This window comes from Coffea arabica, chromosome 2e (assembly GCF_036785885.1).
Source record: "Coffea arabica cultivar ET-39 chromosome 2e, Coffea Arabica ET-39 HiFi, whole genome shotgun sequence".
Classification (NCBI taxonomy): Eukaryota; Viridiplantae; Streptophyta; class Magnoliopsida; order Gentianales; family Rubiaceae; genus Coffea; species Coffea arabica.
Window position 1 is genome coordinate 20,055,155 of NC_092313.1, and position 52,121 is coordinate 20,107,275.

General features: G+C 36.2%; 5 protein-coding genes across 13 annotated transcripts; 3 read left to right on the forward strand and 2 right to left on the reverse strand.

Annotated features, from left to right (window-relative positions):
- The first annotated feature begins 1,478 nt into the window (after nt 1-1,478).
- LOC113726704 (tubby-like F-box protein 8) lies at nt 1,479-6,342 on the forward strand. Of its 2 annotated transcripts, none has more exons than XM_072079703.1 (6): nt 1,479-1,788; nt 2,224-2,281; nt 3,033-3,494; nt 3,671-3,758; nt 4,259-4,391; nt 5,499-6,342. In XM_072079703.1, the coding sequence occupies exons 3-6, from the start codon at nt 3,147-3,149 to the stop codon at nt 6,208-6,210; spliced, it is 1,281 nt and encodes a 426-aa protein (XP_071935804.1). In that variant the 5' UTR covers nt 1,479-1,788; nt 2,224-2,281; nt 3,033-3,146; the 3' UTR covers nt 6,211-6,342. The 2 variants fall into 2 exon arrangements, with proteins under 2 accessions (XP_071935804.1, XP_027106366.2); XM_027250565.2 differs by having other exon boundaries at nt 1,587-1,788; nt 2,233-2,281.
- Nucleotides 6,343-13,989: 7,647 nt separating this feature from the next.
- Nucleotides 13,990-16,320, forward strand: LOC113726705 (protein ROH1D). The gene is made up of 2 exons (XM_027250566.2): nt 13,990-14,172; nt 14,276-16,320. The coding sequence occupies exon 2, from the start codon at nt 14,837-14,839 to the stop codon at nt 16,010-16,012; it is 1,176 nt and encodes a 391-aa protein (XP_027106367.2). The 5' UTR covers nt 13,990-14,172; nt 14,276-14,836; the 3' UTR covers nt 16,013-16,320.
- A 5,188-nt stretch (nt 16,321-21,508) lies between these two features.
- Nucleotides 21,509-25,882, forward strand: LOC140036146 (protein FAR1-RELATED SEQUENCE 5-like). Its single transcript, XM_072077443.1, has 6 exons — nt 21,509-23,626; nt 23,750-23,830; nt 23,998-24,069; nt 25,394-25,501; nt 25,615-25,683; nt 25,811-25,882. The coding sequence occupies exons 1-6, from the start codon at nt 21,509-21,511 to the stop codon at nt 25,880-25,882; spliced, it is 2,520 nt and encodes an 839-aa protein (XP_071933544.1).
- A 7,872-nt stretch (nt 25,883-33,754) lies between these two features.
- Nucleotides 33,755-41,299, reverse strand: LOC113740884 (uncharacterized). Of its 2 annotated transcripts, none has more exons than XM_072079706.1 (15): nt 40,584-41,299; nt 40,459-40,507; nt 39,256-39,402; nt 38,563-39,168; nt 38,170-38,313; nt 37,951-38,055; nt 36,626-37,283; nt 36,181-36,334; nt 35,272-35,356; nt 35,059-35,151; nt 34,793-34,915; nt 34,545-34,676; nt 34,367-34,473; nt 34,177-34,249; nt 33,755-34,070 (listed from the first exon to the last, which is right to left on the reverse strand). In XM_072079706.1, the coding sequence occupies exons 1-15, from the start codon at nt 40,703-40,705 to the stop codon at nt 33,966-33,968; spliced, it is 2,703 nt and encodes a 900-aa protein (XP_071935807.1). In that variant the 5' UTR covers nt 40,706-41,299; the 3' UTR covers nt 33,755-33,965. The 2 variants fall into 2 exon arrangements, with proteins under 2 accessions (XP_071935807.1, XP_071935806.1); XM_072079705.1 differs by having other exon boundaries at nt 36,181-36,337.
- Nucleotides 41,300-43,624: 2,325 nt separating this feature from the next.
- On the reverse strand, nt 43,625-48,677 carry LOC140036821 (bZIP transcription factor 12-like). 7 transcript variants are annotated; one of them, XR_011840377.1, is made up of 5 exons: nt 47,220-48,675; nt 47,050-47,121; nt 46,291-46,320; nt 44,046-45,514; nt 43,663-43,969 (listed from the first exon to the last, which is right to left on the reverse strand). XR_011840377.1 is itself a non-coding variant. In XM_072079709.1 (5 exons), exons 1-5 carry the CDS (start codon nt 48,087-48,089, stop codon nt 43,927-43,929), a joined length of 1,092 nt encoding a protein of 363 aa, XP_071935810.1. In that variant the 5' UTR covers nt 48,090-48,672; the 3' UTR covers nt 43,663-43,926. The 7 variants fall into 7 exon arrangements, 6 of the variants coding, with proteins under 6 accessions (XP_071935809.1, XP_071935810.1, XP_071935811.1 ...); XM_072079709.1 differs by having other exon boundaries at nt 44,046-44,122; nt 47,220-48,672; XM_072079710.1 differs by lacking the exon at nt 47,050-47,121 and having other exon boundaries at nt 44,046-44,122.
- Nucleotides 48,678-52,121: the final 3,444 nt, after the last annotated feature.

Here is a 52,121-nt window from a genome sequence, read left to right on the forward strand (position 1 = left end):
GCGACGAAAAAAGATGTCTGCTGTGCAAATCTTCCCTTAGAGCGACTCTTTGATTGACAAGAGGCAGAAGTGACAGAATTGCAATCTACATAGACCCAAAAAATGAGCCAAAGAAAACAACTTCCTCTGATAAATTTCTGAGCGAGTTGAAGTCTATGCAATTAATGTCTATACTATATATAAAGAAAAAGCATTAAAATTTTTTGTCACTTTTTAGAATTTTAACTTTACCCTCGCAATTATTTAATTATATCTTTATTATCTTATTACATATCATCCATATTGTCAATTAATGTAACCATAACTAATTTTCATCCATAATCACCCACTGACAATGTAACCACCAAGTAACTAAAATTCTATTAAAAAAACTTTTAAAAAATCGAAGTTTTTCTGTTTATGAAAATTTTATACTAAATTCTTCCGTATAAAAAGTGATTGTTCTTGCATTGCACACATATCGGACGTATCTTTATCACTAGTAATACTAATAGGATTTTTATAATTAGCATCTAATAGAATTCGTTAACATACTTAAAGTCATTTAATTTATTAAATGAATATGCATAATAATTGTTGCACGCTCTATATTTAAACACTTTCTCAACTGATTATATTTTTTCTAAAAAAAATTAACACCTCAACCCTTCTGGATGAGTACCTGCTGGGCACCTATTAGTCAAATCATAACAGTAAAGTCACACGCTATGGTTGAAAAACGAATTAACCTATTCGATGATCAAATAAAGTTCGATTCACTAAGAATTTATTCGAATTTAATTCGCTAACTAATCAACTCAAACTTGAACAGTATTTTATATTCACTAAACTTTCAAACTGAACTCGAGTATAGCTTAATTAGTATAAAATTGGAACTTTACTTATAAAAGGTTCGGCTCGGTAAAAGTTCATTTGAGCTTAGATGATTTAAATAACTAAACTAAAATTGTAAACAAAATTTTAAACTCATTAAAATAACCAAACAAATTTCAACAATAGCAATGGTTGTAGCCATTTCCTGGCACAATTTGCTGCCAAACTAGTTAAGAATATTGAATGGAAAAATAATTTTCTAACGTGGCTAATAAATCTAGCAAGAAAGGATATGGGATAGCTACCATTTTTGTAATTAGCTCTTATATTGTCGAGCGTTAATCGCTATAAAATGTTATCGCTTGTTGGAAAAAAAAAATTTCAACACTGGCACGTCCAATTTAAGTTGTCTAGTACGCGCTCGACACCAAACCGGAAAAAGTCAAAAACGCCCTGTTTGGTCATTGCTTGGTATCCCAGCTTTCTGATCACGTAGTGGCCAAATATAATATGCCTTTGCCCATTTCACCTAATAAACAAACAATAAAGCATGCAGGGACTCTCTCTTTAACTACATATCTTTAATATGTACTCCATTTTTTTTTTTACTACTAATTCATTTTCTTTTCTCCTCCTTTGTTCTTCTTCTTGCTTATCTCTCTCTGGTTCGTTGAACTACATTTAATGGCACTTCTGAGTCCGTGTTAAGGAAAGAGAGAGAGAGTTAGTATGTGAATGTGTGTTCTTGTGTGTGTATTAGTGTGTGTGATTGGAATAGAAGGTGAAAGTGGGTAATACAACCAATATACATGTAACTGGGGGGTCTGACCCACTTCTTATTTTTGTGATCTGCTTCTGCTTCTTCTTCTGGGTTTGAAAAGTTTATCAGAAAACTTTCCCATGTGAATGTGAACAGAGACAGAGACAGAGACATTCATTCATTCATTCACCTGGGCTTGGCTGACTTTCTTTCAGGTACAGATCTATCATCCCGTCTTTCTTTGGCCTTTTTCTTCTTCAGATCTTAAATTAATGCTCTGTCCATCTTACGCTTGCGTCAAGTTCTTATCTTTATTCTTTTCTTCTACTTAGAACCTTTTTATCACTAATGGCTTTCATTTTGTGGTTTGAGTACAATCACTGTAAATATTTTTCTACAAGTGAATTTCTTTTTCCTTGGTTAGAGTCATTTTTGACTTTTTTTTTTCTATTTTCGCTTAATCTTTTGGGTCAAAGGGGGGATCATGGGATTTTAGGCTGCGTATTAAAGTTTGAATTTTGAAGCCTTTTTTGTATTTTTAAGTTTGGTTGGCTTAATTTATGGGGGAAAATTTTGGTAAAGTTTGTGGCTTTTTTGGATTTCTAGCTTCGATTGGTAAACCCTTTCGACAATTAATGTTATTTTTGTAGTTATTGCAGATCTTCAAGGAGTTACAAAGCCTTGTTCAGTTTACAGCTCTTTAGAAAGGTGAGTTTTGGCCAAATGTTATTGCAGAATAAATGTCGGAATAATAACAGGTTTTGCTAGAAAGAGACATGGATGAAACCTGTAGGCACTAACACTACTGAACTGCCGAGGCCATGTTTGGTTTAGATTTGTAATCTGTAGTTTGTTTGGCTTGATTTAGATTAATAGTCCTCAAGAGCTCTACAACAATATTGGTAAAGAACCAAGTTGCTGATATGTTTTAAGGTTCCTTTGTTGAAGCAGTAATTTTTTTGATGCTCTTGTTGATACTGTTGACCTCTGTGTTCATATCTTTGTAGGAAGTACTCAAAATCCCGTAACTTGGGTGAGTTATGGAGATTCTTGAATTATTTCTTCCTAGAGTGGAATTGCTTACCTTAACTAGTATCAGTTTGGAATTGTTACTTGTACAAGGAAACATATGTTACTTACTCTCAAACAGAAGCACACAATAAATCTGTACTTGTATATATGTTTGACCCCGAGTAGCTGGTTCTCAACTTTTCTCGTGTGAGTGGCAAAGAGGGAGCTTATCTAGATCTACTTTAATAACCTATAAAAGTTTCATCTGATACAAGTTCTGCGATCTTTTTCACTTTGTGGTCCATGTGAGGCTGCCTTTTTCTACTACTCTTTTTCTTTTCTGTTCTTTTCTTTTCTTCTATATTCTTTTTCTCTTTTTACCTTTCTCTTTTCCTTTTGGCTACTAAATTTTGTGGCTGAAACATGATTTTCTTTTGCTTATTTCCAGTCAGATTCACATGTCAAGTGGGAGATAGTAAATTGGAAAAGAGGCATATCCAGAGGCTAGAGAATAGTATTGGTTATTTGTCACTTAAGTTCTTGCCTCTACATCGGGAACTAGATGTCGTTCCGCAGTATAGTTAGTGATGTAAGAGATAGTTTTGGGAGCCTATCGAGACGGAGTTTTAATGTAAGACTACCTGGCCATCATCGGGGGAAGTCTCATGGTTCATTTCATGATTCAAATGAACAGCCTTTGGTAATTCAAAACAGCCGTTGGGCTAATCTTCCACCGGAGCTACTCTTTGATGTAATTAGAAGGCTAGAGGAGAGTGAGACTACGTGGCCAGGTCGTAAGCATGTCGTGGCTTGTGCTGCCGTATGCAGGTCATGGAGGAGTATGTGTAAAGAAATTGTAAAAAGTCCAGAATTTTGTGGGAAGCTCACTTTTCCAGTTTCTCTTAAGCAGGTATATTTGTTTCTTTTTTCTCATGTCTCAGCCATGCAATCAATGGCATGTTACTTTTTACATTGAAGTGTTACCTGAATTTGGCAATTCTTTTGATTATTTTTTTGCTCTACAATGTAGTATACAACATTAAGTAGCTTAACTGATACTGAGTCTTCATCCATTTGGTTTTCCAGCCAGGGCCTCGTGATGGAACTATCCAGTGCTTCATCAAAAGGGATAAATCTAATCTAACATACCATCTTTTCTTGTGTCTTAGTCCTGGTAAGCATTACTTTCAGCCCTTGTACTAGAATCTACTTTTGCTTTAGAATGAAGATCTTTGTTGAATGATCAAGTCAGTTTTCGCTATCAATACTCCTTTTCGTTTTGTTTTAAAATCTGATATTCAGTTCAGGAATATCTAAAGCACAAAATTCAGTAATAATTTCAAAGTAATAATTCAGGAATTGCCTTCTTTCAGTAATAATTTCAAAGTTGCAGTTTAAGAAGGAAAACTTGGAGAGACAAATTTAGGGACCACTTCATTTTTACACCATATATGTGAATGTTTTTCCAATGTCTATAGTTGCTACTGGTCGCAGTATTTTACTTGTATTTGTTGCATGTTATTTGAATGTTTAATTTATTAACTATTGCATTAAGTATACTTGGCTAGACTGCAAATGCATGGAGTTAAATTATTCTTTTACCGCAATATGTGTGCACTTAAGTTTCTTCTTTTGGTTGGTTGTGTTTAACTGTGATTGCAATTGAATTTACAGCTTTGCTAGTTGAAAATGGTAAGTTTCTTCTCTCCGCAAAACGTACTCGGCGAACTACCTGCACGGAGTATGTTATCTCAATGGATGCAGATAACATTTCGAGATCAAGCAGCACATACATTGGAAAGCTAAGGTTTGGTCCATTTATTCCTTTGTACACGTTTAGTGTTCTGAATTGCCTCAAAACTGAGAGGTTTTTCAGAAGTAAAGTTAGATAAATAAGAATTGGATTCTTTCAGAAAATTCAAATGTCCAGCATCTATTTCACTCTATCTGAAACTTGCAGATTCCTGTTTCTTATTGTTCTTCTGCTCACTTAGCATATTCTGGGTATTTTGCATCAATAGAGGCTTTTTAGGCCAAACACCATTGCTAAAATTTTAATTCCAGACAAAACAACATCCCCATTCTTGAAAAGAGGCATCAAAATAAACATTATACTAAATTAAGCTAAAGTCCCCCAATTTTTTTAGGCTATAAGATATTATCTTCTTGCAACATGTGAAAGGTAAATTTTATAGACTTGTGCAAAGGGTAATCTCTATGAAGATTTGTGGCAAGTTCAGAAAACCTACAGGTAAAAATTAAAAGTCACGGTTTTCGAGAGTTTGTACAAAAGCACATAAACAGATTTCTGGTCAGAAAATGGTAAATGAAGTTCTTTTTTTTTGGGGGGGGAGGGGGTGTAAGTGGGAGATTTCGAACCCGAGGCCTCTCACTGACGCTCCCTCCCTCCATACCCCACCCAACCCATCTCTCCCCTCAACTCACACTTGTTGGTCATAACATGTTATAATATTTTGATAAGCAGCAAACTGGTCGGTAGCTTTCTTCTCTCCAATCTAATGCTGACCTGTCATAGAGGGTTTTTGTGTTGAAATTGAGTTGGTTTAACTGATATATTAATGTTTTGACAAATTTCCAATGGAATTGCTACGATCTATATCCCGATATTTTTGTGTACATGAGGAAGATTTCTTGTATGGATCTGCAATGCCTTAGACCGTAGTTGTCACTGGGCTGCTTGACTTTCAGTCAATTTGGTTTTCTGGCATTTGCAACTCTATGGATTCAACTAGTTCAAGGGATTATGCTTTTATATGTCATCATAAATGTTGGTTTTCTTGCTAGTTTGGATTTCTTTATCTCGTTAAAGCTTGAGACACCATTTTTTTCAATTTGATGATGCATTTTTAGTACTCCAATGTGATTTTCTTCTGCAAAATCTTTTTTGTTGCAGATCAAATTTTCTTGGCACGAAATTCATAATATACGACACGCAACCTCCGTATACCTGTACAAATGTCCCTCCACCTGGGAGAACAAGCCGCAGATTCTATTCCAAGAAGGTCTCTCCAAAAGTGCCAACTGGAAGTTATAACATAGCTCAGATCACATATGAGCTAAATGTGCTGGGAACACGGGGTCCACGGAGAATGCATTGCGTAATGCAATCAATTCCAGCCTCGGCACTTGACGCTGGCGGAACGGTACCGGGCCAACCTGAGCTCCTTCCAAGGTGTCTGGAAGACTCGTTCCGGAGTATTTCTTTCTCAAAATCTCTGGATCATTCTACGGAGTTCAGCAGCTCAAGATTTTCTGATATTGGTGTGCCGGGAAATGAAGATGAGGAGGGTAAGGTTGTCAAACCTTTAATCCTCAAGAACAAGGCACCTAGATGGCACGAACAATTACAGTGCTGGTGCCTAAATTTTCGAGGTCGGGTAACGGTGGCATCTGTCAAAAATTTTCAGTTGATCGCTGCCACCCAACCAGCTGCAAGTGCTTCAACCACCTCCCAACCAACTCAAACTGACCATGACAAAATCATCTTGCAGTTTGGCAAGGTGGGCAAAGATATGTTTACCATGGATTACCGCTATCCTTTGTCTGCATTTCAGGCTTTTGCAATCTGTTTGAGTAGCTTTGACACGAAATTGGCTTGTGAATAGGTTAAAAGATTAGGGTGTTATAACATATATATGCGGCCAAAGACAGCATGGTCGCAACGCCTTTATGTTCGCTCCATTGTATCGTAACTTTCTCATCATCATCATCATTAGAATTCAAGATTTGTTGTTAAATCTGTTCTGTGACTTGATTAAAATCTCTCAAGACACTCGTCAAGATACCTCTAGGCACTCGGACCATTGTAAAAACAACTCTCTGCGCCCTCTGCATCTTCACTTTCTAGTTTTAGCATCATAATGCCCTTGGCTTCAGTATTTCTTTGTCAGCTTGTTCTTATATTTCGTCCTCCTGGTGTGAAGAAAGAAATGTGCAACACAATTGCATGGTTATTAGGAAGGCTTTTCTTGTAGGCCTGCATTGATAAGGAGAGAAATCAGCTGGTAATTTTAGGCGAGGGAACGCTATGAAAGCTACGATATATGTTTGTTAAAAAAGTGCTATAAGGAGGGAACGCTATAAAAATAGATTAAAAAAAAAAAAAGTGCTACAAGTATTTCAATTATGATTGTGGATGTTAGCCAGGTATTAGAAGATGCGATGTTAGCTACGTTCCTATATTTCAATTATAACATGAAACTGGAAATGTCATCATTCAACTCATTCAACATGAAGAAAATGGCTCTACTTATTTTCTAACCTACTTGACGAGTTGACGTTGTGCTCCAAAATTGTTGTATTATAGTTCAAAGGGTAAAATACAAAAAACACCTTGTGATTTGCAAAATGTTCAATTTAACTTTCTCTAATTTGAAAATCTATACTATAATTCCATATGGTTTCAACTAAATTGAAAATTGCACGGAAAGTATCTAATTTAATGGTTATACATGAAATGTCAATATTGTCCCTATATAAATGAACCCCCTATGGTTTGTCGAATATTCAATTTAACTTTCTCTAATTTGAAAAATTATACTGTGACTCCCTACGATTTCAACTAAATTATAAATTGAATGGAAAGTATCTTACATATAGTAGAGGCAATATTAATATTTCACACACAATCATTATATTTGATGTTTTCTGTCCAATTTTCAATTTAGTCGAAATTACAGGGAGTTATAATGTAGATTTTCAAATCAAAGGGAGTTAAATTGAACATTTGTCAAATCATAGGGAGTTTTTTTATATTTTACCTTAGTTCAAAAAAGTGGAGATAAAAGAAAGAGTTTCAAATTTCTTTTAACCATTCGATGTTTGAAAAATATAAGAATATTTGCATGCTTCATGTAAATGTATAGCTAAATTAAATACTCTCACGAATTTATTTCTATGTGTGAAGAGAATGTACTGAAAGAGGCCTGTGATGTATGCTCTAAAAATAATATATGTATATATATATATATATATATTATATATAATATTATTCTGCATGTAGGTATATGTCACGCCTCTGACTCGCACGCGCCAGTCACATGATATTCGCCGTATTCTCAAATCCCGCTCAAGAATACCATAAAACATTAAACTAGACTAAATTTAGAAGGTACTAACTAGTATAACTAAATAAAGTGCGGTACAAATCTTAAATAAAACGTAGTCTACGAATATCCAATAAGTTCGCACATTTATTCTCTGATTAAAACAACGAGAGAAGAAAATAAATAAAACTAACAGTTAGAAGCAGCTAGGCTGCTGGTTTCTATTCACTTAGAACTAATAAAAATCATCCTTAGGATCTTCTACGTAAATCAACTCATACTCTTCAGAATCTGCAAAAATAGTAAAAAAAAGTGAGTTGAGCGACAAATCGCTCAATAGGTAGTATCTACCTCTTTGTTGGACCATGCACCCATAACTTTACACACACACACACATATATATATATATATATATATATATATATATATATATATATATATATATATATATATATATATCAACTTATTTGCACATCATTCACATCCATAATCATGAAAATAACGTTATTTGTAAAATAATCAATAATAATGAATGACACAGCAATTGATAAACACCTTATTTGTAACTGTATATGAAAGTCATAAATCCATAAGTCGTTTCATGTCAACTCTAAACAAGTACATACAATGATTGGCTTCTAAATATTTAGCCTAGAGATTAAACCTCTTCTAGGTGAGCGATCAATAGGTTTCATAATTATCGATTGGTCTCATTACATACATAGGTCAATCGGCCGGACTCTATACCGAATTACCATGACCTTGTCAATCAAAAGAGTAAGTACCACCTACCTTTGTCTGGTTACTCGAGTGAAACTACCTATCAAATGCATAGGTTTCCTAATTAATTGATATTTCTTATAAATATATAAATATACAAACTCTGAGCGAGTCGAAGATTCATGTCTAGACTATTATATGAACCCTACCAGCGTTTTCCTAATTTGGACAATTTCTATTTTTGGAAAGTTTCTATTTTAGAAAGTTTCTTAATTTGAAAAGTTCTCTTTTTGTAAAGATTCCTAATTTAAAAGAAAATAATTATTCATAATTATATTTATTATCTTGACTATTATCTTACTATACATATATATATATATTTTATTATTTTATTATTATCGTTATTGTCCTTGTTATCACTATTTTATTTTATTACTATTTATATATATTTGTTAATTAGTTACTATTATCTTTTGCTTTACTTCTATTTTTGCGCATGTGTAAGTGTTATTATTATTTATGTATAGACTTATTATTATAATTATAGTCTTAGTTATTCCACTTGTACATATTTTCATTTTATTTTTGTTTATATCTTTAATTTATTTCATCCATATCTATATTATTATTATTATTATTATTAGCGTTATCATTAGTATTATTATCACTATTATTATTATTATTATTATTTTAAGTATTTTGTTTAACAATCTAGGATTTATCTTACATTGTATAAATTAATCTAATAAGGTTAGATTAAGATATTTTAGATTTCTATTTAAGTGCCTTAGACTCAATTAATTAAGTATAAGCTTAAATGACTAAATTTTTAAACTTCAAAAATTATTTCTTTCTGTTACTTCGAAAGTAGCTGCTTCAGCTTCAGCCACTCGAATTTTCGATATTCCTTTTTATTTCTCATCAAACGGATGGCATCTTCTTCTGGAAATCCTAACTATTCTTAGCATGATATTGGGAAATCTCATTGCTATTACTCAAACAAGCATGAAACGTATGCTTGCATATTCGTCCATAGGTCAAATCGGATATGTAATTATTGGAATAATTGTTGGAAACTCAAATGATGGATATGCAAGCATAATAACTTATATGCTCTTCTATATCTGCATGAATCTAGGAACTTTTGCTTGCATTGTATTATTTGGTCTACGTACCAGAACAGTTAACATTCGGGATTATGCAAGATTATACACGAAAGATCCTTTTTTGGCTCTCTCTTTAGCCCTATGTCTCTTATCCCTAGGAGGCCTGCTTCCACTAGCAGGTTTTTTCGGAAAACTCTATTTATTCTGGTGTGGATGACAGGTAGGCCTATATTTCTTGGGTTAGGTTTTGAAATTTAATACCCATGATAGTCTATAAAGATGGGTTAATTATATCTAAAATTTATCTATTGAACATTCACTAAATCTAGAGGTGGCAAATCAACTCACTTAATTAAATTTACCCATACCCGCCCATGAATAGATATGGGTATGGGTATTTTAAATTTTTGTATATGGGTATAAATGGATTACCCAATAATACCCATTTATTAAATGGGTATTATTGGATAACCCATCAAACCCAATTAACCCATTTAGAATTCTCTTCCCCCCAAGTCTCTTCTTTTCCCCCACCCTTTTTTTTCAAATTTTTCATTTTGTCATGATGTTAACTACTTTTGTTTCATTATTATTATTATTATTATTATTATTATTATTTGTTGGTTTTATCTTATTATTTTATTTTCTCTTAGTTTGTTAACTTGCACATTTTTCAGTATTACTAATTTATGATAAATTTTAGCCTATTTTCTTATGTTTCTAAAATGAAATTTTAAATTTATATTTGAAAAAAATGTTAGGGGTTCAAAATTTTTGGATTAAGTTTTTATATTAATTTTTATAGTACTTAGTTCAAATTTTTATATTCTTATTATTCAATTATTAAATAATAGGTAATTTTGTGACATAGAGTATAAATGAAAAAAAATTGGTAATTAAGTTTATTGAACATTATAAATAAATATTTAAAACTAATGATGGGTACAAAGAGTGGTATAAATTGATAACTTAGTTTGCAAAAATGAATTTAAATGAGTTTACAAAAAGTTAAAATAAATGGGTTATAAATGGGTAAGTGGGTTACCCAATTCATTTTTTGACTTACCCATTTATACCCATCTAATTAAATGGGTATAAGTGAGTCAAGTGGTATAAATTCATAACTTAGTTTGCAAAAATGAATTTAAATGAGTTTATAAAAAGTTAAAATAAATGGGTTATAAATGGGTAATTGGGTTACCCAATTCATGTTTTGACTTATCCATTTAGACCCATCTAATTAAATGGGTATAAATGAGTTGACTCACTTATACCTATTACCCATTTTACCCAATTCAAACCCGTCCAAGTCACCCATTTTGACACCTCTAACTAAACCTATACTGTGTTTTGGCCCAAGTATACTTGCCATTTTTTTTCCTAAAACTCTAACCTCAATTTACCTTACAACTCGGCAGTGGTACAACAACAGCAGCAACCGCTGCTTCTTTTTTTTTTCCGGCCTGCTCTTTGCCTGGCCTTTCCTTGTTTGCCTTTAGCAACGCCGCAATTCTTGACTATTCTTTTTTTTTTTTTCTTGGCCAAACCCTTCCATTCGGTCATTGTTGCCAGCACTTGCTGGCGAACTTTCCTCTTTTTTCTTTTTTTTTTTTCCAACTTTCCAATAGATTTGGGGCAGATTCTATTCCATCCCACACTAAAATTTAACATACCATTTTCACAAATCTGAACATAAATCTTTCTAAAATTTTCATGTAGGCATAAATATATCGCAATAGGCATATACTCTAAAATAGTTCGTGGAATTAATAAGATTTAAGAGAAAAATTTTAATGCACGTTTGGGACTTACAGGTTTAGACACTTAATTGCCTGCTTGTTCGACAATCGACGGCGACGTCTCCTTCTTCTCCTTTATTCCTAGTTGGTTCTTGCTTTAAGTGAGACAGACAAATGAAAAGTAGGAACAGTGTTATTTTACCTTTGTTGTTTTGATAAGTGTTTTAAACCCTAATAACCACCCACTATTTGGTAGTTTAGATAAAACTTTTAATTTGTTGTGAACTCTTATTCTATTTTATCTCCTTCCTATCCCCCAATTAACCCTTTAACCTATCCTACAATTATATTTACTTTTACCCAAGGCAAATTACCATTTAATTAATTGAGTAAAATAAAAATTGAGAAGAAACATGATTTTTACAGTGTATACCATCTATCATTACTTAGACATTATATATTGTATAGACTAGTGCTAAAGGCACAAACGATCTATGTGCAATTCAGATGCTTTTTGCGAATTAATTTTTTTGTAAAATTTTTATTACTAAAGCAAACTGTAGTATGCTAACTTTTTGTCCCTATCAAATGATGGTTGTAGTAGTTATACACTTATACTACTTAGAGAGTTAAAGCAAGTCATCTTGTCAAAATGTGCTTAGATTAAGTATGGTTAAAATAGTTATAGGTAGCTATTTAGCAATTTGTGTTTAAATAGTAAAGTAATAAGTGAATTTACTGAATGTAAAATTGAATACATATAAAGTGGCAAAAAATATTTACACCCAATGTCAATGTGTGTAAATATTTACTAGTGGTTAAGGCACACACCCAATGTGTGCGCTACTAATAAAAAGATATTAAAAATAATACTATTTTTTGTTGAAAAATAGTAATTTAAAATAATTAAACTGTTGTAGTATTTAAAAAAAATAGTTTTTCGTTAGATCAGTGATAGTTAATTCAATAGATATAGAGCGGTTATAGGGAGGTAATTAGTAAAATGATGTAATTCCCTTTAGAAATAAGCGTAGATTAGGCAATACATTAAATGTCAGAATTTATTTACATCAAATCCCTTCCTCCCACTTTATATACAGTAAGACGGTGAACGAATTTTATATACAAATTTTTATTGTTAAAGAAAATCTTAATCCTTTAAATTACTTTGACAAAATGATTGTTATGTTAGTAGTTGTTGCTTTGGATAGTTACATTGAAAAAAATACGTTTAAATAGTAAATTAAGAAATGGTTATAGATAGCTATCTTGACAACATCAGATGTTTGCGTAATCAAAATAAAATTAGTTTTTTATAAGGGCAAAAGTGAAAGTACAAAAATGTTTACACCAAACCTTTTTCTCTCCCTTTATATATACTAGTGTTCAATGCACACCCAATGTGTGTGCAATCAAAAAATACATAATATTTATGGTTATATATTTTAAATAAAATTTTCATTATTGAAGTAAACTTTATCTTTTTAAATATATTTCATAAAATAATTTTATATTGGTATTTATAATATTTAGGAGTAGCTATGTTGAAAACATATATTTAAATAGTTAAAAGTAAAAATAGTCATGGATTGTTATAAGTAATTAAAGTAAAAGTAATTTTTATGAGAACAAAAAAAAAGTTCATAAAGTGTTAACTTCAATGTTAACCCCTATCCCTTCCTCAAGTTTTATATATATTATATCTATACTATATATAAATAGTATGTGTGAAAGGAGAAAGAAGGGTCTGGTGATTTTGACTAGGGTTGTAATTTAGCTCGCGAGTAGTTCGGTCAAAAACTCGACTGGAATCGGGTTGACTGAATTCGAATAGCTCGATAGATCCAAACGAGTCGAGTTCGAGTATCCAGTAGCAAGATTCGAAAGCTCATCGAATCTTATCGAGTTTTTTAATTTTAACATTTTAATATATTAATATTATGAAATTACCCTTGTGCCCGCAAGAATGGTTAAATTTACGAGATGTTTTAGGTTGTATGAAAATTTTTGAAGGGTGATAATGTCTTTTTACTCCAAATTTGTCAAAAAAAATAAAATTTCCAAATCTTCTTGACTCGAATCCATGCAAGTCGAGTTCGAGTTCTATAAGCAATGTATTGAACTTGAGTTCGAACTCAAATATTCTTCCTGCAAGTCGAATTCGAACTTAATTCGACTCAATTACATCCCTACTATTCACACAATCTAGGCACAATACTTATTCAGGAAAATATAATATTAGTTTTTGCATGTTAGGTTACATATCATATGTATTTATTTGAAAAATCTATTGTTGCAATTAGATCGGAACGGGATAACTAGTTCGTGATTGTGGGAGTTTTTTCTACTAATTTGCCCTTAATTAGGTAGAGTAGGAGTTTCAAGAGGTGATGTAAAATCTTTCCAATAGGAAGGCCAAAACAAAGCACGCCGAAAACGCAAGTTAAATTAAACAGAAAGCACCTAAGTATTTTTTCAAAAAAATTACTCTTCTTTTCCGAAACGGAAGAAACTCACGTACACACATAATTAGATTAGAAACACTTGGAAGTTACGCTCAATAAACCTAAGCGAGATCCACAAAGAACCCACGTCCAATCAATTGGTGACAGGACGAGGCCTCGTAAAACTTAAATCCAGATTAAAAAACCCATACACAAGCGATATGGGACGGAAGCTCGAACACCCTCAACCCCCCCCCCCCCCCCCCCCTCCCCTCCCCTCCCCGAGCACACCCTCGCCAAACATATATGTTTCCTCATTTTTTCCGAAACGGAAGAAACTCGAAAGAATTACTCGAATTAAATTAATTTGCGTCTTTGCACTTCTTTTTATATCGACCCTCGTTCCAAGTAACCTCTCGAATTTTTGTGTGAGGCCAAAGGCGGGGGGGGAGCTTTGGGTCCTTGCTTAGGGTTCCTTATGCATATTCTTGGAGCTATTGTGCATTCTTCAAGGTACAATCTTTCGTAAACTACACTAAACTATTTCCGTTTCTGGAAGCAATGTTGTGTTTTCTAGAATTATCCCTTTGAAACGATTGATTTCTTTAATTTGCAGAGTCCTTCGATTCAGATCAGTCATAGGACGGTTTCTTGATCTGGGTCATGCATGTGGATGTGGAAGCCTATGGATCTTAAAGCCGTTTCTTAATGTTGCTGTTTGAGTTTGTGGGCTCTCAATATTTTTTGGATTCTTGTTCAGGGTTTTCAGGATTTTGTTAGTTTGGATTGATGTTGGATCTTTCTTGAATGTAGTAATTTCGACGGTTATCGGTATGGTTTGGGATAAATATGGGTTCCAAAGGTGTTCAAATAAGCAACGTTGCTGAATCACTAGATACTTTTTTGCGGCTTGGATTTTGAAGAAACTTCTTGTTGCTTTGGGTTGTTTATTTATATACGGGTTTGTTGGTTTAAGAACTTTTGGGTGGAGGAATTAACTGGGTGGTAAGTTTGGATTTTATCTGTTGGCTTCTTGTGTATTGAGAGCTGAATGGGTGTTGTTGCTGATTTGTGAATTTGGGATTCTTTTTGAGCTGGGTGAGCATTGGTGGTTGGTTGCATTGATTTTTTCACGTAGGAGCTCTCAGATTTTTAAGAATTTTTTGATGGTCTGGAAATGCCATCAGATAAGCAGGTTTCTCCCATGCCTTTTGTGTCATTCCGTCGCTCAATTTTAACGACGAGAGGTGATAATGCTCATTCAGTAGGATCAAGTCACGATTTTGATTCCCAGGACTCGGAAATGGAATCATTTCAAAAGCTTGTTTTCAATCGATTTCACGAACTTTCAGTGGCTAATGATGATGAGTTGCTGTCTATTTCATGGATCCAGAGGCTACTGGATGCATTTGCCTGTTGTCAGGAGGAATTCAGGGTCATCTTGTGCAACAAAAAGGCATTTATCTCAAAGCCACCACTAGATAAGTTCCTTTCTGAGTTCTTTGATAGAAGCATTAAGGCTCTTGATATTTGCAATGCAACCCGTGATGGGATTGAGAAGATTCGGCAGTGGAAGAATCACTTGGAGATTGTTCTATGTGCATTGGATAGTAATCAGAAGATGATAAGTGAAGGCCATATCCGTAGAGCAAGAAAAGCTTTGATGGATTTGGCTATTTTCATGTTGGATGATAAAGAAACTGGATCTGTGTTTTCACACCGCAACCGGTCTTTTGGGCGCCTTCAGAAGAACAAGGATCATCACAATCGTCGTGGGTCTGGGCATTCAAGGTCTTTGTCCTGGAGTGTACCTAATTCTTGGTCTGCATCCAAGCAGCTCCAATCAATGGCAAACAACTTAGTTGCTCCTCGTGGGACTGAACTTGCAGCTGCTAATGGTCTTTCTGTTGTTGTCTTTACAATGAGTTTTATTCTCATGTTTGTTTTCTGGACTCTTGTTGTTGCATTTCCTTGCCAAGACCGAGGCCATCAAGTTCACTTCACCATACCGAGGCAATTTCCATGGAGCACTCCCTTGTTTTTGCTTCATAGTCGAATTATAGATGAGTCCAAGAAGCGGGGACGACGAGATAGTAATGGTTTGTTAAAGGAAATTTATCAGATGGAGAAATGTATCAATCGCATTACAGACTTGGTAGATTCTGCTCAGAGCCCATTGACAGAGGAACAGAGGAAAGATGTCAGAGATGGTATACAAGAGTTATCATTGTTCTGTGAAGTATGTAAGGCTGAACTTGATCCACTGGATCGCCATTTGAGGGAAGTCTTCCGCAAGATAATGTCTTGCCGGACAGAGGGTCTTGATCTCTTGGGGAAGGCTGCTCAAACATAATGCTTTGATTTGGTGGGTGAAGAAGAAATTTAAAGAAGTTTGAATGGAGTATACATAATTTAAATGTTTTTGTTTTTATTCCTGGTGAATGGAAGGAAGATGTTCGATTGAAGGATGTAAATGAATTCACTAGGTAACCTTTTGTACTTGTTAATATGCTGTTTGGGAGGAGGACAAGAAAGAACAGAAAAACCACATGTCCATGTTTTGTATGTTGTTTTATAGTTTATCTCCAAAGTTGCTTTGGTTTCTTAACATTTTTTTTCGTGATCTGTATTTCCAGTAAAGGACAATTGTCTTCTTTGTCATATTTTATGCCCATGTTTAAAGCCATCAAGCTATTCTGTTATTAATCGTTAGTCAAACTTTTATAACAGTGATTGTGGTCAGTTGCTTTCTTGCCGCTTCAGCCTTATGAATACGCATCAACTTGAATTGAAAATAACAAAATCAAAATCACTACAAGAGCAAAAGATGCATTAATTAGTAATTATCTACTGTTGCTGTGTGAAGGTGCTTCTGTTTGATATGACTGGTCTGTTGGTGTTTTGGCACTAACTTGCATTTTTAATTGTGGCCATATAACAAAGTTGGGTAAATTCACGTTGTTTCAAGTAAGAAGATGCCATTGGTAATCCTTGTTATCCCTGTGTCTTTTCCTGGTTATAATGTTTGGTCTCCATTGCTGCGGAACTTCTGCTGTCTTCTTCAGCCCTCGATAAATAGATGAATTAGCCAGAAAGCAGGAATAGAGAACCGAGAGACAGGAAGGCAGTAGTATGTTGGTGGCTTTGCTTGGTTCATAAAGGTATTCTTATGTTAAGGCGGGTTGAATGCATTGAAGCTTAAGCCTCATTCCACACAAATTGCTATCTTTTAGAGAGGGTATCTGATAGTATTGTGGCATCCCGTCAATAGATAGAAAGGAGAATGGGATTGTGATTGTTGAAGATTGTTTTGATAGTATTGCAGCATCCCGGCAAATTGCTTGCTGAGTTTTAGACATTGTAAAGAATACCCTTAGTCTCGATTGATATTTTCTGGAGTTTTTGTAAAGAAAAATGTACTATAGCGATTTGATGTAGGTGAGATAAAAAAATTACTAGAAAGTGTGTTCATGGAAATCATAAATATTTTTTGGAAGAAAAATGGCAATCCAAAGTCATCTGTGAACTTTGAGACTGCAGTACTTGCAGCATTTTATCGGTTTGAAGAATGATCCTCTTCTCCCCTCCGCCACCCAACCCCACCCCACCACAAAAAAAAAACACACACACACACTTGTTACGTTTTCTTAGTAATCCTTTGGTTCTTATCTCTCTGGCTTTGGTGCCTGCTAAGGTGACCTTGTCCAATTGATATCCTGGTATACAAATCTAGTGTTCAAGGGACTACTTTCCAGGTGGATGGTTTGGGTGCTTTTTACCCTACGGTGTGTGCGATAGCTGTACCTTGTGATGATTGAGGTTTTGACCTCCAAGCATCAATTGCTGGACCACTGAAGGATGATGAATCAGTGCTACTAACTCTACACATCCTCTTTTTGTCTCTCATCTGTATTGAGAAACATCGAGGATCCCTGTGTATCCCATGATTCTAGTCAGTGTTTTGTGCGAACAACGGAATATTACTGCCAACAAAAAGTTAATAGAGTTTGTTGCTGTCGATTTTCACTGCGCCCCTATGTTTAATGAGCTGTGACACAGAGGTTATAGCTTTGATTTTGTTCGTCATCTCAGATACTTGGTAGGTTCATCGGGTTGCAGGAGCTAGAGATCACAATGACAATTCTTCTTCTGCCTGAACTGTTACATTGAAGATACTGAGAGCGTTTTGCTGTGTCTTGGACTTTGCCTTTGAATGGAGTTTTTGCTTGTCCATTCATGAAACTTCTGGTGCATAACTCAGAATAAGCTTTGTGGGGCGAAAATGATTGACTTTTGATGTGACATTTCTTGTTTCAATTATTAGACCAAAACATTTTGTGTGAGCCAAGACCTCCTCCCTCACATGCCTGCCTGAATCCCACTCCTGACTGTGCCCAATTATAGCGGCTGCCATTAATTTTGGCAGTTCGTTCTCTGGGCCTTTAATGTTTGCCTGATAGGATGCGGGAATGCCATGTGAAAACAGGTGGGTTTGGAGAGAACAGAAAAGAGAATGCATGCACTGCATACAAATTTGATTCCTGAAATATGATGCTTCTTGCAGAAACCCCCCCTAGGCAATAGCACCATATTCCTACAAAATTTTAGGAACAGCAAGACAGTAGAAGAGTGTTATCGAGAAAAATCATGGCAAAATTATTAGTATGTGTTGTCGGTCGGATGTTCATCCAAATTCCAATGCACATGGTATCTATTATCAGTCATTTCGAAGTTCTTTTTTATGTTGCGTTTGATGCTGATGGGACAAATGTACAGGACAGGACTGGCCCTCAGTAACTGCTGATTGGTATTATTGAATATTGATGGCAGTTAAGTTAGTATATGTTTGGCGTGGATGAGGCTGTTAGTTAAGAATCAACGCATGCCACATGTATCGTCCATAATGTCAAACCCTAAACCATTAGAGTTGGGGGGTTGGGCTGTCTAATCAACTTTGAGATCAATCCGGAACCAGGTCTTCGCCGGAGCTTGCCCTACAACCCAGACTTCCCTCATTATTTTGATTTGTGAGTCTTACCATAATTGCTGTAATGCGGAATTCTGAAATACTCCCAGCGTCCCGCTTTGATAGTCCTGTATTCCTTTTTCAACTGTCCCAAATTATAGTCTACTTTTCAATTGAAAAATGTAGTTGTATTTTAATTTTTCTAAAATATCCTTATTTAATATAAGTAATTGTTACTATAAAACTACCCCATTTAATGAGAGTTGATTCTTTTTTTACCATCAATTCAAGTTCCCATAAAATTATACCATATTTAATGTGAGGGTATTTTAGGAAAATAGCAATTTAAATTTACTTTTCCAACAAAGTTAACTACTTTTTCTTAAACTGTGTGAAAAAAGAAACAGGACTATCAAAGTGGGACGGAGGGAGTATTAAAAAATTAATCATTATTTGTCACGTGAACACTTATAATTTGGGAAAAGGGATGGGTTGGATAGTATAAGAGAAAAGATTGTAAATGAAAGATAGTATTCGAGATCTCTCACTTATATAAAAAAAAAAAAAAAAACTTACAATTAAAAAATATCAATACTACCGTTATTAAGCACTAATTCATATTATATTTTTATATACTTATTTCTTAGCTTTTGATACTAGCTAACAGCAAATTATTCAGGTAGATATTAAATTTTTTTTGAGTTGTGAATTGTGCAGACTCTTAGATCTGATAGAGTTAACGGTGAAATCAGATGAAATGACTTAAAAGTTACACTTTTAATAATTTAGTCGATAAAAATATAATATTAATAGTTGAATGGCCATATCTGGAGTATTGTAAAAATTTACTGGCTGCCCGAGTAGTTTATTGTACATCACAAGTAACTCACCCGCGCTTAAAAATTTGCCACGAGTAGTCATCGAAATTATTAGTTTATTGCGATTTCTGGTCTTCATCGTCCATTCTCTCAGCAGTCTGTCTTGAGGACCGCTCCTGAACGGTCCCCTCACAGAAAGAAAGGAATGGAGCAAAATAAGCCACGTCAACTGGTTGTGTTGAAGGAAAAAAACGTCACCGTTTGACGAAAGAAAAAAAATAAGATTGACGGACTCCGTTTCCTCTAAACGGAAGATTTGAAATTTTGAAAATGAAGTTGAAAATTTGAATTAGCCGCACAAAACAAAATCGAGAGAAGAAAGCAAGCTGGGTATGTCATTGTTGCTTGGCTGACGTGAAATTAGGTGGAGAGAGTTGGGTTATGGCATCAGAAGAAGAAGGAAGAAGGCAAACAGTTAGAATGCTGTAAAAGAAGGCCAACGATCTCTTCAGAAATTGTATGAGCAATGCGGGCAAGACAGTCGGCAAGGTAGAAGCGAATTAAAGAGGAAATTCATTATCTGACGTTGCCCACCATTTTTTGTGCAACTTAATAGCAGAAGCAACTGTGCATAAGGGCATTCGGTGAAACAAAAAGCTCTCAACGGGCCAAGGTAACGTGATTCAACCATATCAACAACTTTGTGAATCTTATACCAGCAACTTTTCTGAATGTTAGATTCAGTAAAGACATAATATGAAGATAATAGAACAATAGTCACTGTGTACTGTATGTGTGTGTGTGAGCGTGCAGTTTTGCAGTGATGAACTATTTAACAAGTGAATGAATGTACATGCTGTTGTAGATAAGTTACAGGTTATAACCACCCTATTACAATCTTTGTGCATCCACTAGTATTGGTCCATGGTCATCACGCAATCTTAGTTTGCCCCTCTGTTGAGTATGCAGTGTGTATAAAATGGAGGTCTGGGGTTTGACCTAGGAAAAGCAGAGGAAAAGATATATGTGAATAATAAATAGATGTACCTAGTTTTGTAAGTAAATTACATGATGTAAGAAATGTATTAGAATGAGTAAAAAATGCTTGTTTGGCCCTGAAAATGTAGAAATAGTAGAAAATGCACAGGAATTGGCTTAGGCGATTGTCAGTAACGAATTACATAACGTCCAATGAAACAAAGTACCTAGAACCTAAATATAATCACCAGAGTGGATGTACATATAGTTAAAATAGACTTACATGGAGTGAAAAATACATTACAGTCCGTATAACTTAGTATACATGGAGTTATATTTGTACATAGATAATGCCATTGTACTAGAGTAAAAGTAAAGTGATGTGAATCATTAATCATATCAATGGGAGTATTAATAGAATTTGGTTTACGAGTAATGTGTGTAACATAACATATTGTAAACGGTAATACACACTTATGTTGTCGTTTACATACATACTATTCATGAACTATTGTAAATTATGGTGTTGGATGCATAATTGGTAGGAGCAGAAGTAATGAATTGTAGAGAAATTGGCAGAAGATGGGACTCATGAGTTAGGAATGGAGTTCAACATGGAAGAGGATGCGTACAAGTTTTACAACAAATATGCCTTTAAAATGGGATTTAGTGTACGCAAAGACTATTTAAATAAAGACAAAGACTATTTAGTCTATTTTATGCGGTTGTCATTAACGAATGACATAAGGTCCAGTGAGCTAAAGAATTTAGAATCAAAATATAATCACCAGCGTGGATGTACATACAGTTAAAATAGACTTACATCGTGTGACCAATACATTACAATCCGTATAAGTTAGTGTACATGGAGTTGTATTTGTACACAGATTGTCTTAGAGTAAAAGTAAGGTGATGTGAATCATTAATCATATTGATAGCGTAATAATAGAATTTGGTATATGAGTAATGTATGATTCATAACACAATATGAATGGTAATATACATATATGTTGTCGTTTATGTACATACTGTTCATGAAGTGTTACAAATTAGGGTGTTTGATGCATAATTGACAGGATCAGAAGTAATGGATTGCAGCAAATTGGCAGAAGATGGGACCCCTGAATTAGGAATGGAGTTCAACAGCGAAGAGGATGCGTACCAGTTTTACAACAAATATGCCTTTAAAATGGGTTTTAGTGTACGTAAAGACTATCTGAATAAAGACAAAGACGGCGTGACCACGTCTAGGAGATATAGTTGCTGCAAGGAAGGTGTAAAGCGCAAGTACGAAGGTGATGTGATGCCAAAGAGGACACGAGCGCCGACGAAAACAGGGTGTGGAGCTAAAATGGTTATCGTGTTGTTTAGAGGAACAATGAAGTACCGTGTGCATGACATTGTCTTAGAGCATAACCATGAGTTGCACATTGTTCAATGTGCGCACATGATGCCATCACAAAGAAAAGTGAGCGAGGCTCAAGGATTCCAAGCTGAAATAAGCGAGGACGCTGGGCTTTCATTGAAACAGAGTCATGAACTTATGGGAAAGGAGGCAGGTGGGATGGGAAATGTGGGATATACTCGGGAAGACCTGAAACGATATCTTCGTACTCGACGGGAAAGGAGTTTGAAATATGGAGAAGCAGGTAGCATGCTGAATTATTTTCAAGAGCAAACACTCGAGAATCCATCATTTTTTCATGCCGTACAGTTGGACTGTGAAGAGCAGATAACGAATATCTTTTGGGCTGATGCAGGAATGTTAATTGACTACAAATTTTTTGGAGACGTAGTCACATTCGATACAACCTACAAAACAAATAAAGAATACCGGCCACTTGGAGTGTTTGTGGGTTTTAACCAACATAGGCAAATTGTGATATTCGGTGCTGCCCTTATGTATGATGAGACTATAGATTCTTTCAAATGGGTGTTTGGTACATTTCTAGAAGCAATGTGCGGAAAGCGTCCAAGTACCATACTAACCGACCAAGATCATGCCATGGCAGCCGCTCTTTCAGTTGTTATGCCTGAAACATTTCACGGTCTATGTACGTTTCACATAAGGCGTAATTTTATGAAACATCTTGGCAATCACTACAAGGAAAATAGTGATCTTCCATACATGTTTGGTGCATGCATGTATGAGTTTGAAGAAGTGGAACAATTCAATAGGGTGTGGGAGGCGATGGTGAAGAAACACGATCTTGAAAATAATGAATGGCTCTCCGGATTGTATAGAATTCGTGATAAATGGGCAAGGTGCATGATGAAAGAAAGATGGACCGCTGGAATGCGAAGCACCCAACTCAGCGAAAGCCTAAATGCAGCAATTAAAAATCATTTGAAACTGGATCATGACCTTGTGCAGTTCTTTAGACATTTCAATCGGGTGGTTGATGAAAAGAGACATAATGAACTGATCGCAGAATATGAAATGAGGCAAAAGCTCCCCATGGTCGGGTTAAGGCAAACACCTATGCTCGTGCATGCATCAGAGACGTATTCACCAACCGTATTTGTTGCATTCCAAAATGAATATGGCGAGTCAACAGCTATGGTTATATTGAGACAGCAAGATGCAGCGATGATTGTGGAGTTTGCGGTCATGAGGTATGATGGAGGACCTGAAAGAATAGTGGTATTCAATCGGAATGATCTAAGTGTACGTTGTAGTTGCAAAAAATACGAGAATGAAGGCATTTTATGTGGGCACGCGTTGAAGGTGTTTGATACTGTGGGCATAAAAATAATTCCTCCTGAATACATTAAGAGGCGATGGACAAAAAGAGCTCGGGCTGGAGACTGTTTTGATCGGCGAAGACGGGAAGTTGTGGCTGATCCTAAAATAATGATTTCAACTCGTTATCGAGAGCTCGCTCCAGCCATGATTAAGGTCGCAACTCGAGCAGCAATGTCGGAGGACACCAGCAAAGTAGCAATCACTGTCATATCCGATTTGGCAAAGAGAGTTGAGCTCCTCCTCTCAGAAAGTGAAGAACAACCTTTGCAAAATCAAAAAAATCTGAATATGGAGGAACGGGATAAAATTGAAATTGTGAATGAAATGGGGGAGGCAGTAGTCGCAAGAGGCATTAAAAAACGAGGTGGTGGGAAGAAAAGTAGAGTGATGCGAAGTTGGATCGATAAATTTGACAGAGTAAAAAGAAAATCTAGATTATCAAGGACTACACAGACTACGGTATGGATCAAATTTTGGTACTCGGGGAACATTTATGCTAAAACTAAGTTATCGTTATGCTATTAACTAAAGTTTAGGTATCATTCATGATGAAATAATATTATTGCCGTGTCAATACTGTAGGCCTCAGAATCGGAGCCGACATCGGTGACAATTGAGGAATACATGTTTATGGGATGTCGTTCATCTACTGACTCTGTTTCGGTTAGTATAAAACGGACATGACCGTTGCTTTTATTTGGATGTTTCTAACAGCATCAATAGTTACATTGATCTTACATTGTGTGATAATGTTGTTACGGCTGTCATCCCTCCTGATATACCTATTTTGACTGTCTTATACAATGATTTGGTCCATACGAAACTCGTAGACGCATTCAATGAGCCAGACAGTGAATGGCCCTCCAAACGCTATTGCTCCGAATATCGATGAAAGTGAAACGGTATGTATATATTTAGTAGTTAAAATAAAGACCTTCTTATTCGTGTAGTAGAGCTACCTTTTTTTTAGGGTTAGTATCAGAAACCTCCCTTGAGGTTTCTTCTAATCACACCTAGAACCCCTCATGTTTTCGAAATCACACTTAGCACCCCTGAAATGACAACTTTGGTATCATTATCAGCCCCTCATTATTTTTGTTCCACTTTTACCCTCCTTGTGAACTCTATTTATGTAACTCACATCCCTCCAACTTTTGTAACACTACAAAATCGTTCTTAAGCAGTGTAACATGTTTTGAACATTTTGTAATTTTATGTAAGCTTGTTGTACATCTTTATAATAGATTGTGTTTCTGTTATTAAGTTTTACAAATAATTCACATAAAGTTACACATTGTTTAAAAAATGTTACATTGATCTGAACGGTGATAAAAAAAATGTGACTATGGATTCTAATAATGGCAGCAATAGTTTCAATATGTGATTGTAGTTGTAAATAAACTTGCTCTTCCATTTTTATGAAAATGGAATCGTATAAATAGCTTTTTGTGCATCCTAATCGAATGGAGTTTGTAAGTTATTAATATTGCGATGCCCTATTATCAAGTAAAAATGGATTGCTAATGCTATATACTCATGAATTCCCATCATCTTTAAACATCTTTTAGATTATGTTATTATTCACTTAGAAATTGCAATTTTGACAATGGCACTATGCCCATTGCCAAAAGTCAACATCACTGGAAACTCTATAGCTATTTAATATTAGGGAGTGGGATAGGAACAATTGTTAGATCAACCATCCCTAAATCGTGTAACATTTTTTGAACATTTTGTAATTTTATGTAAATTTCTTGTACATCGTTACAATAGAAGTCTGATAAGTTGTTAGTGTACATATGAGTCCAATATGTAATAATCGTATTTGTGTTGATAAATTTTACACATAGTTCAATTAGAATTACACTTTGTACAAAAAATATTACATAATTACATAATAATTTTACATAATTTAGGGAAAACCTCAAGGGAGGTTTCCGAAATTAAGTCTACATAAATAGAGTTCACCATTGCGGGTAACAGTGGAACAAAAATAATGACTCGGCGGACAATGATACCAAAGTTGTCATTCCAGGGGTGCTAAATGTGATTTCGAAAATATGAAGGATTCTAGGTGTGATTAGAAGAAATCTCAAGGGAGGTTTCTGATATTAACCCTTTTTTTATAGTATTGTAATGGTGGGCACCTGAAAGCTGTCAAATCATGCAAATTATGTAGTTAACGTATGCTCGCTTTAATAACATATTATTTTTTATTATTCGAAGGGTCACCGTTTGGCTAATCAGGGGCCTCCTAGAAGTGTCCCTACAGAATGGATGCATCCCAGATTTTCTATTTTTTCCAAGTATAACTCTGTAAGAGATGTCTTAATGGTCTGATATATCATTTTTATTATAATGTCTAGTCCAATTTAACTTTTTAAGTGAGCAATATAGGGATTGGTAATGATTTGTTGACAGTCGATTACTTATACTATGTAATGTAGGAGGAGCGTGCAGCACTTTTAACACACTGTGATGTTGATGCATATCATGTATTTGCACCTTCACCCCAGGTGATAAACTTTTATCGTTACAGCACATATTTGTGTACTGTTGTTAATTGGAGACTTGGATATCGTATATCATTAATCGTATGGTTCATTAATAATATTGCTGATTTACCATCGTTACGCATTTCAGGGAAGAAATAACACCCAGGGATTGCAACTTCGCGCTGACGTCGCCGCCCCCGAGAATGAGATTGATGAATGATGTGTAACTATATTTTGCGAACGAGACATTAGAGTGGTTATCCCAACTTAGGAATACTGCATATGTACGTGTTACAAGCAGTTAGTAGGGTGTTACAACTTATTGACGAGGTTGTACAGGCAGCATTGATATTTCACTCTTTTCAAATTTAGACAAGTGGATTACAATTGTAATCACATCTAGTGGTAGTAATCATCAATAGTTTGTATTGGGTTATATAAAATTGTTAGGAAATTATAAAGTTGGTAGAAAATTGAAGTAACAATTTTACAATAGAATTGAACGTGTTTTTTGTGATCGGATATTTTTCACTAAATCGACCATAACAGTTGAATGGCTGGCGTGATATGTATACCATTCTACTACATTCAATTGCATACCTTAATGGCCATAATTATTGGCATAGATCGCACCGGCAAAGGTACGATGTATAAGATAACACAGTCTAAAGTATAAATTGTCTTGATTTTGTTACGATGCTAAATTCGAATTATTATTGGGCTATTTTTATTAAAACATTATCATTTAGGCCATTTGTTTTGTATCGATTGACGAATTTAGCGCCCCATTGACATGATGTATCACAGACACATCAATTGGTATTACAAGTTTTTAGGTTAATTGAATTATGGTCAAACCAGGTCACGACCACATGTTGGTAATAGGTGCGCATAAGAAAATGATTCCTTGGAGAATTAATTTGTAACGTTAAAACGAAAGTTTACAATGTCACAAAAAGGAAGAACGAACAGTACAAAATGGGTTACAACCAGTAAGGGATATGTTACTGTTACGTTACAACTAGTTACGACTGTTTAACAGGCATGATTAATATCCAAATATGTTAAGCAATTTGTTTGAGTAGAGATTATAATGAGTATAGTTTTATCGCTACCCCGATGAACATTGGACTACATCCCTTGTTATCAGTTATATCCCATACAACACCTGGGAACGCCGTCATGCATTAAACAGTGGGGTATGTACCTTTGAAAGTCATCGTCGCTTGATTCAGTAAAGTCAGATAGGTCCGGGTCCGATATAAGCATGGGATCTGCTAAAATGTGTTGAACCATACCATGTCTTTTTACGGCCTGGATCTCGTGGAACCTGTGAAGCCTACGTTCCATCTGCATAACTTCTCGCTGTAGTCTGTGTAATACACTTGCATCATTGGCTTGTGGTTCTATAACAAGATCCGCTGACCTTGTTCTGGGGATTCGGATGCCATGCCAGCGACAAAATACCTCTAATTCCATTCTTCGCTCACGAACTGGCTCCCATATGGGTTCATGGTCAATAACGAAATGGCCAGACGGTAGATGATCGCTGACGGTATTTTTAAAAATGTGACCAGCTAGTCCCAGAGAATTGTTGGTGTTAAGTGGAGCGTTCCTGAACTCGCGTTTGGTACCATATAAAATCCTCCCATCTGGTGTTTCATACTTGCTTATGGCATTCGTTGGATCCAATGATACTTTCCGTCTTTTTTGCCGAACATTTGATGGTGAGCTTGTATGAGACCCTTCGTTTGTGGATTGCATGACTACGCTAATACCTACTGCTTTTTGGTTGGATGAAAGGAAGGATCTACTGATAAAGAATTAGGTGGGAGAAAAAAAGAGGTAGAAATTTTAACAGAGCACCTATTTAAGACCATGCATAGTAAATGGTTTCTTCTGACAACACGACCAACTGCTTGCTATGTCATTTCATGTTGTTCTCCACGGGATAGTACTCATGGGTGAGTAGATGAAGGCATGGCAACCACCTATTAACGAGACGATAGACTCAACGTTTAGTCAAATGTATAGTGTGTGGATGAAATAATTGTTTAATTTGATTCGATCATGACCTGTACTCCAACAACAATTTGGGTCAGGTGAATACCCAATTATTCGAAGTCACCTTACTTTTCAAGTGTAACAATAAGTTACCACCAGTATTTACGTAAATTACAGGACGTTAATAAGCTGTTACCGCTTATTGATGTTCTTGTACAGGCACCTTGTCATTTGCCTATATGTTAAAATTTAGACAATTTGTTTACAATTGTATTAACGATAAGTATTACAGATAGTATTACAGGCACTTCAATAGGTATTACTCTTTCAGTACAGAAATGAACTTACAATTGGCGGCTTGGCTTGGTTCCACATGACCACATAATAAGTACCAGTTTCGCAGAAGAACATGATACTTCGTTGGGACAAGTAATTTGAAAGTAGGGTAACTATTATTTAAAATGCAACAAATTTTGATTACTCCATGTACATGTCGAGTTACAACCAATTATGTATATGTTACAATTGGTATTACAACTAATGAATATGCAAACGGCAGTTTTTCTGTGCATCTAGTTAGAACTACTGATATTACAGCTAGTGATACTACAACTAGTTAATATCCGATGAACTTTTCCTCTTCTCTCGTTTGCGCAATTGCGCTTGGCACAAACAATAAGTCCGGCCCTCTAACACATATAATTTCTTAGACACTTTAGTAAGTGTCCATTGAGAACATAGAGATGGTCGATTCGAACCCCAAAATAATTGATGTAGCGAGGCCTTCTCGAACATCTCATTAAATTAGCGAGATCTTCTCGAACATCATGCAACCTACTGGCTGCTATTTGGCACCCAAGAGCTTGATTTCTGTGTGAACCCTCTATTGATGACACTGCAATTGAGGTTAGAGGAGGGTTGAAAAATACTAATAATAAATTTCGTGCACGGGTTCATTGCCACCCTTCAGTAGAATGAAATAGGAAGTGTGAAGTTATTGAAAATGAAAAATGTTTGTGTAGTAATGAAAGGTGGACGAAAAAATGTTTGTTGTTGAGGGATATACAACTGCCACCGCGCCCTTTTATAGTCCGCAGGACCCTGACAATGTAGTAAAATATCACTGGACAACGCATTCCAGACCAAACAATTTTGTCGTGGCAGTGGAAGCTGTAGAGTTCGATGCAATTAATTGAATTGTGTCAAATCTGTTCACACAATAAAACAAATTAATAGGACAGCTGGCTCATGAAATGACCTATACACCAATATTAAGGGTCATGTGGATAAACAGTTACACATCAGTGACCTGTACGTTTCACTATGTACGGATTGCGTTACAACCAGTTAGGTGTATGTTACAATTTATTATAACTAATGAATTTGCAATCAGCAGCTTTTCGTTTGCTCTATTTAAAACTGAATAATATTCCAACTAGATATTCCCTGATATTACAACTAGTGATAATACAACTAGTTAATATTCGATGAAACTTTTATATTCTTTTGTTTGTGCTATTGCCCTTGACATAAACGATAATTCCTCCCACTGACACATTAAATTTCTTAGACACTTTATTAAGTGTCTATTGAGAATAGTTACAATGATCGTTTCGAACCCCAAAACATTGCACTTGCGAGGCCTTCTCGATGAAACTCATTAAAATAGTGAGATCGACATTTTTGCATATGAAGCCAACTAGTATATCACGGGAGAAGAGAATGTACACTCACATGCAGTGCTTGAACCATATCAGATAAGTTTCGTTACATACAAAGCGTCAGATTTGTAGTACCGACAGTGAATATACGTGTTACGTGCTGTTTCTAATCGTTTACAGGACTTCCACCCCTCTCAAATATGGAAGCATCATGATGGGTCACATGCTGCTAGTGAACTATTTCAAATCAATTCAGACAATAAAATAAATTTTGCAGCTGTCTTCTTGTTCTGGTCCTGTACACCAACTTTGAGAGGGGTGGAAGACAACTAATAATAAATTTTATATTCGGGTTCATTGCCACCCTTCAGTAGTATGAAATGGGTTGTGTGAAGTTGATTACAATGGAAAGTGTAAACGATAATGAAAGGGGATGAACAAACTTTTGTTGTTGTGGGATATAAAACTACAACCGCGCCCTTTAATAGTCCGCATGACCCTCACAATGTCCTAAAACATCAAGGGCCAACGTATTTCAGACCAACAATTTCGTCACGACAGATTTAACTGTAGAGTCACATGCAGCTGGTGAACTATGTCATGATTCATTTTGGACAATAAAATAAATTTGACAGCTTTTATCATGGAATGACCTGTACACCAACATTAACGGTCACGTGCATACAGGGTTACATATCAGTGACCTTACATTTCACTACGTGCATACACAGTTACAGTCTACAGGTCAGTTACAAATCTTCGACAACATTTTTTTGGCCCAAGTCAGATGTGTAACACTCTATGGCCTTGCAAAGTTTATGACCTAAATTTACTATCTCTGTGTGCGATTCGTACCTCCTCAACCGGAATAATAGTGTATTATTTCTTTTTATGTTATATAGTAAAAAAATTGACTTTTACGGTGTTATCATTTTGAGAGGGGTGGTGCATTATCAACATTGACCCTGTGACTCGACGAGATCAACAATAATATTATTTTTAGGTATAAAACCTTGTTTGGTTACCACTTGCACAGCTACAACACCTGCTGCGCCTAAACTATGCCAATTCAGAATATTTAGGTACAAAGCGTGAAATTTGTAGTACCGCCACTGTTGATAAGTGTTACGTCGCGTGGGTAATCAGTTACAGACAATAACACAAATTTTACAGCGTTTATCGTGAAATAACCTGTACGCCTACATCGTGGGTCACGTGGATACAGGGTTACACATCGTTGAAGTTAAATTTCACTATGTCCATACACAGTTGCATTATTTTTCACGACAACTTGCAAGGTTATGTAAGATAAATTATTGAATTAGTACACGGCATCTATGGTTTACTACAGCTTGCTCATCAACTGACAAAATGAGAAGCCAACAGTTGTTAGAAGCACCTACTTTGCGTTAATACCATACAGGTAATGTAAAACTATCCGCCAAACCGCTCGCGAATACGGGTCCAATCTTATACCACAGAGTCAGCGAAAAATTGCTATTAGTAGCAACAGAAGGGCGACCGCTACCGAAATCCTCATGAAGGTTTTCATTTGTCGAATATCGTGTTCGATGCCGTGCATATGGTGCGAGAACGAGGTTGAATCATGGAACACTCTTCCGGGACTGTCGAAGGAGCTTTCTCTGCTTATAGCCTGTCGATTAGGTGAGGTGGGACAGTAGTTAGTCTGAATTTGTTCGTCATCCCTCCCTATTGGACGGCACCAAGCAAAGAAAGTACATGCTTTTGTTTCACACACGAAGTACAGCAACCCCTTCGTTGGTTTCTGTGACTCGACGATCTTCAGGGCTGCCCTTCTTCCACAACTACAGTAGCGATATTGGTACCTTAGGTCAGTAGATCCGCCTCCAGTATTGCTAGATGAAGACATTAGAAAGATGTAAACCTCCCTTGGAGCAGATGTTAGGAATTGATGTTTGTAATAAGGGATGATGTAAAGGTAATGTGTGTTGAACGGGATAAGTCACAAAGCTTCAGATTTAGGTGTGTGGGAAGAGACGATATAGGAAAAAATACATTTTTCATCCCCAACGTTTAAGGTGTTCACTAATTTCGTCACTAAATTTTCACACAAAACACATTTCATCCTCATAATTTTGTAATTATGAACAATTTTGTCCCTAAAATTTATGTATAACACATTTCATCTTCATAATTTTATAATTACTACCAATTAAAGGATTGTTAACCATTTTAGACATAATATCATCACATGTCCCATTCATAATTGTATTATTAATACTTAATTCAATTATTGATTAAATTATAGAAATAACAACAAGTGTTTTTTTGATACGAGACTATATCTATTTTTTTCCTTTAAATGGTGATATGATATATTTGAGACTAAATAAATAGATTGAAAGATAAATAGATGATTGAAAAACATGTATATGATACAACAAAACAAAATCTTGCAAATAAATGACAATCTAAACCATTCATTCTTTTGTATTAATATTTTTCTCACATTTTCGTGTACCTCATTGTGATTAAGAAGAAAGTAATGGTGGCTAAAAATTTCTTAGTCTTTTTTGTACTAAAATGAGAAAGTGAATAAAGAAAAGATTTTTGAGGTTTTAGTTAATCCATTTTTTTTCCTAATGGCCATGTTGTGATTAAGTGACGCTATCCCATTCAAATTGATTGACAATCTACCAATTGTCCATATGAAGCCAAATTTAGGACATTATGAGGATGGAATGTGTTTTTATGAACTTGAAGGATGAAATTAATCAAAATTATAAAATTACAAGGATAAAATGTGTTGTGCATGAAACTTTAGGGATGAAATTGATTAACACCTTAAACATTAGGGGTGAAAAATATATTTTTGTCGACGATATAAACTAGCAAAGATGCTTCTCAGAAATTAGCAAGTATGAAATAAGTAACATGTTGACTTGGATCTAACACAAAAACATCTCAGACATCAAACGACACGTTTGCGAGCTGTTCATGGTTAATATTCGGCCAAACAAAATTAGTCCAGTTTAGATATCATCTTATACCACATTTTTTAACAATATGTCTGGAACCCTTCTAATTTTGTACGAGACTATTACACGTTGTCGAACGGGAGTTACACCATATGCAAACAGAGTTATGGAGTATACAAAATGCACACACCTTCAGCAACGATTGCACTTGGAACCTTTCCTGTGTATGTAGGCAAATTTTGCATTACTGCACCTATGAAATAGGTGCAGGTGCAACCGTCCCTGGCAATTGTGGTCATTATCAACTGTGCGTAACTTTATTTGTACATCGTGTAACTTTGTTTTCACAGGATGTATTTTCCGAACAGATAGTGATGGGCCCCACACTTGGCGCGGAAATCGAGTTACATGGTGTAATCTCAGCCGCACAAAATTTTGAGGGCAAATCTTGGCCCTTAAATCCATGAAATAGGCATGCCAGGAAGTAGGGATTGAAATCTATAGAGTAACATCCTTTCTTGGGAATCATGTTCATTTGATTTCACACCCACTTTGAGTACAAGGCGTACAGGAGATATTATCGAGACGTTTGATGAGTGTTACGGCGAGTTACTAAACAGTTACAGAAAATTGCAGCTTTTATCATGAAAGGAACTTAACAAAAACTCAGCAGGTCATGTGCGCTGGTTGAGGGTTCCGACCTTCCGTATACCGTTTATATGTGTATAAAGTTTTTTCATGCAGTATTTGTTAAAAACAAGAATTTTTTCATGCTTTATGCCTTACCTGTATATTATTTCATCACACACTTTATCATCTTGACCCCATATTTAATATTTGATGCACAAGTACTTGACGTGGCTTTACACCTTGTTCAAAGAAGTCATCCTTTTGAGCAAGTGTGGTAGTTACTGACAATAAATGGATACAGATAATAAAACCTCCAAACTTTAATGCCTGTGGTCGGTATTACAAGTTCTTGGCCAAGAGTCAGATGTGTAACACTCTATGGCCTTGGTCAGTGTATGAACCAAAATTTTGTACTAAAGTTACACGTGGTGCAAACAAAGTTACGCCGTGTGCAACCAAAGTTACGCGCTGTTGAAAATGGCCAAAACTAGTATCTCTAATATTTGATGCAATTTATTACCAGTCTGACTAATATAAAGTGCGATCAGGTGAAAGTTATAAACTTGCGCAAGATTCAAGATGTCTTATACAACAACAGTATGTGTAACTTTTTACGTGCTCTATGTAACACACTTTCAACTACGAAAGCATATATATACCAATCCATGTCAATTAATAATCCTTGCGTACAAAGCGTGAAGGCGATAAGAATGAGCAATGGCACTATCAGTGTCATAACGTGTTTCTAATAAGTCATGAATTTTGCCACTACTCTTCATTGTCCATAATCTTCGTAGTGCCGGTATTACAAGTAGTTAGCAAAAAGTCACAGACAGATTTAAAACAATTAATGTTCGGCTAATGTTATTACTGACAATATTCTAGTGACAACTCAAAACCTAACTTAAATTACAAGTAGGTGCAAATATTGGCGCTAATGTGTCCAGAAAAACAAAATCAGTAACTGTTTCAAAAAATATCCTTTGCTATTATGCATAGCAGAAACAACAAATTACATCCCTGTTGAAGATGCTCTTGCAACCATTTACTATTTACTCCCAAGCATGGCGGAAATAGTGTCTACAAACTTTGTATTATGCTCCGAACTACAAAGCCGCGCGGTGTACAGCATTCGATACTTCGTAATATTTTCCTGCCACAATTTCACCTCTGATAATCAGCACCACGATTAAGTCCAATTTATTAACCATTTTATTGCCACAAGTACGTACAAAGATAGTTACAAAATGTGACCACACCTTTGTAATTCGCATAGCCAATCTTCCACTCCAGTGTTCAAGAAAGGTCATCGTGAAAACTCCACTATCGAACCTGGTCAGATCAACATGAATCTTCTCAGGAATAAGGATAATATAGTAAAGTGATGGTAGTACACCATTGCAGTGATAAGCTATCGGGAAAAAGGACATGGAAGATCCGATATTATACCAGCTATCGGGTGACTGATGAGGGACATCAGCAACTTCGAGTTTGAAACTTGCAAAGTCTATTTTCATCCCAAATTTAGCTGCCATTATCAGTCCGAGGCCACGTTGCTGCACGAAACACGGTCAAGTAACTCAACATATGATAAAAATCAATGAACAATTCCCATAAACAATCATACCAAGCGCTTTAGAACTGTAATATCTTTGCTTTTTGCTTGTTGTGGGTCAGGGTCTAGCAGATGGACTACGTGATGCGTGACATGGAAGGAGTACACGAACCAGTAACTATCTACGCAGACAGGGACAAGAATCTGATGCAGAGCAAAAACCATTTCAATGGTAAACTACCATAATTTTCATGTTTACTAATAATTTGCCAATAAATACAAATTCAGCAATAGTTACGATAAGACATAATTGTCCATACCAACTGACACTTGGAAGGATTAGCCGAATTATCCGGGCCGCGGATCTTGAACAACTTTATAAGCTTAGCAGTTAGGATGTCATCCGACTGTGCATCGAATTTTCGAAGATTCAGGATGCCATCCTGTTAATAATCAGTACAAGGGAATATAAGTGTTAACGGTGATTTTCAGAATTAGTATAAGATTATAACATGCATTTGTGCGAAATTTTCATAATAGTTTAATGAATAACTTGCCATTAGCCAACAACAAATTTAATGCTTACAACTGCTATAGGCTCGACAATATAGCGTTTGACTCTACTGGTTGTGCTAGTCGCCCCGCCCCAGTTGATATGCCGGGCAAACATGTCGATGACCTGTTTATTCACAACACAGTGACAGAATTGATTTAGTTACTGCCATTTCAAAAACCTATCACTTTACCTTACCAAACCAACACAATGTATTATTTGTCGTATGTGTCAAATATGCCTAACCCGAGTCGAGACATGCATGCCATCACAAAGAGTCCTGAGGTCATCTCGTGTGAGAGAAAGTTGAAACATTTGAATGAGAGTCTCCCTGCCATTACGCGAGACAAAAGGAGGCGCTATTTAAATTTGCCAGTTCTTATCAACCATGAGTTACAAAAATGTAAATGCTTTATCAAGTTGTTACACTCAGTTTCAGCCAACAAATAGTAGCACTAATAAACCATGCATCCCCTAGGATGGAGAAATTTTACTACCTTCTGCTACTTCTTCATTATAATCAAGTAGTAAAAGATACGTAATTTGGGAGAAATTTTACAACCGTCTTCTAAGAAGAAGTGATGCCACTGCAAACCAACTTTAATTCTAACTGGGAGAGCATAAAAATTCAAAGGCAACATGCAAGAAATGACTGACTATTTATAAAAGGGATAATTTCAGATACCCCTATTCAGCTTTTGACAGTCTCACTCTCCTCCTTTACGAATTCAAAAAATTTCAGAAAAAGTCTTACACACCCTCCTTATCATAACTTCAGGTCCTATTTCTTACATCCTCGTGGCTAAAACGACTCAAACCCACTCACGACTTTGCTATTTTTTCGTGATTATGGGTTCAAGAATCCGTCTAACATTCTCAAAAGTAACATTTGAGTATTCTATATCTAATCTCCATTCCACATGTACAAATAATCAAGTAACTAACACCTAACAGGAAGTACATTTTGCTAGTCTTAACTTGGTGACTAACAAATAATTAAATCGAAGAAGAGGGACATTGAGTTAACCTCAAAACATGCATGAATTCATTAGGAATGGACTGGAGAGATGCACTTAACAAATAGTGGCAACTATAAATTCTTAAGTGGCTGTAGCATAACCTTATAATCGTATTATAAACACATTGGAACCTTACTTGGGATTCTGATCTACCTCCCACGCGAATGCAGCGATCCTTTTATCGTACGTGCTGACTGTTACGTGTGAAGGCAGAAGGTACTCGGCTGACCGTAGCATGCTGCTTTTCTTCGTTGCCCGAGTTGGTCTCCCCTCATTCTCATCTTCAACAGCTGCTGAAGATATCAATACATCAGAAAACATAATTCAATAATTAGTTCACACTGACAGAATAATGCTTAGGTATGCGTGTTATACAAAAAATTAATAAGTCAGCAGCAGGGCAGTAAAGTTTAACCGATTAACCGATCAGCCAAGTACTCATCAATTGATATGCAAAACTAAAATGCATTACGCAATAATTCAGCTTCAACGGTATCAGGGTTTACAGTCGACAGAACATAATACAATAAATTCATGGAAATTCGTATATCAAATTCTTGACAGCCACCAAGTTTACTAACCTTTCCTTTTGCGACTATAAGACCGCAACCTTCTCGGTGTGTTTGGCCCATCCAAAGGATGCTCAATTTGTATGGGACCTGTTGAGCAATCATGCTGCATATGTTGTGTGGCTTCATCCGTAATGCGGTCAGAAATGCTTGTTATATGGTCAGTATGTACTTCAACGTCTCGCGAATCAGGTTGGCCAATTGGTGGGGTATCATTTGCCTTGTTTCCACTGAATGAAATATCCTTTCCATCACCTGTGATGCCATCATTTTTTGCCTCCTTTCCATCACTAGTTCTCCCACTTTGCTCTTTTTCAACCGTCTTCTGCCCTATTGCTTGCCGATTTGTTGGTTCAGTCTCATCTATTGATCTGATTGACGTCACAATGTCATCGGCAGTACCACCGGCATCTTGTTCTTTTTCACTATCACCGTCATCGAGATCTTTGGAGTCCTTTCCATCCTCAGCCGATTGATATTCTGAATAATCTTCGCTTTCCATATCAAGATGTATGTGCTCTGAATCAGGCAGCCTCTGTTTCTGCTTTTCCTTTGAAACGACCTCTGTTGCTGCTGCTTTGGCCCTAGGATGAGAACACAATATTTCTGCAATCTTTAATATCCTTCTTTGACAATTCACTGTCATACTGTACACTTCTGAAAGCTCAGCCTGCTTATACATTAACAAACTATAATGAATAGCTCGTTTCGACTTAATCCAGAACAGATGAATAGGAAATTATGCATTGATGTGTATTACTTCCTTGTGGATCTCACTAAATCTGCCTTTTCACTTTCAATTGGTGAAATATTTTTCATGACTAAGTTATGAATATCCAGTTATATGTGAAAATGCCTTCAGCTGTATTTGCCACTCGAATCGAATGAGGTTATGATAGTTACTTTTATATTTTGCATGAATAATATGCGAGAATTTTTTTCACTGCTCTTTTCTGTCATAGAATATGGAAAATACGACACGATCTGTTCTATGCAAGAAATGTACCTAGCTTAGATCACAACAATAGTGTTATTTGTGACCGGTATTTGAAAAATGTTGCCACCTTTTACAAAGCTTAACAAACGATTGGGTGTACTTATTTGTCCCAAACTCCACTTACAACAAACTTTCCTATTTTTGTATGTTATGCATAGCAAACGCAAAATGATTGTATGCGGTCATGGAAGATTTATCATGATTGTATCGGACAAGATAACTTTCCCCAGTTATGAAGATTTGGCTGCTTACAAAAACATCAGTATAAATGCATAACATTTGCTCTTAAGCAACAACATTACACAATGAACTTTCTTCTAAGAAAAGTTAGGCAGCTTACAGCAATGTCATGATGACCGCTGTCCATCATTATTCCAACTAGCTCAGGGGGTAGTTCATTTATCTGTGCACCTGATTCAGCCTCTTCCTCTTCATGCGCCCCAATCTACGAAAATAAAGTCAAACCATCATTTCATAAGTACATGGTATGTGTGTCTTATACATATGAACTAGTAAGTTACAATCCTTATCCAAGCAAAAAAATAATTATCTCTCTTACTAGTTTTCCTTTTCCATAACCTCCGAGATTATCGATCTCCAATGCATCCCGCTGTGAAATTAAAGCATCTGTCCATGCCTTTGCTCTTGGTGTAACTCGAGCCACTCTATGCTTTAGTATTGTCACTCGATCGAGGTAATGCACCTGCAAGCCAATTGGCGACTGACTCATCATTTATATCATTTGCAAACAATATATATATCACGAATTTCAAAATTTTATTTATATCTAATGTTCAACAATCCTCTTTCCCGTCCTTCATACTCACTTATCATATCATAATATGTACGTTGCATAAACAACCTTCATGTGCCTAATTAAAATTTCAAAATCGTTGCATCCCCTACTAGTTAAATGACTTACTAACTTTCAATAACGTGTAATTAAACTTACCAGTAGAACAAAGATGCAGCCCCCAACATATTGGTGCTGCTTTCCGCTTTTCTTCTGTACTTCTAATATCCTATTGCATAGTACATTTCTAATGTACTGGGCCCAGTTTAATGAGGCCACCTCAGTAACCACCTTCGTGCAACCCCATAGCCGGATTTTATGCTCAGCCCGTGTAGTTGGAGCCAATAGACATCCACAAGCAAATGCAACAAATAGTCGCTTGAACTCGTCCCCACTGCTCATGGATACTAACTCCTCCGGCAGCTCTTTCCATTTGTATGTTCGGCGACTTGGTCCAGAATCTCCACCCTCACTGCTATCAGCATCTTCAACTGGTAAGGGGCCATCATTTGGGATTCCAAGGATGAAACCGATGTCTTTTGCTGTTAGGGGTAGCACACCATCTCCATGTAATTGAAAGCTGCTTAGTGTAGGATTAAAATTGTCGACCAGCCAGGTTCCTATGCCGTTCGGAATGGAGCGACACTGTATTTCCAGCAGCCCTCCAAACCCCATATCTCTGATTTGCTGTTTTTTTGTTTCATCAATGTTCGATGCTAACCAAACCATCTGATTTGGTGAACAACGAATGGTGTACTTCGGATTCTATAATCAAATTCAAGCGAAAAACTTAGTTAGTCATACACAGATTATTACATACAAACCTAAACTTCATCCATACTTTGTGCTTACCTTATACTGCTTTATTGGCGGTATAGTCTTTCCAAGTCGCGTCATTTCTCTCTTATACTCCTCTTTTTCTTTCCAATAGTTCTCTTTTCGCTTCTGTACTTCTTCCTCGCTTAATTTATCATATGCTGCTTTGACCATTTTATTATACTGCATTCGATGCATATAATCGTTAATCATTCCTAATGTCATCATCATTTTCTAATGGGTTAATAGTATAATTCCTCCCCTGACTTTTGTTCTAATCACATCTGACACCTCTCAAATTAATATTATCACACCTAGCACCCCTGGCAGTGGGATGTGACAAATTATCCTAATCAAAAGATAACAAATTATTCAAAAATCACCAACATCTACCCCATGCCACAAATAACCTTAACTCATTCAGAGGCAAAAAAAAATCTGGATAAATAATGTTATACCACAACTAAAGTTGAATGCCCATAATTTAAAAATAATCTATGCAGTATACGGAGACCAATACTCCACTACAAAACTAAGAACAAAACTGTATACCAAAACAGATAAAAAAATCAGAAAATTCTTTTAAGAATTTTTTGATAACTATTCTGAATTATGTTATATTTTTTTACAAATTGTAACTCTAATTGAACTATCCGTAAAACCTATTATAAGAGATACGATTATTACGTATTGTACCCATATGTACACTAATGTGTTACACAAAATTACAAAATTTTCAAAACGTGTTACCCTATTCAAGGATGATTGATCTAACAACCTTATTTACCTCGCATCTCTCCAAACGATACATATCGTCGTACTCCATGGTCTACAAAATAACAAATTCGGTTACAGTTTCATACAAATCCTATTACAACCCTGATGCTATCCTATTATTTATTATATGATCATTTACGTATACTAAAAATCAAGATTTATACCTGTTTTGCTCCTACGAAGTATACTCATTTTGGGTTATGGATAAAAGAGGAACAAAAATAGAGTCTTTCTCCTATACTTCATTTTTTACTACTATTTTCAAATAGAGGGGCTGACAATGACATCAAAGTTGTCATTCTAGTGGTGTTAAGTGTGATTTTGATAACATGGAGGGTGCTAGGTGCGATTCTAAGAAACCAAGAGGGAGGTTTCTGATATTAACCCTTTTCTGATTGTGTTGATTACTTTTACCGCGCCCCAACTTTCCAAATTAATGTTTTATTTAGTTCTTATGCGTACCTCTGTTATCTTAATGCCTTTCGCTGGAACGGTGCTTTGATACTCCTTCCTACACACATTCAATATTAACCAATTAACTGTGCATTCTACTCATCATTATTATTTTTAATAAACACCAACATTACCTAAACTTCATCCACGGATTCAGCGGTGGAACTGGTTGTCTAACTTCACTTGTCCCCGCTGCCTCTATTCCTTCATTTTCGTCTAAACTCTTGTTCCGTCTTTTGCTTCTTATCCGTGCCATCCTGTTTATACATAGCAATGAATATAATAAACATACACCAACGAAGTCTCAAATACGACATACCAATTACGCACTAACTTTTCTACTCTATTTTTTCTCTGTACTTATTCATCCACACCATGTAACACTTATCCAACACAACCGTGAACATGCACAAGAACTAATACAATTAACATACATTAATGCAGTTTCAAATGGAAGCAAATTTGAATTTCAATCTAACATTTCTCTTCACTTTCTGGCCTGTGCCTGTTAATCCACACCATGTAACACTTTTCCAACACTTTGTTGATGCAAAAGAACCAATACAATTAACATAGATCAATGCAGTTTCAAATGGAAGCAAATTTCAATTTCAATCTAACATTTCTCCTCTTTCTGGCCTGTGCCTGTTAATCCATACCATGTAACAGTTATCCAACACCATGTAACACTTTTCCAACACTTTGTTCATACACAAGAACTAATATAATAAACATACATCAATGTAGTCCCACATACGACATTCCAATTTCAATCTAACCTTTTCTCTTTTCTTTCTGTTCTATTCCTGTTAATCCACACCATGTAACAGTTATCCAACAACATGTAAGACTTATCCAACATTGTGTTCATACACGTGAACTAATAGAATAGACATACACTAATGAATATCCAGAAAAGACATACCAATTTGACACTAAAATTTCTACTCTGTTTCTTCTCTGTGCCTATTAATCTACAACAAGTAACACTTATGGAACACTGTGTTCATGCACATAAACTAATACAATAAACATATACCAATGATGACCCAAATATGACATATAAAATTCAAACGATCAATTCTATTCTATTTGTGTCCTATTCCTGTTAATCCACAACATGTAACAGTTATCTAACATTGTGTTTATGCATAGCAACGAATACAATAAACATACACCAACGAAGTCTCAAATATGACATACCAATTATACACTAACATTTCTACTCTGTTTCTTCTCTGTACTTGTTAATCCACACCATGTAACACTTATCCAACATTTTGTTCATGCACAACACCTATTACAATAAACATACATCAATGCAGTCCCAAATACCATATTCCATTTTCAATCTAACATTTATGTTCTCTTTCTGTCCTGTACCTGTTAATCCAAACCATGTAACAGTTAAAGGACAACATGTATGACTTATCTAACATTGTATTCATGCACTTGAACTAATATAATAGACATACAGTAATGACGATCAAAATACGACATACCAATTTTACACTAATATTTGTGCTCTATTTCTTCTCTGTGCCTGTTAGTCCGCAAAAAGTAAGACTTAGCCAACATTGTGTTCATACACACCAACTGCTACACTAGACATACAGATCTGAAATATCAAATACAACATACCCATCCCAAACTAACGTTTCTTATGTTAATACTTTACACTTAACACACCATATCAATGTTTCTCCATGTCACTTTTTTCTCACATACCATAACATTATTTTTAGCCAGCATGCTGTATGATCCATCCTTCACTGAATTATCTTGTGACTATTTGATAACGCAGTGTATCACACACTCAACATATTGTACATCTACTCAGCATATAGTAATTTGAACGTACACCAATTTTTTACACCTACGAACTCCCTCCCAAATCCATGCACACATTTTCTCAAGCGGTTGTGCCGCAACATTTTCCCCTCCTTTCCCACTATCCTGTTTCGACGATCAAAGGCTAACACGTAATGCTCCTATCACGCTGCACTTATCAATTACTATACACAAAATTTTGCATGTGTGCCATCCCTCTGTACAATCATCATAGTGTACACCAACAACATCCAGAAAGTAAGGTTTTTCCACTTTTTGGTCAAATTACATGCATTACTATATCATTCTAGGCTTCCTCATGTTTTACCTGACTGATTTGTGGTCGTTCACTACTTTCGAATCCCACGATCTTCCACTTTCAAACTTGGGTTCAACTTTCTTCTTCTTTTATTAAACCCCAATCACCAAAAACTTTTACTTCCGCCACCACTTCTTCCTTCTCTTTGCTCTTATTTTCCTTCAACGATGCCGCTGTTCCACAACTTTTGCCAATGTCGCACTTTGTTGCCCGTCTTCTAGTTTCCTCTTTTAGTTCCTCCACTCCAATCTTGCCCTATTTTTTTACATTTGTTAATTTCAGCAACCGCTTCATTTGGGAGGGAGTGTAAGTGGGGCTCTTCTTGGGGAACGTTTCATTTTAGGCGGGACTTTGCTTGCCATTGGTGCTGACGGTCCGTTACGGTCAACACCGTCATCTATTTTTTTTCCCTTCATTTATATTGAAACAACGTCGTTTTGGAAGTCTGCTAAAGGCTGCTGACGTGGTTCATTTCTTGCCATTCCTTTCTGCTTGTGAGGAGACCGCTTGGGAACGGTCAAAATTAAACTCAAACTCGACTCGTTTGACTCAATTAAACTCGAGTAAATATCAAGCTGGATTTACTCCAGCTCGAGCTCGAATTTTGAAATAAACCTATAAATTTTTTCTCAAAATATATAATATAAATATAATATAAAAGCTCGATTAAACTCGTCGAACACTCGAATATTTATTTTTGGAGCTCGAACTCGACTCGTTGAATGTAACGAGTAGCTCGAGCTCGAGTTCGAACTCAGTTTGACCAAGCTCGAACCAAGCTTTTTACCAAACCGCTCGCGAGTTGACTTGATTGCACCCCTACACCAGGCTTATCAATAGACCATTCTACAAGTAGATAGGTGTGAGTACGTGAGCTGATGTACTTTCTGGTGGATTGAGTCCATTTATTTTAATTTAAACTGACACGATCATACTAATAATGTAAAAGACCCAGCACAGAGAAGTATTCATTTAGTATTTTAAAAAGCACGCTACGTACATTTTCATGTTATGCAGGACACGTGGTAATCAAGCCGATCTAAATCAATAAAATACCTAACAGATTGTAACAAATAAAGCCCTTGTTTGAAACTATAAAACAAAAAAGTATTTGGTATAAATTAGTCCAAAGATCATAGTCTTCCCAGCCACCGGCATGACGAAAAAGAGAAGCTACAATTCCTGTATAAGAAAATGTTTCCTTTTCTCTACAACATCCAACTATGCAGAACTAAGGGATAGTTCTCAAGCTTGATCGTTATGGGCCCATGAGAAAATTCTAGATGTCTAATCGCTCTTTTTCTACTTTGTATCTGCAAATGCTCCCATCAAGCAATTTCTCCCGCACCAGAACGCCTCTTCTTACTAATCCTGTATCCACCTCATTTAACTGGTCATGAAACATTTCTACATTTGTTCTTGACTGAATAATTAAAAGCCGTCCTACCAGCTCATTGACTGCACTCTCCGCAAAACTCTTGGTGGTCTTTGCTGCTCCACAACTGGAATCAAGTTTTCCATAAGCTGCATGTAAACAACAGAGAAGAATTTGTGTTTATTTATATGTGGTAAAGTTCCGCGTGCATAAACCAAAAAACAAGGATATGATCTAAAATGTTACAAGTGCGAGGAAAAACAAAATAAAATAAGAAACTAGAGCAGTTGATGGTAACATTCAGCCTGCATGCTGAAAATCATGAAAACCAACGCAGATATGCATTTCACCTCCACAAGCAACAAAGGAGTAAAATACGCCATCTATAACAAATCAAGTCAGATTCTGATTGTGTGTGGATATCAAGGTTTAAAACCTTGAAGCACAGCAAAGCTTACGTATCCTATAAGAGAAACTTTGCCTTCTATAAGTATATTCAATAGAAATTTTGGATGTGTTCAAAGGACAAGAAAAAAGGGAAGAGGCCTGAGCAACAGCCATATAAGGACATGATTCCAGTCTTAGTAAGCTTACTATTGCTCATTAAAATCCATCTTGCCTGAATTACAGATAAAGAAAACAGACAACAGTGGATGTAACTGCTGGAAGGCTACAAAATCAGGTTGCTGATCTTACCAACCTAAGGGCATGAAGGGCAATTGCCAGAGAAATTTGTCTAGTTAACTTGAGGTGACTTTGAAGAAACAGGGTATTACTAACTCCACCAGCATGTTGAAACCGGTTTACAGCGTATACTATACCTCTTATAAACAGGTGCATAGAGTAAACAAGATAATGATGAGATAAACACTTCAAATATGTAAAATAGCGGTATGATTGGGATGGCAGCACTAGTATCTAGGCATATACTATAGAATAACAAGAAAAAAGGGAATCACTTGTCCCTTTACCTCACCACCTCCTCCTGACAACAATTTTTGGAATTTGCAATGAAGATTCATGTCAAGTTGGACAAAAGTTTCAAAAAGATTCTGTTAATTCACATCAGACATGGTTCATCATAATATACAAATTCGTGCTGCATTTTGAGCTCATGTCAAAAAATGACGGAAGTATGAAGAAGAAAGATTTTTACGCAGCTATAGTGAAGTCATGACTACTGAAGCACAAAGTTCCCGTCTATAGAGAAACTCTGACCTCTTTCAACTAGTTCTTTCGTCGGCTTCATGAAGATGGACAAGACAAGTGCTACAAAATGTGAATGTTTTCTAGTTCCAGAGGATCAGAAAATTTATACAAAATAAAAGTTCTGGCTGCATTTGTTGTCTTATTGCATGTATGCCACGCAGACTAGAAATAGTGAAAATACCTGGAATAGAGACAGAAGGGCTGGGGGCAAATGAATTGGCATATCTGTTTTGTGAGTTAGTCATTGACTGAAAAGTATAGTTGAATAAAAACTTTACAACCATATGAAGCGCAATTCCATAGCGTTCACAAGCATGTAATGTCCATTTTGTCTGGTGGCACAGGCAAGAACACGCAGAAATAATCAATACACAGCATATGCTTCCAAATGCATCTCTCACCACCAACCAATCACAAATCTTAATAGGCAACTGACTGCTCGAAAGAACAGCAGCAATAATTGGTTCAAGAAGAAATCATGTACATTTGAACAAGCATTTAAACCTCTCTAAAGTTTTAATGGGCAAAATTGATCATGTGTCAGTCAAAATGTCGTCGCATGCAAAAAAATGCAGGAATTTGAATAGTACTTTAGCTCTTAAAAGTATAATGGCAAAATTTGTGCCACCTACCTAATACAAATCTCCAAGGCTACTTACCACTCAAAAGGGCAGCAGCAATAATTAATTCAATAAGAAACCACATACATTGGAAAAAGCATTTAAACCTCTCTTAAAGTTTAACGGGCAAAATTGATCATGTGTCACAACAATATGGTCAACGTCAAAAAGTAGTTACATGCAAACAAACAGAAATTCGAATATCAAAGTATAGTGGCAAAATTGACACAAGAATATAAGCAGGGGTTAATCTCAAAACTTTAACAGCCAAAATGTGTCATAACCAACAAACACATAGAAGCCTGAAAAGGAATCCAATCTCTAGAACCAGTGGCAAAACTAAGTACAAGTATAAAGAAAGGAAAATGTTAAATCAGAATATACAGGACATAAAAGGTCAGTTACACACAGTTCAAGTTAGAAAATGAACGTCATTGCATCAGGCCTAAAGAATGGTATACCTAAAAAGACAAGAGTAAAAGTTGTACCTGCTTAAACCTCTTCTTTTTTTGGTCAGCCTGCATTAAAAGGATATCTTCTTAGTGAAGTTGCCAATAATTGATCCACTTAAGCAAAGGTAATGAAATTCAAAAGAACATGAAAAACAGGTTGCAAACATTTTGTTCCCATACACCACATGCCTCAAATTTTGGTTTAGTTTAATTTCAGCAGCAAGTAACAAAGCAATTACAAATGTCAAACTACCAGTTGAGAGGCCGGCTGTTGCGACCACTTGCTCCCAAAGACCACAATCCCAACAGTGCATTACATGGAAAGCAATCTAAATTTAGTGCAGTTAAAAATGAGGATACTGAAATTTGATTGATGCTTTTACCTAATAAAATTAAAACGTACAATAGCCAACAAAGACCACCTTACAAACATTCAATTAAACAAGTCACAATTTCTTCTAATCATGAAAAGCCACGACTATTTCGAAGCTTCATCGTTGACAAAGCAGTTATAGACATGCACTGTGTTTGAGTGCAGTACGTGGCTGTGTATATCAATAACTAAGCCCTTCAACCATCATCAACACATTCTATAACTAAGATGGAATGGCCTCTGGATGTTTCACATACTGGAGTCCGAAGGGAAAAAAGACAAGATCAGTACACTCTTAATTAACAACCAACGACCAAGCTAACTGAGTTAATTCAATTTTCCGGTGATGCTCTCAACACAAATATGACCACAAGCGCAAGATAACTTTCACACATTAACAACAAAAAGTTAAAAAATGGCACCTCTTCTTTTAAAAGCCTTGCATTTTCCTCCTCCAATTGCGTCACTAGTGACTCCAGTTCCACAGTATAAGCCTAAAATTTTCCAACCAATTCAGACATGCATTCATATAATTCAACCAATTTCTTTCAAAGGGGAAACAAAATCAAAAACTTTACTTAAGGAAAAGTACCTGTTTGCGTTCTCTAGACCTTGCAGCAGACTCTCTATTCTTGATCATCCTCCTCTGCTTCTGCTGCGTAGCCTTATCAAGCGCCACGTCCTCCACCGGTGGCGCCCTCCTTTTCCCTCTCCCACTTCCACTACCACCACCAGTCCCTCCTGCACCTCCTCTTATCTGGCCCGCAGCCCCAGCTGGCACCATCCTATTTCCAAACCCCAGTTGTGACTCCATACCAAAACCCCCCGGCGCATTCTGCATGTGCACCACGGGGGGAAATTGAACCCCAGCGGCCGCCGCATTCATGATCACCTCCATTCCATAACCTCCTCCTCCACCGCCACCAACTGCCGGAGCAGGCACCGGCGGCGGAGCCGGAGAAGAAACCCCGGGGACCCTAACATCCTCCTCGCTCACAGCTCCGGCCTTGGTCAGAAAATCCTCCAATGTCATCCTCGGCTCATGACTCCCACCTCCTCCTCCTGCTGCTGCTCCTCCGCCGCTGACAATCTCCTTCCAGACCTCGTCCACCGTCTTACTCCCAACTTCCCCGACATTATTATTTCTCCCAGCTCCGACGGCGGGAAGAGAGCCGTCGCCGTCGACGGCGGAGGCGAGAGTGTCAGGGTCGGAATAAATATTTTTGAGAATTTCCTCCATATTCATGGAGCCAAAGGAGTGATCATCAGAGTGATGGAGGAGATGGTGGTGGGCTTGGGGTTGTTGATGAGGAGGAGGAGGATGGAAAACAGCAGAAGAATGTTGTAAAAGACCAGTAGTGCTAGTCGAACAAGTGGAGGAGGTGGTGGCGGTGGAGGTGGAGTGGCGTGGCAGATCCGGATTGGCCGGTGATGTAGACGACATCACCTTCGACGACGCCATTCCAGCCGGCTTTATAGCTGATGTTGTTATACTAATCCCTAGTAGTAGGAGTAGGACTGCTTTTTTTTTTTTTTTTTTTTTGGGTTTTGTTTGTTCCTTTTTCGGGACTTGTTTTGGTTTTTGGGTTTTCCCTTCTGAGCTCAAGCCATGAAGCCGGACCCGAATGAAAGAGAGCGCAAGTCTCGTTCAACAGTCGCTTGAATTTATGGTGATGTTGAAAATTGGACTGCTCTCTACTATCAGATGAGGAGAGAGAGAGAGAGAGAGAGAGAGAGAGAGAGAGAAGCCGGTCACGGTCAGGTTCAGGGTCAGGATCAGGATCAGGATCAAGGGTGGTTTTGGAAAGAAATGGGTTGGTTTTCTCAGCGAAAGAGAGAGAAGGTAAAGTGGGAGTTGGGGGACTGGCTTATTTGCATGGGATAGGCATGTCAGTTATTGCGGGGTTAAATTTGTCCTTTTAGTTCCACGGCAGAAAGCCACTGCTACTAATTTAGTGGCGGCGACGGCCATGGTGGTGCTGGTGTTGGTGGTTGGTGGCTGGTGGCGTCATCTTCTCGTAGACATCTTTTCCCCCTTTTTCTACATGTGGGTGCGGGGGGGGGGGGGGGGGGTTGGGGGTTGTTGGTTTTGTGGGGAGTTCTGAGGAGTTTTGGAGAGGTGCACTTAGTGATTGGAGTGAGAAAAAGTGTACTTTAAAGGCGAAAAAGTGAAAATGGACACATACTACTGCCATAATTTCCCAAACATAGGAGGATTTAAAGTACTCCTACCCTCTCTTCTTCTTTTTTTTAATTAGTAGTAGGAGTACTTGCTAGTTGCTACTGGCGTTACTTTTCCTCCTTTTTGACAATTCAGTGTGGCTTTACTTTATAGATACTCCTTTTCTGTCTCGTGTGAATGAAGTCAATTCATTGTGGATTTTGGATGGTTTTAACCTTTTTAAGTTGTGATGCCAAAATTTAGCATTGTTTGGAGCAAATTTTTTTAAAAAAAAAAATACTATATTTTTCATGAATATATTTTTCAATCAATTTTTTACCTCACATATATTAAATCGTTACAGTAATTTTCTTACAAAAGATTCAGAAAAATGCAATCAAAACAAAGACTTAATGTAGTGATCTACCCACTTCTTTCGTTTTTTTCCTTAATTTGAATTGAAATTAATTTTTAAAAAAAAAGAAAAGAAAAAGAAGAATTAGCAATTATATCACCACTCATGTCCTATTGTTCCAAGACGAGTAGCATCATTTTAATTTAAAGTCCCCTACCAAAGACTTGATCCTTGGTTATAACATTAAACAGCAATTGATCTCTCTACTATACCAATCAACAAACACTAATCATTTATTAGTCCATCATGATCACACTCTACCTTATAATCCAATGTTGTCATCTCATACCATATCTATACGCTATAGCAAGCAATTACCGATTTTATTGACACTCAATTGCTACTCACTACTTTATAATAGTGTCTGTATTTGTTTACAACAAGTACATGGGAAGAATTAACCGCTGGGCCAATGGCTCAGTGACCACCAGGGAGGGACTTAAATCCCTCATTGGGCTGTTGGTGAGAGTTCAAACTTTACCAACGGCGAAAAAAATCTAAGAGTTGTGTCATAGCACTCCCTTGGTTTAGTTGGGTCTGTATACCCACTAGCCCCTACAACAACAGCCTTAGGCTCCCCCTCCCCCTATATTAGGATAGAGTAGGTTATACAAATGTATCGTTGCTGATTAAAAAAAAAAAGGTACATGGGAAGAATTTTTTGATCCCTCCAGCATTAACAAGATTTGTGCCCTTTTATTTATTCTTTTTTAGTATTTTCAACACGGAAGCAAAAAAAAAATTTATTGTATAAATTACTAACGGCTCCATAGTCAAAATCATCTGTTGTTACTAAAATATTGGGGAGTCAAAGCAAAATTCATCAAGAGGCAAACATCCGGAAGCCGCCTAAATAATGGTATGAAAGTTTCCTCTCGTTTAATTAAGTTAGAGAACTAATGATACTAATAAATGGATCAAAATGGAAGTAATTCTAATTCTAGATGGGTTGGTTGTTCCAACTCATTGACCTCATTCTGAGGTAAAAAAATCACATCCCCTCAACTTATGCAACACTACATCAGAGAAAACTGGGTCTGCCTTGCGTGACATTTGCCGTTTTGAGTTTGACTTTTTTTTTTTTTTTTGCAAATATTTTAAATGAGGGAAGAAATTACTAGTAGTAAAGTAAGGGAGTAATATACTAATATATCCACATCCGGGCCGGCCCCATGTCTTGGCCTGTTAGATGGGACCCAGAAACACAAAAGAGTAAATACAAACACAAGCACGGATAAAATTACTCAACTCATACAGTCATACCGAGGGACTTTTTACTATTTCAAGAGAATCTTTGGGTCCTGTGTCGTGACTCATGCCAAAGCCAAACTACACAGTACTGTACATTTTCTCCTCCAATCCGACACCTTGTTTGGATTGCGGTTCCGTTAGAAAATTACGTCGTTTTTTGTGATTACATTTTCCTATTACCTTTTTTCCTCACATACATTAAATCGTTACAGTAATTTTCCCATGAAAAATCATGTCAAATGCAATTCAAACACAACACACTCCGTTGGAACAGGGAAAAGGGCATGGAAGAAGTGTTTCACGTGATTTTGGGCATAGTTATGAAATCCCCAAGAGGTGACCGGTTCAACGGATTGTGTTGGTCAGCAGCCGCATATTGGGCATTAGCTATACTATATAATATAATAATATATTTTGAATTAGAAAAACAATAAAATTTTTGATTTGGCAATTTATCCGGTAATTTTTTCTTGATTCACTAATTGAACCGTCGAATAATTAATTGGTCAACAAGTTTATTACTTGTTTGATCTAATTAGTGATTCAACCCGATTCTATGCCAGTTCACCGATTTGAATGATTCGACCGTTGGATCGAATCAAATTTTATGATTATAATTTTGGATGTCGCACATAACATTCTGATTATCTTTGTATGGATTAGGTGTTTTTTAAATACTATATTCTAGCATTATATTACAGTATATTGTATATCAAAACCTGATAATTTGGATATTTGATGAAGTATTTTTTAAAATTAAAATTTTATTGAATTATTTTTAAAATTTTATTTAAAAAATTCCTACAACAACCATCCTCCAACGTCTAACACCACCACTATATCTCTCTTCCTCTCTTTCCTTTCTCCTCCTCCCTATTCATTCTCCTTCCTTTCTACATTCTTCCTTCTCCTCCCTTCTTTCCCTTCCTATTTCTTCCTCACAACCCCCTTACCACTCTCGCGAGATTGCAAGAAAGGGGAAAAAGGAGGGGAAAGACGAAGGGATGAAAAGGAAGAGAAATGACGGATCGAAAAAAAAGAGGATGAGAGATGTGGGCGGTAGTAGGTGGTGAGTGGGAGAAAAAAGTGGTGGTAGAATATATTTTATTTATTTGATTTTTTAAAAAAAAATTTGTTAGGTGTATTTGGAATATTGTATGGAATATTGTGTTTGGATTGTCAATTATTTCACTTTATTTACACCTTATTTACACATACTAATTTGTTTCCATCATCAACATATTTTCCAATCACTTTTTTATCTCACATACATCATATCAAAAAAAATGTTACTGTACTTTTTTCACAAAATTATCTCAAATAATTTACAATCCAAACAAAATTCTGGGGTGTTTTGGAGGTGCATTATTTTAGACTCCAAAAGTAAAAATTCCAAATTCAAAACACTCCAATCCAAATAAATGAGATACATTCCAGATGGATTTATGGGTTTTTGACGATACAATAGTAGTGGCAAGCTAGCAGTAATTTCACCAATACATACATTAGCTTAGTAAAGATGAATCATTTTATTGTAAAAAGTCAAGTATTCGAATCTCGTTATTAATGTAAAAATTAAGTTGGTAAGTAATTCATCAGTTTTTGTTGCAAGTGTGTCTTGACCATTGGTGACAGGGATGTCATAGTTTCAAAACCGTCAATTTCGA

Excerpts from the sequence above, each read along its gene's own strand:
- LOC113726704 (XM_072079703.1), top strand. The coding sequence starts at position 3,147 with ATGTCGTTCCGCAGTATAGTTAGTGATGTAAGAGATAGTTTTGGGAGC. Across the intron at positions 3,759-4,258 it reads TTTCTTGTGTCTTAGTCCTG|CTTTGCTAGTTGAAAATGGT; the intron begins GTAAGCATTACT and ends TTGAATTTACAG. Across the intron at positions 4,392-5,498 it reads ACATACATTGGAAAGCTAAG|ATCAAATTTTCTTGGCACGA; the intron begins GTTTGGTCCATT and ends TTTTTGTTGCAG.
- LOC113726705 (XM_027250566.2), top strand. The coding sequence starts at position 14,837 with ATGCCATCAGATAAGCAGGTTTCTCCCATGCCTTTTGTGTCATTCCGT.
- LOC140036146 (XM_072077443.1), top strand. The coding sequence starts at position 21,509 with ATGGATTGCAGCAAATTGGCAGAAGATGGGACCCCTGAATTAGGAATG. Across the intron at positions 23,831-23,997 it reads CATCTACTGACTCTGTTTCG|ACGCATTCAATGAGCCAGAC; the intron begins GTTAGTATAAAA and ends CGAAACTCGTAG. Across the intron at positions 24,070-25,393 it reads ATATCGATGAAAGTGAAACG|GGTCACCGTTTGGCTAATCA; the intron begins GTATGTATATAT and ends TATTATTCGAAG.
- LOC113740884 (XM_072079705.1), bottom strand. The coding sequence starts at position 40,705 with ATGGCACGGATAAGAAGCAAAAGACGGAACAAGAGTTTAGACGAAAAT. Across the intron at positions 35,152-35,271 it reads GCATGCATGTCTCGACTCGG|GTCATCGACATGTTTGCCCG; the intron begins GTTAGGCATATT and ends GTGAATAAACAG. Across the intron at positions 34,916-35,058 it reads TTGTCGAGCCTATAGCAGTT|GATGGCATCCTGAATCTTCG; the intron begins GTAAGCATTAAA and ends GATTATTAACAG.
- LOC140036821 (XM_072079707.1), bottom strand. The coding sequence starts at position 48,089 with ATGGCGTCGTCGAAGGTGATGTCGTCTACATCACCGGCCAATCCGGAT. Across the intron at positions 47,122-47,219 it reads GGTCTAGAGAACGCAAACAG|GCTTATACTGTGGAACTGGA; the intron begins GTACTTTTCCTT and ends GGAAAATTTTAG. Across the intron at positions 45,515-46,290 it reads AAAAGAAGAGGTTTAAGCAG|ACAAAATGGACATTACATGC; the intron begins GTACAACTTTTA and ends CTGTGCCACCAG.